Source organism: Peromyscus leucopus, chromosome X (genome assembly GCF_004664715.2).
Source record: "Peromyscus leucopus breed LL Stock chromosome X, UCI_PerLeu_2.1, whole genome shotgun sequence".
NCBI lineage: Eukaryota > Metazoa > Chordata > Mammalia > Rodentia > Cricetidae > Peromyscus > Peromyscus leucopus.
In genome coordinates, this window is record NC_051083.1 from 101,076,939 (window position 1) to 101,149,027 (window position 72,089).

At 39.1% G+C, this 72,089-nt stretch overlaps 2 protein-coding genes, 1 long non-coding RNA gene and 1 other non-coding gene across 4 annotated transcripts; 1 reads left to right on the top strand and 3 right to left on the bottom strand.

Annotated features, from left to right (window-relative positions):
• The first annotated feature begins 6,447 nt into the window (after positions 1–6,447).
• On the top strand, positions 6,448–38,481 carry Slc6a14 (solute carrier family 6 member 14). The gene is made up of 14 exons (XM_028855996.2): positions 6,448–6,739; positions 7,852–8,017; positions 10,474–10,605; positions 13,474–13,635; positions 14,382–14,517; positions 16,621–16,753; positions 18,816–18,956; positions 23,430–23,658; positions 26,662–26,787; positions 28,774–28,892; positions 29,407–29,506; positions 29,778–29,887; positions 34,744–34,911; positions 35,907–38,481. Exons 1-14 carry the CDS (start codon positions 6,692–6,694, stop codon positions 36,051–36,053), a joined length of 1,917 nt encoding a protein of 638 aa, XP_028711829.1. The 5' UTR covers positions 6,448–6,691; the 3' UTR covers positions 36,054–38,481.
• On the bottom strand, positions 17,570–43,931 carry LOC114682193. The gene is made up of 3 exons (XR_003733008.2): positions 43,727–43,931; positions 32,823–33,001; positions 17,570–17,751 (listed from the first exon to the last, which is right to left on the bottom strand). It is a non-coding gene; the product is annotated as an uncharacterized LOC114682193 (long non-coding RNA).
• A 7,232-nt stretch (positions 43,932–51,163) lies between these two features.
• Positions 51,164–53,286, bottom strand: LOC119086611 (proline-rich extensin-like protein EPR1). Its single transcript, XM_037198797.1, is given in 1 exon segment — positions 51,164–53,286. A coding segment is annotated over 1 exon segment (2,115 nt). The 5' UTR covers positions 53,279–53,286.
• Positions 53,287–55,685: 2,399 nt separating this feature from the next.
• Positions 55,686–55,758, bottom strand: Trnak-cuu. Its single transcript has one exon. It is a non-coding gene; the product is annotated as a tRNA-Lys (tRNA).
• Positions 55,759–72,089: the final 16,331 nt, after the last annotated feature.

Genomic DNA, 72,089 nt, shown 5'->3' on the forward strand with positions numbered 1-72,089 from the left:
TGCCCTGACTTTAGCAGGCATTAAGGTGTTAATCTATTCAGTCTAGTGGGGCATGCTAATTGCCATTTGTTTGTGTTTTGGGGGGAGACTGAAAGGGAAGCCTAGCTGGAAGGGGAAAATAGTTTGAAACAAGGACTGGGTGAGGCACAGCTCAGTAGAAGAAGAAGTAAACAACAGGGAGGAATGTTGAGAGGCAGGAAAGAAGCCAGAGAATAATCAGAAAATGCTGAAATGGTAAGGAGGCACATTCACACACCACAATATAATTATTTGGGAACAGATCAGGGTTTGTTACCTGATCTGAATGCCAGCCCAATATTTTCTAGCTTTTACTATTTTAGACAGTTACATCACTTCTCTGTGGCTGTTTTTCTCATCTGTAAAAATAGGAATAATGCTAGTACTTTTGGGAAGGCGAGCTGTTCTGGTGATTGAAAATAACACTTATGTAGGGTATGGTATATGGTAGGTGTTCAAAAAAGTTTCATAGTATGGTGGTGGTTATAGTTAGTTATTATTGTTAGTTATTATTGTCACATTGTTACTGTCAGGTGTGATTTGTTGCCTGACTGTGATAAAGCACAAACAAATCAACTGTCATAATGTTAATTAAGACAGAAAGTGCGTTAATGAAGAATGCCTCAGATAGCCTTCTGGGGGTCAATTGTAGCAAAAGAAGCTTGGATGTTTGGAGGCATGGCAAACAAGATATAAGACCACATTCACATCCTACTGCATGTCACTTTCACATTAAAGAGCTTCAGTGAAGCATGAAAAATTAAAGCTATAGTTTTTTCACATGATTGGTTTGTAGCACTTCCTTTTACAATGCTTTAAAATATGTAGTGGTACAGTTTAACTCTAATCAGATAGAAAGATATTGAAAATGATTGTACATGAATGCAATATTAGCAACTCATATCCGTTGGTTTATTCTCATCTCTTCATATTAAGCTAGTAGTAGAAAGATTACAAGTAAGTTCCATGGTGAAATTCTCATGTTTATTTTTCAAATAGGTCACAAGAGCAATCTTTCTATGCAACTTATGAAGGGAATGATTTCCTTAGGTGGGAAATCAAGAGATTCAACCTCCTACTTTCTTAAGGACCTAGATTTAAAGCCACAGCACATATTTCTGGCAGAGTTAAGTACTGTGGATGCAAACCAGAGACAAGCATCTCTTACAGCAATGCATTTAAAAGGAGAAATACCTGTTTCTGGGGGTGCATTTAATGCCCCATTACAATAGCATCAAGTTACCAGGTCAAGGCAAAGTATTTACTAGTACTAACAACTAAAAGAGTGAATCTATTCAGTTTCAGTGTGAATGAAAGAATGAGTATTGCTGCACTGAAAAAGGACTTTCCTATCACAGAAGAGAAACTTTCTAGTTTATTTACTAAAGAATACCCCCAAAGCTGTATCATCTCCATTGTCAAATTAATAAAATAGGTCACATTAAAGATTTAGTTTGGTGAAAGAGATTTAGGAAAATGGTGTGTTGTGTCTGATGGTTATCTGCACATCTATGTGTTTCTTAGGTATCAAACTCTGTGTACTTTAGGTAAAATGTGTCTGTATTTGGATCTAGGCTATAGCTGCTGAAATCTAGCTGTCCTGGAGCACTCAGCACTCATATGAGGCATTTGACTGTCCTCATATGCCTCAGCTGAATCTTAACTTCTCATAGTTGGCTTTTGTAAATTCTCAATGTGAGACACACATAGGATAGAGACACAGGTGTGGACTAAGCTGTTTCTTCTTCAAAGACTACACACAGAGAAGTATATTACGTCTTACTGAGAAAGAGGCTACATATAATTTCATTCATGTGTAATATTCTATTTGATATGGAAAAATCAAATGATGCTTGATTATTTCATGTTATCATTAACACCAATAAAATAACAAGCTCTATGCCTCAGGGATGTCCAATAAATCTAAGATGTTTTTGTCCTTAGCTTCTTATTTAAGTAGAACAGTTAACATGCTAACTGATCTGAAACGTCAGCTCTAAGGGGATTGGACATCTATCAATACTATAGGTACATGCACACACATGCACATACCTCTCCGTACGTAAACACATAATTAAGAATAAAGACAGCACCCACATGACATCTCACAACTATCTGTAACTCCTGTTCCAGGGCATCCAATGCCCTCAAACAGACATATCAGCAAGCAAAACACCAATGTACATAAAAATAAATTAAGAAATGTTCTAAAAATAAAAATAAAAGATAAATCTTTCAAGAAGTCTATATATTATCATTTTTTCATTTTTTGAAGCTTAAAATTTGTCAAAAGTAATTTATAGTGTTAAAAGTCAAGATAGTGGTTAACCTTGCAAATGTAATGTAGAGTCTTCTAATATGCTGGTATTACTGATTCTTGAACATATTTTCAGTTGGGCAGTAGTTTGTCCACTTCAATACAAAGTGAGTTTGAACTTTAAGAAAGGATTGTGGTATGCTATAGCCAATGGAAAAATAAAAATCATCACCTTTACAGATTTACCTTCTGAATTTAGAAAGAACTGGTAAAGAATTGGACATCACTAGCTAGTGTTTTGTTACAAACTTTCTCTGGCATGCTAGCCTTCATATTCTGTAGGAGGGCATTGTGTGAATTCTCCATCCATTTATTCATTGATATAGCACTTTCTCTGACAGTAAGCTCTAGGTAACAGAGTCTCTCTCTCTCTCTCCCTCTCTCTCTCTCTCTCTCTCTCTCTCTCTCTCTCTCTCTCTCTCTCTCTCTCCTCTCCTCTCCTCTCCTCTCCTCTCCCCTCCTCTCCTCTCTTCTCTCTCTCTCTCCCCAAGTCTGATTCTGAAAATTTAATCTAAGACCTTTTGCATGCTATACAAGATTTCTAGCCCTGTGACCATCCTTTGTGAATAAATTTTGTTTCTTAGAAAATAAACCTTGTTTCCTGAACAAAATTACAGTTAGAAACTGATCTTTACTTGCTGGTAACTTACTTCTAAATAAACCTTCCTATTTCTGACAATAAGTCTTTTAAAAAGCCAATTATACTCAGGTCTGTGGTTTGTACATGTTAAGGAAGAGCTGACCCTTAGCTGAAAGTTCATCCCTGCATAACCCAGTGAATAGGGGCCATTACCTTCATTTAGGGTTTTTTTTCACAGCCAAAGCAGAGCTTTGTCTTGTACCACTCCTAAGGTAATTATCACATTATTATTGCCCATTGGACTACAGCTTAAAATTTCCTTGCACAGTCCATGTCCATCCACTCTTTCCCCAACTTATTTCTTGTTACTCCAACTATAAACATACTACTGTTAAGAGCTCTCACACTTGCTCATTCATAATCCTGCGAATGAGTTTCTATGATTCTCTGTTTCTTTTGTCCACTCATTTTGTATACATAACATATATTATTTATATCTCTGTGTGTGTGTGTGTATACTCATGCACATGTGCATGTGCTCATACATGTGTGTGTGAGACACTATGCACATATGGAAGTTAGAAGACAGGAGTATGTTCTTTCCTTATTGCCAGGTAGGTCCTGGGGATATAATTGAGGACATCAGGCCTGTTGGCAAGCACCTTCACCCTCTAAGACATGTCACCAGCTCCACTTCTGTCTTCCTTCTAATTTCAAACACACAGTTCACAGATGTGTTTTGTTCATCAGTTGATATGATAGACCCAAAAGGAGACAAAATATTCGTCTTCCATTACACAATGTCTTGGAAGTGAATTCTTTTAATAAAATACTTATATTTATGTATGTGTTTGTGTCTTCTTCTTTGAGTGTGCACCTTGCATGTACAGGTGCCCTAGAAGGTGAAAACAAGGCATTGAATCTTCTGGAGTTGGAGTTACAGGGAGTTGTGAGCTGCCTAATATGGGTTCTGAGAAGCGAACCTGTGTCATCTGAGAACAACAAGTCCTCTTAACTGCTGAGCCATCTCTCTTGTCCTGGAGAGTGAATTCTTCACACCAGTTTTGCTTTCCTTTGCTTTGGTAGTAAAGTCATTAAGTGGCCTACCTGAGTTACATTTTTGTTTGTTTTGAAATAGAATGCCCTGTAACCCAGACAGGGCTTGAACTCATTATGTAGCCAAGGATGACGTTAATCTCCCGCTCCTGGTGCCTCACTCTCTCTGTACTACCACACACAGCTCTTAGTCAGATGACATAAATTTGCTGAGCTGCACTGGGCACTAGTGCTTAGAATACAAGGAGGCTTAAGACAGTCTTCTTGCACTCAAAGGACACAATTTCACACGAATATAGGGTAGCGTAGGAATACAGAAGAGAAGCATCTAAATAGAGTCTGTTGTAATACAGAAGGAATCTCTGTGGAAAGGTCCAGAGAAGATGACACCTAATCATGAGTTTAAAGGATGACTGAGTAGGTAGTTCACCAAATATGGAAGAGGATGGGAATTTCCCAGAAGAAAAAAAATTAACGAAAGTGAAGTCACATAGGTGAGAAATACCGTGTACAGAATAGGACACACAAGCTTAAGAGTTTGTGTCAAAGACTGGCAAGAGATGATAACATGCAAATATCTAGTAGGCGTTAACCAGGTCATGAAATGCCATGCTTGGTAATGGGACAAATGTTCTTTCCCAATAGACCACAAAGTGTATATGCACTAAAATACATTTTACCATAAATTTTGTGCCTTAGTTGCTCTAATCTCAATACTGACTGAAAGCTCTCTACTGTGTAGTGTTGCCTGTTCTATATACATTGTGTTCCCGACAATTTTCCCATCACCAGGATTTTTTTCTTCTTCTACTTCCTTAGTTACCAGCTGTTTACACTGGCCTGTGGTGGGTTACTTCCCTTCCTAGGAGATTTTGCTCGTTCAGTGAACTCTGATTTGCTTTTTGTCTCTTTTATAAAGCCCCCACACCACCTTTTCTTCTATGGCTAAGGTAGGCTAATAACTCCTTTATCTTAGCCTGTAGGTCACACCAGTAGTCTAGAATACTATTAAGGGGACATTTGAGTGATCTTTTTCTATTTCTCCACATATACTTAGGTGTATGTGTGATGTAAGCACGTGTGTATTTAAGATCCCAAACCAGCCTGTGTGATAGTCACCACCAAGGTCAAGGCATTGATACATTCTGCTCACAATCTCTCTACAGCCCCCTCTACTTTGCTCTATCCACCTGGACTCCTGAGGGCATATTTCTATCATAAATGGAACATTCTTGTCAGCCAGTGTGGAACAAAGGCACTATACATAGATGAACGTTTGGTTCTCTGCTGATTCCTAGGTTTGCCTGAATTTATACAATTTGGTAGAACTGCCACCATCTCTGGCATGGACAGCTTGAGTGTAGATTCTTTGAATTTCTTTTTTTTCCTTTTATTTTATTTTACAATACCATTCAGTTCTACATAACAGCCACAGATTCCCTTGTTCTCCTCCTTCCTGACCCCCTCCCCTTCCCCCAGCCACCCCCCATTCCACCTCCTCCAGGGCAAAGCCTCCCCCCCAGGACTGAGATCGACCTGATAGACTCAGTCCAGGCAGGTCCAGTCCCCTCCTCCCAGAGTGAGCCAAGCATCCTTGCATAATTTTTGAAACCAAGGTTGGATAAAGCACAGGGACAAATAGCCAAACGAATGGAAACACATGAACTATGAACCAAAGGCTGAGGGGCCCCCAACTGGATCAGGCCCTCTGAATAGGTGAGACAGTTGATTGGCTTGATCTGTTTGGGAGGCATCCAGGCAGTGGTACCAGGTCCTGGGCTCATTGCATGATTCTTTGAATTTCTGATGAAGAGATGCTGCACTGGTGATCAGAATTACAGTAAGGCTTTCCTCTGTGGTAAGCTGGGCTGTTTCCTTGCAGTTTACTTTCTAGGCCTCACCTTTCTCGGCCGAGTGAAGTCCTTTGTTAGGGTTCGAATTTCCCGTAAACCTGCTCAATAATTTGTTTGTGTTTGGCTTCTTTGAAATACTGCACAAAGCAATCCTTGTAAAAGGCAAAACTGTCCCGAAGGCTGAGAAAGGAGCTCGAGACATTGATTCAAAGTCGCTCTTTTCAGGTAGAGGCAGCTGGGTAATCTTATCTTAACTGGCTACATTTCAAGGTGCCCAATTCAGGGGCTTTCCCCTCTGGGAGCAGCATTTGCCCCATGTGATGAAGAGCTTTCTAGTGAGGGGCAAAACATGGGGAAATCAGAGGCCCAGAGCTGTGTGGTCTGTTCACAAAAATCATAGCAAACAAATTGAACCCCATGGGTTGGGTCTCTCCCAGCTCCAGCACCAGGGGAGGTCAGCACTTGGCCCCAGGACAGAAACCTGACTGAGAAGCAAGGTTAGGAGGAAGCCAGGTATCCAGGAAAGGAGGCAAGATTGCTAAGCCACCTGCACAGCTCAGAGCCAAAAGTTGTCGGTCTTCTTTGGCGCAGCTCACTCACTCACCAGCCCAGCCCTTTAGGGAAATTGTTACATGCAGGATTACCTGGGGGAAAAACCAGAGGCTCACTTTGGTCCCTTCCGGTAATTGAAAGGACTGGGCGACAGGGAAGGGGAGGAGAGATCTTCCCTCCATAAATGGTCCCACCCCTGGGCAAGGTGGCTCACTTTGGCAGGTAGCAACCGGGGAGTGTGCACCTGCCACCAGCAGAGCTCAGCCAGACTGTGAGAAGAGGCAAGGCGGAGCACGTCAAGGGAGTGAGTGAACCATGGACAGATTGAAGTGCCCGAGCTTCTTCAAGTGCAGAGAGAAGGAGGTATGGGTCTGTAAGCTTCTGGAAGTGTAGAGGGACAGAGTGGGAAAACGGGGCTGGGGAGAGTCTCAATTTTTTGCTTTCTGTAGCTGTTCCTTATTTTGCATATTCTTTCTCCTCAACTCTTTTCAAGTATGCCTGCTATGTTCCCACCAAGTCGACGTGAAAAACAACTTTTGTGCTGGTAGTTAGGATACTTAGGAGCACCTCACCCTGTACCTTGGGAACCATACAGAATGCTGTTCTTTTTCTTTCTCTACACTGTGCTCATATGATGCAGGGAAATGCAAAAGTGGACTGTCCTTATCTGACCCTAGGAGCATTCCATACTCAAGCAGCTAACAGGTTGGAAGAGAATCCCTCCCCAAGTAGAGGGAGGGAGGGAGGGAGGGAGAGAGGAAGAGAGAGAGAGAGAGGGAGAGAGAGAGAGAGAGGAGAGAGAGAGGAGAGAGAGAGAGAGAGAGAGAGAGAGAGAGAGAGAGAGAGAGAGAGAGAGAGAGAGAGAGAGAGAGAGTTGCTCCACCTGGTGGGACAGGAAAATTTGTCTCTTCAAACTATTCCGTGATTTTAAGAAAACACTGATTATGTATGTGCTCTACTACACGGAGAGAAGCTATCAGCACATAAAAAGTGTATGGAGTGATTTTATCTAATTACAAGCTAGGTTTCATACACCTCAGTGACTTGCTATAATCTCAGGAATGTTGACTCTTCCTAATTTATACTCAAAACTTTTGTATTTGACACTTGACTTGTCAAATACATTTGCCCTTCATGTTGGAGTGACATTAAACTTTGCATGATGTTAGCTGAAAGGGCAGTAAAATATATACTTACAGATTTCTTTCTTTAATTTTAAGAAGCAAATGCTAAGTAAAAGTAGAAATCTTCTTAGTTTTGTCTATGGCTATACCACTCTGAATGTTCCCAATCTGACCTTAGAGGCTAAGCAGGGTTGGGCCTGGTTAGTACTTGGATGGGAGAAATCTCCTTGATTTTGAGAAGAATTCCCCATGCGTTTTTCACCCTCCCTATAAGTCTGTGGACTTGGGGAATTATTCTTCCATGGAATTTGTAACAGAAAGGGACGATACTAATAATTTTTCCTCCTTTAGAAAGTGACAGCTTCATCGGAGAACTTCCATGTTGGTGAAAATGACGAAAATACGGAACGTGGTAACTGGTCCAAAAAATCAGATTATCTCCTGTCTATGGTTGGATATGCAGTGGGATTGGGAAATGTGTGGAGATTCCCATACCTGACCTACACCAATGGTGGAGGTAGGCTTTTCCTTCCCTTCTGTTTCCTCCAGTGGGATGTTGTATAACTTCTTTATATACATACATATATGTGTATGTATGTATAGAAAATATTTATGTAATACAACACACACATATATACATATATAATTGCGGTATATGATACTTTGAGTTAGTAAAGAGGATGAGAAAGAAGCAAAACATTTATTGATGGACTATGAGCTACTAGTTCAAGTTTGGAAAATGCTTCAGAAATCTCTGACATAAACTTGATAAAAGTGTTATATGCAGTACTTCTGAGTTGATTTGAGATACCATATAGTCTTCAACTAGGACTTTCGAAAATATATTCAGAATCAAGTTGAGCTTTGCTCGAGTTAGAAGTATGAAAAAGGAGGAAAATCTAGATTTTTAAAAACTCAAGGAACCTGTTTGTTTAGTTAGAATAAGACATTTTATAACTTAAGTGTGAACAAATATGGTTATTGATTAATATTTTAAGTTGCACTATTCAGTTACATATATTTCAAATGCCATTGGCCATGTAGAATATAAATAAAACACAACAGAATTTAGTTCAAGGCTATGTGGTTTTATTGTTGCAAAATGATACTCTTTATACCTTGTAGATCATTAAGGTAGGCTCAGTCAGAACACAAAATAAATAAGGCGACACACAAAGGGAAAGAAAATGAATTGCACAATATTCTAGTAATGTGGAAACAACTTTTCACTTACACCATTTTAACTTACTTGTGCTTACAGGTTCTGTTAGAAGGATAGAGGTGACATGTGCCTGTATTTCATAACTGGACACCATTGAAATTTTGCCAGTATAATTATTTTTCTCTTGGCACAATGGGATTGTGTGTGGTGATGTTTCAACCACATTTCTCATTAATTGAGTGTATTAAAACATTCACACTGGCCCTCAAAGACTCAAGAAAGGAGCTCTGTTTATTAAACACCTTAAGTGTGGGTAGGTTAAATTCCCTCATCTAAGACTTAAGTCATCCGGTAGTGGTTTTGATCTAAGTATTAGCAGGAAAATGAGTCAATAATCATGATATTTTTGGTGTCTATGTCCTAAGGCTCCTTTGAGCTCCTTACAATTGTGTTTACAATAAGTAACTTGACATCATACATTCATTCAATAATCACCACAACTTTCTAGGAAATGAATTAAACTAATTTTAATAGAGAATTTTTAAGTACAATGAAAATGAAATATTTTATTTTTTTCCTATGCTATTGCCTCTTTCTCTCCTGTTTCCTCCTAAAGTTAGTATGACACATTGGTTCTCAAATTTTAATGATCATGCCATTTAAGCAATAGATAATGTACATCCTCTAAATGCTTTTTAAATTCATGAGTAGCAAGGGAAATAATTGAGGATAGTTGTGACAGAATAAATAAAGCGTACATAATCGGAAAGCCCATCTTCATTCATTGAGCTCCATCTTGCTTTTACTAACGGTTGCCAAGACTTCTAGATTGTTTGGCTGGGACATTTAACATTATGTCTCTGTTTCAGCTTGTAGTCTGGTAAATATATTAACGAGCAGTATCACAAACCAAATATGGGCAAAAAAGTAAAAGAAAAGAATTAAAAGAAGGGGAGGAGCTGGATATTCTTATGTGGGAGATTAGTTCCTGTGATAATGGAAGTTAACTGAGTAAGTCTCAAAAGGTCAGTCTTCTAACAAACACATTTCTTATTAACATTGACTAAAGAGCCTTGTGACTATTAAAAGAATTGTGAACTTAATTGCAATAATTTACATTCTGAACACTACTTACCATTTATATCTTAAGTTTTAAAAGTAATCCATGTATTGTTGAGGAGGGAGGAGGAAGGGAGGGAGGGAAGAAGTAAGGAAAGAAGGAAGGAAGGAAGAAGGAAGGAAGAAAGGAAGGAATGAAGGAAAAAAGGAAGGAAGGAAGGGACAGAGGAAGAGGAACTAACACTAAAAAACGTGTCATCTGCTTGTAGTGTTGGCACTGATTGATCAGTAAATTAGTCGATTTGATTAGCAATTGCTAGAGGTCCAGTATTTGAACTCATAACAGAAAGTGATAAGCTGGTATTGTGTCCTACTTTTCTAAGAAGGAAAAGTTCACAGGTTAGTAAATTGCCCAAGATAAAATAACTAATAGATGATAGAGCCAGCATTTTAAGGCAGATCTATTTGGTTTTATATTCTCTGATCGCTCAGCTTCACTGGCAGACTTTTTATAAGCTACTGTCTTTAGTAATTGTAGAAACTTCACTAGGTAACATTTCCCATTCCTGTTTGATTAATGGGAAACCCACAGTTAATGCAATTAAGTACTTTCTCACAAAAAGTAATAAATCTTGGACCTCAAGTCAAATCCCTTCAATTCCACTGTATTAAGGCACTTTAAACTATGCTCCTTGTCAAAGTGCCCCCAAGACTTTCAAATGTAATAGTATATTTATCTCTTTGCTTTTTAGGTGCTTTCTTGATACCCTATGCAATTATGCTAGCATTGGCTGGCTTACCTTTGTTCTTCCTGGAGTGTTCACTGGGACAGTTTGCTAGCTTAGGTCCAGTTTCAGTTTGGAGGATTCTGCCATTGTTTCAAGGTTGGTATTTAAGATTTCTCATCATTATGACTGTTTTTCACTTTGTGGAAGAAAAGAAAACTTAAAGTCCTGGCACATTTGACCTCATAGAAGTAGAGCAGAAGATGTTCACAGAGGCAGAAGTGAACAGGAAGTGAACAGGAAAGAAGAAGCCATATTGGTCAAAAAAGATATGGTTATAGTTAAGAGAAATAAATGTGCTGGGTATGGTGGTGTAGCCCTTTAAACCCAGCACTCAGGAGGCAGAGGCAGGCAGATCTTGGAGTTCAAGGCCAGCTTTGTCTACAGAGTGAGTTCCAAGATAGCCAGGGCTACACAGGGAAACCCTGTCTCAGAAAAAAAAGAAACAAATTTAAGAAAGCTACAATCTATAGATCTATAAATTGGAAAATTGAACAAATAAGAATTACAACATGGTTTCTATAGTTGATGACAGACAATATACTATATTCATATATTTTAACCTCATAAAAACAGACAGTGGTCATTAAGTATTCTTACCAACAAAATGATAGTCACCTGGGGTAATATGCGTGCTAATGAGAACATTAATTCATTCCACAATAGGTATACAATTCAAGCATCACACAGTACATGAAAAATACAGTTTTCTCTTTCAACTAAAATATAAAAAATGACATGCTAGGGCAAAGATGGCATTGCTTCTTTTGTATATATTTTGTGCATACACATATACATATTCGTGTGCATGCAAATGTGTGTGCATGCATGTAGCACATGAAAGTCAAGGCCATGTATCTTCCTTAATTACTTTGAAATGGTCTCTCATTGACCCTGGAGCCCATTGTTTAGCTAGACCGAACGGACAGCAAGCACTGGAGAGACCCTGTCTCTACTTCTTCAGTGCTGGGATTTTATAGCAGGCTTTTCTTTTTAAACACAAGTGCTAATTTCAGGTACTTATTCCTCCATAGATATGACAATTACTTTACCCACAGAGACATCTTCTCAGCCTTCAAATGTTAACTTTTTTTCTTACCTGGATGCACATATAGGAAAGGTTAGGAAAGGACACTAAAAAGATGATTGACAATTTTCACTTTTTTATTTATTTTGTCACTAATCCTGTTGTGCATTAGCTTCAAGGCAACTGCTTTTAAAATGTACTATTTCCAACTTAATTTATGTGTATGTGCACATGAGTGTATGCCACATGTATGTGAATGCCTGTAGAGGCCAGAAAAGGGCATTGGATTCCCTGGAAGTTGGACTTACAGGAAGTTGTGAGCCACCCAATATGGGGGCTGAACTCTTGTCCTCTGGTCCTTTGGATGAGCAGCACATATTCTTAACCACAAAGTCAGTCCCAAAGCTCTGTCTTTTAAGATATTTCCTGTGCAGATTTGTTTTGCTATCTTTGCATATCTTTTATAAAGCCTCACTGAGGAAAGCTGGAGGGTGGGCTACTATTTCCTCTTGGATACTTCTGATAGGATAATAGTCTAGATGAAAAATGCCTTGATTATTGTTAAACATTGAACTTCCTTTATCTCTGAAGACTAAATATCATTTTAGTATTCACTAGTCACTGCAAACTATTTATAAAAGTCTCAACACAGTACTGGGAATATATAATAATGAGGTGAATAAAATGCTTTGCTGGAAGATTGGAGAGCTACTTCGAATGTTAGTCTTAAGAATAATCAGTATGCTAAGCTCCATTGTGAACCTACTGAGTTACAGAATTTTTGGAAGTTTAAATGCAGATTGTTTCTGAATTTGTGCGTTTTCTCCATACTTTCTTGTAGAAATAGTGAATTGTAGCTAAAGTTTTTCTGGTTCTGTTTAGCTCCTGTAGCCCTGTGGCCAGCCTCTTGGACCCAAGTAAAGACACAGAGACTTATATTTCTTATGAACTGTCAGGCCATGGCAGGCTTCTTGCTATCTGTTCTTGTATTTTAAATCAACCCATTTCTATTAACCTATAAGTTGCCACGTGGCTTGTGGCTTACTGGTACTTTTACATCTCGCTTCTTCTGTGTCTGGCTGGTGACTCCTGACTCAGCCTTTCTGTTCCCAGAATTCTCTTCTCTGCTAGTCCCATCTATACTTCCTGCCTGACTACTGGCCAATCAGCATTTTATTTATTAGTCAGTCAGAGCAACACATTCACAGCATACAGAACATATCCACAACAGTGGATTGTGTCCTTTAAGGATGTTACATTAGAATCTTCCTTTACTATTTGACCATTGTTTTACAGATAAAAATGTGAACTTTGGTGGATGAGTCCATAGGGTATTAGCATTGGAACTCTTAATACCTGCATTTCCTGCTATGACAGGGATTTGAAGACTTAATAAGGAAGAATAATTGACACAAGACTGTTGTGAATTTTATGGCTAAATCTAAGTCTTCCTCCCTTAACTGTAGTAACCTTTTCTCACCAAATGAAAAAATTTTCCAAAAGCCAGTCATCAGAATTGTTTCACGTTTGAAAAGAGGGAGCTGGAGAGATTACTCAGCAGTTAATAGTACTCACTGCTCTTCCAGAGACTCCAAGCTTGGTTTCCAGCATCAACATTGGGCATTTCAGAATCTCCCGTAACTCCAGCTCCAGGGCATCTAATGCCTCCAGCCTCTGCAGGCACCTGCACTTGTGTGCTCATACTCAGAGGTGTGAACATGCATAAATACAGTTAAAATAATAACAATAGATTCTTTTAAATTTTGGAAGAAATGTATTGAGAGGGAAACAGCCCTCCATCTCAGACATACTTTTTCTGAATTAAAGCATAGAGTTATGTGAAAGAGTCTTTTCATTTATTATGGCTCTTGTGGAAACAACTCAGCTCTTTTCATAGATCAGCAAAACAAATTTCACTTTCTAACGGTTTTGTTTTCCAGGTGTGGGAATCACGATGGTCCTGATATCCATTTTTGTGACAATCTATTATAATGTCATAATTGCGTACAGTCTGTACTACTTGTTTGCTTCTTTTCAAAGTGTACTACCATGGGCCAATTGTTCTTCCTGGGCAGACAATAACTGCAGCAGATCACCAATAGGTAAATTCCATTGGCTTAACTTTTAAAATATTACTAACTATGTAATTCTGTTATATTCTCTAACTAAGTTCAAATGATTAAATAATTTTCTAACCAATTTAAGTATACTTTTATGAATGGCAAAACCACAACCAGAAATAATTCTTGGAAGCCTGTGTTCTAAGCAGGAGATAGTAAGAAATAAGAGAGTGTTTTTTTTAAGTGCTATCATTTACAGCATTAAATAGTGACTATAAAGACTGAGTGCTGCTAATATCAATAAGAGATACTTAGCACTAATAATGGAGGATTTATAATTGGGATTATCCATACCCATCAGATAGAGCTTTAATGCTTTGGAAATATTTAAAGGGGCTAGCATATCTATACAGGATAGCTAAGTCTCCCTACTGAAAGTTCTGTTAAGTTTTAAATCTCAACTGCAATACCTCTTATTCTATAGCAGTTATTACTGTAAATGTGACCGCAGTTTAAATGGATAGTTAGTATTATGTGCTTTACCAATTGGTGGTAGAGAAGATTTGATGCATTGAATGTAACATGCACTATTCTATTTTGTAATTTATTTATTCTACATTTACTAAATAACAACTTAAATGGAAAGTTAAATATTTTCCATTAAAATCCCCTTTTTTCTCCACAGAATTATCTACTATCTATCTATCTATCTATCTATCTATCTATCTATCTATCTATCTATCTATCTATCTGTGTATCTATTTATCTATATGTCTATCACTTTTTAGTAACGGGCTGTAATGTGAGTACAGGAGCAGGAGAGATGTTTATGAACATAAGCTGGGTAAATATCAACAACTTGACCTGCTTGAATGGTAGCGAAGTTTTTCGGCCAGGACAACTTCCCAGTGAACAGTATTGGGAGTAAGTATTGACTGACTTTTTAAACAGGTGTTACTGAAAGGCTTTATGAACCACAATGAAATATTTGTCAGCTTTTTTAATATCTATTTTATTTTGTAATTTTAATATGAGTATATGTTGTAAGTTGAGCATATTTCTCTTTATCTATATACCTTTCCTCTTTTTAACTCCCATAAGTAGAAGAAAGGAGAACCATGACAGATAAATACTTCACTTGGTTCAAATGTTTACCTATCATAGGTGAATTGAAGTACCTGAAAAGTTAGCTTATTGTTGACAACATATCTTTTACAAGTTAGTTGTTCAGTGCATATAGCTCTTAAGTAGTGATTTATTTATAATTACTAGTTAAAAGTTAAAGTTAGAGAATTATAGAGCTTGCGAGACTGCTCAGCACATGAAAATGCCTGTTGCCAAGCCTGATGATCTGAGTTTGATTCTTGGAGCCCACATGGCTGAAGAAAAAAACTGACTCCTGAAAATGTCCTCTGACTACCACCCACGTGCAGTGGAATGTGCATACACACAAAAAATTGATATAATAAGAAAATTCTAATAATAAGCAATTAGGGTCTGGAGAGATGACACAGAGGTTAAGAGCATTCACTATTCTTACAGAGGACCAGATTTTGGTTCTCAGTACCTACATGGTGGCTCATAACTGTCTGTAACGTCAATTCCAGGGCATCCAATGCTCTCTTTTAGCCTCCATGGGCACCAAGCACGCATATGCTCATATACATGTATACAGGCAAAACATACATACACATAACATAAAATGAATGTGTTGTGAAAATATCAACCACCACCCCCATACTCAAGGTTCAGGGAACATTTCAGAAGAGGGGTCAAAGGACTATAAAAAGCAGGATTGGGTAGTTTGCTATGAGATTATGTCTCCTATAAAGTCAGAAACTGCACATATAAAGCCTCAATGACATGATTGCCAAAACATGAGCTGAACAAGGATGACACCAATGGACATGCCCAAGTGGATGGGGGAAAAGCCCACATGACCTCAACCCTATACAAAGAATGGTAGGAAACTGAGTAAATTTAGGAAAACAAATATATATGGAAGAATAGTATTCTAATGAGGTGTATGTGTGTGTATTATATTTTTCTTTATCCATTCATCATTTGATGGACACTTAAGTTGTTTATTATGAATAGTACTGTGATAAACTTGGCAGTGTAGTTGTCTCTTGGACATCCTGATATCATTTCTATTGAATATACACTAAAGAGTGAGACTGCTAGATGATGTGGTGGATATATATATATATATATATATATATATATATATATATATATATATGGGAGATCAATAATTTTTTTCTCTAGCATGGTGCTTTAATATTTTCAGTCTTTAAATTTTTCCAAATGTCATGCTAAAACTTGGGGTTCTGATTTTTTAAGTTTATTTTGTACTCTGTGTGTGTGTGTGTGTGTGTGTGTGTGTGTGTGTGTGTGTGTGCCTGCAAAGGCCAGAGGAATCAGACCTTCCTTAGTGCCAGACTTACAAGTGGTTGTGAGTGCTGGGAACCCAATTCAGGTCCGCTGGAAGAGTAGATAGTATTCTGAACTTTGAATTATTTCTCTAGCTTCAAAACTGGGATTATAGCTTCACACATGTTACTCTGGGAAATCATGGAATTTTACAGAAATTCTTTGAAGATATGAAGCGTCAGGGCATTTCAGTTTGATTTTGTGTACCACTTTTTAGTAAGTAAATACATAATGTAATGTTAAATGTCTTATGAATTTATTTTGAGAAAATCCCATATTGAGTCACATGAAGCTACCAGATAAAAGTTTAATTTCTTTACATAAAGGAGATTAAAATGTTGGGAAAAATTACAAATAATGCTTTATTCAAGGTGCTTGAAATTTGGACTGCCTTTGGGTAACCTTAAAGTTCAAAGCCTGACTTTTGAGGGAATATTTGTCCCTTCACACAACATTATCTATCAATAAGAGTCTTACAAGACTAAGCTACAATACTGATTTCCCTTTGGATGAAACACATTACAAAGCCCATTGATTTTTTTTTTTAACAAAGACAATTGATTGTGTGCTTATAAAAGGTCTTATGTATTTCAGTAAAGTGACACTTCAGCGGTCAAGTGGAATGGATGAAACTGGAGTAATTGTGTGGTATTTAGCACTTTGTCTTCTTCTAGCTTGGCTCATAGTTGGAGCAGCACTGTTTAAAGGAATCAAGTCATCAGGCAAGGTAGGTTGGAAGTCATATTAGTGAGGCAGTTGCTCTCCAACTTCATTGTAGCTTCATCAAATATCAAATTATTAATAGAGTTTTGTATAATAGGAACATTCAAACTCTTTAAAGCCTTTCTACATAAAACATTCTTGTTTTACACATATACATAGGGTAAGTGCTATTGTTAAAAGCAAAGCAAAAATGAATTCAACCCTTGTGCAATTGCTTAAAACTCAGACTCTACTAGCTGATAACAGCATTCAGGGCTTGAGAGTGTGTTTTAAAATGTTCTGTCCCAACCTCCTTGGTCTCAACAATTCTCGCTCATACAAACCCTCCCCTTTCTCGCCAGTCGGACTCCCAGAGTTCCACCTGGGGCCTGGCATCCGGTTCCCTCAGTCATTGGATGAAAAAAGCACAGGGACAAATAGCCAAACGAATGGAAACACATGAACTATGAACCAATAGCTGAGCAGCCCCCAAATGGATCAGGCCCTCTGGATAAGTGAGACAGTTGATTAGCTTGATCAATTTGGGAGGCATCCAGGCAGTGGGACCAGGACCTGTCCTCAATGAATGTGCTGCCTATTTGGAACCTGGAGCTTATACAGGGACACTTAGCTCAGCCTGAGAGGAGGGGACTGGACCTGCCTGGACTGAATCTACCAAGTTGAACTCAATCCTCAGGGGAGTCTTTGCCATGGAGGAGATGGGAATGGGGGGTGAGGTGGGGGAAAGGTGGGGGGGAGGGGGAATCTGTGACTGATATGTAAAATTAAATTAAATTATAAAATAAAATTAAAAAAGAATAATATTTTCTGCCCCACAATAAGCAGTTTGAATGATGTGATGTTCATTGTAGAATGTTTTCTAGGATAATAGCATCAGTTGAAGACACAGAGAAAAATAATATGCAACCATTCCTTTGAATTAATCTTTTGCAATGGAGTAAGACTCTTCTCTGTCATTGAAGGGGCCTCTTCTGCAAAAACATTCTTCTTTTTCCCCTTCATCTTTAAAAAAAAAATTAGAGAGCCTAGTTACAACTTAAAAAAAGAACAGAAATATTTTCCTGTTAAGAACTGCATACTACCCACAAAAGTGTATTTTGACGTTTTTAACTGATCAGAGTGAGGCTACATAAAAGTTCAAGGGCAGGAATAATTGCACACACTTGTTGTCTTCCTGGTACAATATACAGCATGTTGAATTGTGAACGCAATGACACATGTGATTTCTTTGAAAAAATACTGCAAATATTTCAAATCCAGTGGAAACTTTCCTATGTGCTCTATTTACACAATTTTTAAACCCTTGGTTCCTTTATGATGTAGTAAGTTTTCTTGCAAAAAGTCCATTAAAGGCAATTTAATCAGGCAACTGGAATTTATTGGTCTCTTGGGTAACTTATTTAAATCATCTCCTTGGGCATATTATCAAACATAGAATATCTATGGATCAAAGAAATTACACATTATTGTAGCCAGCCTCAAGGGCAATCTATACATCTGAAACCCTGTGTTATCTAAGAGAGGAGTTGTGTGTCTATTTTTATCTTATCAACCTCTCTTAAGGGTAGCTTTAAGTAACAAGTATTCAGTGTGCTCTCTATTCACTTTAGTGAAGCTTTCATGAGCTCTGGACATGTCCTAGAAGATATTTTCCTTGTCCTTGGGAACTGAGTATACTCACATAACCAGTTTTACATTTCTCGTCCCACTGGAAAAGTTGACTGAAAGGAGACATTCAGTCTCCTCTGATATTTGTAAGGATCCATGTAGGACAGCATTTCATCTAGATCCCAAGTGATCACTGCTGCTAATTTTTTGTTCACAGCAAAAACCTTAGAAATAATGCTCCCTACATCAAAGCATTTTTAAACACAGGTCCATTTTTGGAGTGGTGAGAACAGAGAAAGGAAGTTATGCTAACATTTGATATTGATATCATTGGACTTACCTTTTGAAACCTGGAGTAAATTATTTGACGAATTACAACTGGCTACTAATTTTGCTCATAAAAAATTATATACCATGATTTTAAAGTGTCATTAACTTTCAGTTGCTCTATTTGGTAGGTGGTATATTTTACAGCTCTCTTCCCGTATGTGGTCCTCCTCATTCTGTTAATACGAGGTGCAACTTTGGAGGGTGCATCAAAAGGCATTTCATATTACATTGGAGCACAGTCAAATTTTACAAAACTCAAGGAAGCTGAGGTAAGACTTAATTTGAATTTAAAATTGCCTGAGAAGTTAAATCTTAATGCAAAAAATAAGAGGTTTGGTTACACACAGACACACACACACACACACACACACACAACACACACACTACACTATAGTATTTTCTGAAAGCATATGCAGTCAAACAATTATTTCTATTCACTAGCACGTCTTATCAAGGTATGTAACAACACTAATACTCTCATTGGAAGTAAGATAAATTTTAGCAATATTTTCACAACTCACTGTACTATTGTAATTTATTCTATTTGACCACAGGTTTTTGGAGTTTACTATTTAAATAAAAGAATATTTCATACCTTTAGACCTACAAATTAAAAGCTAGGATTATGGGACTTATTGGACAATCTTTTAGTAGCTTTAAAGAATAACAGAGAAAGTCTGATGGTCTAATACACATTTGGTTACCCTGTAAAGTTAATATGTCAAAGGTAAGATCAAATTTTGCTCAGTGGATTTTAGAATTTGAATACAAGCTTGACATGGATTAAGTATTCCAGAAATAAAACTATCACTTCTACCACAAATAGAAACACATGTATTGAATATAAATTATTTATTCTGTGTGTTGGAGGGATGAACATGACATGGTACACACATGACATGCTGTACACATTGAAGTGAGAGGGCAGTTTTGAGGAGTCAGGTCTCTCCTTCCATTATCTCAGTTTCAGGGAACTTGGATCATCAGGCTTAGCAGCAAGTGTTGTTATTCAGAGTCATCTCTCTGGCCTTGAATAGTTCTCTTCTAAATGTACTCTATTTCCAGATAATTGCTGGGCACATAAAATGTTTTACAATTTTAACTGTGCAGAGCATTAACAATAAGCTTATACAGCTACCACACATCTGTTAATATAGCCCAAGGAGGCTTACATGTTTTTAGTAGTTACATCAAATTCTTGACATATATTAAGCTTACTTACTTAAATTAAATTAATAATTAAAAGTGATGAGAAAAAAATCATGCTAATATTACCTGGCACATAAGTAGTGTTATCCAAAATGGATAGTTTCAGGTTTCTATTTTCTTTTAAATAAAAAGCATACTGACTCCCAGCCATTGACATTTTCTTTTTAAATGCTTAAAAATCAAATATTTATTTAATTATAGAGTTTTTCTGGTAATCAATGTCAAATTGATCAGTTTCAGTCATGGAAATCTATGATTTAACTTTCGTAAAATTGAAAGTAAATTTCTGATCTTTGGTTTCTTTTGCTGTGCCCAATAATTTTCACTCAGTGATTATACACACCAGTACTAATTATTTTAGAACCATGATACTTTATTATTATAGTCTTGGAGATTAATGACTGTGATATGTCCACAGGACATCTTAATGCATTTCTTAATTAGTCTTAGTTCGTACTCTTTTCTAACTTTGTTTACTAACCCATTCCCAACTAGGAGACCATTTTCCATTAGGTTATTAAACATGATAAAATAAGTTAATACATCATGGAAATAGATAACTCATGTAAATGTGAGCTGGTGTACAATTATTTTAACTATCGATGATACATCACAGTATAGTTACTTCATTTTCCCTAAGAAGTACACACCCTCCATTTTCTCCTCCATTTTCCTGAAACCTCATAACTTTGGTCACAGATGAAAAGCCCCTTTGATACCTTTAAGTGGCTTTTTATAAGTCTCAGACACTTATGCTTTATACTCCTTTGAAGCTATCTTGACGTTTTCATGTGCATTTTATATCTGTCTCTGTTTCTGTGTCTGTATTATTAAAAAAGAATCAGACCTGCATTTAAAGCTCCTTGTGAAACCTGCAATTTAGTTCTCTTACTCCTCCACTCCCCATAGCAAATGACCACATTCCATGTGTTTTGGGTTTGCTGGTGATGACAATAGTTTTCCTCAGATTAGCATTCTTTCTCACCACTGATCTGACTCATCCACCTCAGGTCCTATTAAACCATAACATATCAAGTACAGTGGTTCAGAAACCAACATAAACACGAGATTCATCTCCTAAGATGGATATTCTATTTCTAACCTGATTTTGTAATATCTAAATGAAATTATCTTGGTCTATGTGTGACTCTCTGTATGTATCTATCTGTGTGTTTACCCACCTATCTCCCTTCATACAGACTTGCTATAATCTAACATAAAATGTGTATTCTAAATACCGGGTATATTTTACTCATTAGAAAACTTACTTCCATTGAAATATATTCAAGTGAAAAATATTGTTTTTGACATGTATGCAATAAACTAAAATCGCTTTCTGATTATTTCTCATAATAACAATTATAACTACCATGAATCATCTTTTTTCATCTGATAAAAAGCCATTTATTTTAGTATCATTAAGGTTACAGTCAAATATCTGTGACAAAAATTCATAACGAGTATTTGTCCTTTACCCTCATGATGCTGTTACTTCAGAATCCAAAGGAAACTTAGAAATTCATTTAACATTTCCTTTGACAGAAGAACCTTGTTATTTATTGAACGATACATGGTCCTATAATAAAAGTATTTCACCAACTGTGCAAATTCACTTACAGCCAATTCTTTTTAAATTATTATTGTTATTGCTTGTACCTACTGATAAGTTAAAGAGGGTAGATTGAAGTGTCAGGGGATGAATGATTTGGATGTAATTTTATTTTTTTAATTCTAGAACCAGAATTATTATTTACATACAGTCATGCTAGTTAATCTGCCTTCCACTGACTAGTGTGATGTTACAAGGACTGAAAAGACACTTTTGACCAAATATAAATCAACCCTGTTATTTGAAATAAACATGAGTCGATTTTTCTCTTTTGGGTGATATTATATCCAAAGAATTCCAATCTTAAAAAAGATGAACCTGAACAAATATCTGACTTAACTGTTGCACTTTAACAAAGAGGAAGGAGGGGCAAATTGTAATGTCAGTAATGATAAAGGAGTGTAATTAGACAAATAGCACAAAGCCAGGCTGAGCTGTCTGGTAACATCCTTGCTAAGAATTAATGTGGTTTTAATGTCACATTGGTATATAGAATCAATAGAACAATTCCCAACACAGATAAGTGTGGAGAAATTCTCATTTTAGACACAAGACAGTATTACAAAAAGCACTACAATACTGTAGTAATTAAAATCATGAGGTTTTAGCATAGGAACAGATATACAGATAGGTGGTACAGAATACTAATCTCAAAAATATATTTATAAATAAATAAGCTTGGTATGTAGCAGAGGTAACAAATCATTTCAATCTGGAAAGGATGGATGATTCAAAAGATGTCATTGATGTAATTTGTAATGTCAATTATCCTTAAATAATTAAAAATAATGTGAAGTGGAAATAAGTATAGGATAAAGTATGTGTAGCATATGTGTAATTAATACATGTAACACAAATTGCAGGGGAATTGATATTCTGATATTCTAAGCAAAGCTATTTCAGTTAGAGGATACAGAATGGCATCCTTATTACCTTAAGCTAAGCTTTGTTTTCAGATAACACAGATGAAGAAACACACAGCTAAGCAAAGATAAACAATTTCAACTACATTAAAAAGCAATAACAAAAATACTTTAGCTCATCAAAGGACACAAATTAAACAGGACAAAAAATATGCCACAGATTGGGAGGGGAAAAAGCCCTCAAGATATACAACACAGAAAAGATTAAAAATGAATTCCTGGGTGTGGTGTGGTATGCATAATTTAAATTCCACCACATACTTTTAGAGGCAGAAGCAGACAGATCTCTGTGAGCTCTATGTATGGTATTCCAGGTCAGCCTTGTCTACACAAACCCCATTTTATTAAACAAAGAGAGATAGAGGGAGAAAGACAGAGAGAGAGAGACAGAGACATCAAGAGAGATAGAGACAGAGAGAGACAAAGAGAGGCAGAGAGAGACAGAAGAGAGAAGAGAGAGAAACAAGAAATCAAGTAAAGTAAACCAAAAATGGTGAAGTATGTGAATAGAAATTTTACCAAAAGAAAGTCCTGTAGAAAATCTTAATTTTTTTTGTAAGTAATGAGTGTAATCAAAACTCTTAATTCAAAACCCTTAGATTAGGTCAAATGAAAAATTCTGATGAAGTATTGCCAATGTTAGAGAGCAGTGGTTCTCAATCTTCCTAATGCTGCCACCCTTTAATACAGTTCCTCATGTTGTGGTGACCATAAAATTATTTTCATTTCCACTTCATAACTGTAATCTTGCTACCGTTATGAATTGTAATGTAAATATCTGATATGCAGGGGTTGCAACCCATAGTTACTACTGGAATATGAAAAAAAAAAACACGGAAACATTAAAAAACCCATACCATTGTTTTCTTTCTCTTGATGGTTGACATGTAGGCATTCATTTCATTATTTTATAATATACACTCATATTTACTTGTGAACTCTTTTATATGAGTTAAATTTAAGAGTCTATGTTTAAAACTTAAAAAAAATTTCTCTTACAGGTTTGGAAAGATGCTGCCACCCAGATATTTTATTCCCTTTCTGTGGCTTGGGGTGGCCTAGTTGCGCTATCATCTTACAACAAGTTCAACAACAACTGTTACTCTGATGCCATTGTAGTTTGCTTGACAAACTGCCTCACTAGTGTGTTTGCCGGCTTTGCTATTTTTTCTATATTGGGACACATGGCACATATATCTGAAAAGGAAGTCTCTCAAGTTGTGAAATCAGGTATATAATTCTAGATGCTCCCGAGGTTTAATTGAATATGCTCACTTGTGAAACTCTGGTATAATTTACAGTCATCTGTACTTATGTTTAGAGTTATTGTATTTTCTTGGTTCATCTGAAATAATGTATTTTAATATAATAGTTCCTAAAAGATCTGGATACACAAGAGTATTTTAGGGAACAGTTATTCAAGAAGACAATGTTGGGAACACTGATAGGAACTCCAACCACACCTCCATGGTGGGGCATGCCCTGTGGCACACTTAGATGATGCCCTGCGGGACACTTAGAGATGACTCTGCCTAGTCATTTCTGGGTCATACATCCTGTGTGACCCATGACCCATGGTTACACGGTCACATAGTCACGGACGTGACCTCATGATCTATGCGCATGTGTGGAATAGCCATGTGCAGGTGCTTCTGTCCTGGCCTTTTATAAGGCGGGCCCCGTGTTCCCCCATCTCTCTGTCTCTGTCTCTGTCTCTCTCTTTCTCTGTCTCTCTCTCTCTCTCTGTCTCTCTCTCTCTGTCTCTCTGTCTCTCTCTCCTCTCTCTCTGTCTCTCCTCTCTCTCTCTCTCTCTCTCTCTCTCTCTCTCTCTCTCTCTCTCTCTCTCTCTCTCTCTCTCTCTCGTCCTCCCACAGGCCTGATCATGGCTATCCCTTTCTCTTTGTCTTGATAAAACTCTTGTTAGTGGATTCTGTCGTGTGTTGTGACTTTTCCTTGGGGGCAAGAGCACCGCAAAAAAAAAAAAAAAAAAAAAAAAAAAACCATCAAACACAGTTCAGTTGGTAGAGTGCTTGTCAAGCATGCACAGTTTTAGGAGGATTAGAAGTTCAAGTCTAGCCTCATCTACTGAGAGAAATTGAGGCCAGCTGAGGCTGCATGAGACTGTCTTAAAAGAATATTTTTTATTTTTACTTAAAAGAATTTTTTATTTTTATTTAATCCTTAATATGAACCACTCAACACAATTACAAGGTTCAGGTATTATACTAAACATGTTTTATGCTTTATGAGAGAAACAATTATGACCAAATTTTCCCACATGCAATTACAGTATTGGATTTGAATTTTTAAACTTATCAATGTAAATAGAATGATTAAAGTGACTCAGTGTTTAATTGTGCACAGTTTTCAAAGAATTTGATTAATGAACTTTCTAACTTTATAGACAGTAGTTAAGGGATGTTTATTATCCAGCTAAAGTACAGTGGAAAAACAATCCTAGAATTCTTAAGCAGGAACCCTTGGAAACTTTTATTATATTTAGTATAATAGAAACACTGATGGATGATAGCAGCATCCCTGTATTAGAAGGAATTTGGGAGAACATTTTGTGTCAGTTTCCTCACAGAGCACTGTACACATAAATGCTATGTCGTGTATTAGTGCAAATGTTTAGAAAGTGATGGAACCTACTTTAAAATCTCATGCTATGAATTCTATTTCTGTCCTATGGGAAGGTAGAGAAACAGAAAACACTTAAAACTGAGGGTCACATAGAGAAATTGGAAGAAACTAAACTACAAGGTGCTTTTAAAGTAATATCAACTAGAAAATGAGATTCCATCTAGAACTTTATTATATACAACTTTGCAGGTATCTGTAAACTGAAATGGTATTACTCATAATAATTCTGGGTAAACAAATGACAAGATGGTGGAAGACTAAATTCATTCCAGCTAGACATGGCATTGTATGCCTTTAATCTTGGCACTAGGAAGGTAGAGGACTACAGATTTCTGTGAGTTTGAGGCCAATCTGGTCTACCTGAAAATTTCCAGAACAGCCAGGGCTACATAGAAAGACCATCTCAGAAAGCAACAACAACCACAAAATTTCATTCTATACCTGTATTTTTCTAGATAGTTCAATTTCATTTCAGTTTTTTTTTTTTTTTACAAATTTTAGAATAGGGTGAACTTAAGCTTTTGTCATTTAAGAAATTCTTCTCCTTCACCAATATTTTTGCTACAGTTGTTGTTTGAGACAGGGTGTCATGGATCCCAGGCTGGTGCCAAACTCTGTATGAGGTGGAGGATGACCTTGAACTCCTGATTCTCCCTTCCCCCCACATCCCAAGTCCTGGGATAATAGGAGTGTACCATCACACCTTCCATCAAACATTTGATTAGGGACTGGATAAAAGCAGTTGCTATCTAAACATGAAGATCTGAGTTCAAATCTCCCAATCCATGTATGTGTAATGTATCTAAGTATAGTGTGAAAATTTGTAATACTAGAACTCCAATGGAGAGATGAGAGGCAAAGATAAGATAACCCTTGCTCATAGGCCAGCTATCTGGGAATATACAGCAGAAAAAACAACAAAGAGCCCACATTTCAACTAGACAGAAAGCAAAGACCAACATCCAAGGCCATTCTTTGCACATACACACAATGGCATTTGAATTCCTAAATGAATGTATGAATGAACACACACACACACACAGACACACACATGCTGATAAATTAAAACATTAAAATATTAAAAGATTTAAAAAATTTAAAACAACTTTCATGAAAAAATTATTAGCTTAATTCTTGTCACACATTCACATTAGTGTAACAATTCAAATATGTTGTATATTTATTTATTATTACTGTGTATTAGAGAGAAGGAGGGATGGGTAAAGGGAGGGAGAGAGAGGGAGTGGAGGAGAGGGAGAGAAAGAGAGGAAGGGAGTGAGCAAGGGCATGTGCATGTCACAGTGTTTGTGTGGAGATCAGAGTACAATTTTCAGAAATCTGTTCTCTCCTTCCACTGTGGGTTCTGGAGATCGATCTTAGGTCATCAAGCTTGAGTGACAAGTGCATTTACCCAGTAAGCCATCTCTCTGGCCTCCAAGTAAAACATTTCAAGAAGTTAATTGGTAAAGAGTGTATGTCATGGGTTGCAATGTCAAATCATGATGGAATTATAAAAGTATATTACTCTGAAAATGTTCAAATATGAAATTTTCTTGGCAATTAATTTAAAATATCACACATTTTTCTTAGGTTTCGATTTGGCATTCATTGCCTATCCAGAAGCTCTAGCCCAACTCCCAGGTGGTCCATTTTGGTCCATATTATTCTTCTTCATGCTTTTAACATTGGGTCTGGATTCTCAGTTTGCATCTATTGGTAAGTAATACTTCTGGTGTTAAATGACTCTGATATTTTGTTCCTTTTTCATTTATTTGAAAACATCCTGTTCTATTATCATAGTATCTCCTTTTAGGTGCTATTAACAGAATGAATCTTACGAGTTAAACTTAAAAATTAAATACATAAAAATGCAATATACTTAACGACTTGGCACTTAAAAAACCCAAATGTTAATACTTTATTATATTTGCTCCAGATAGATATTTTAGAGGGAATCATTTTTGGTCCCTTTATTTAGAATTTTGTATTTGTTTCTTAATTCAATGTACATTATACAAAACAATGAAAATATTGCTACCACTTTTTCTTTCCTACCCTCTATACCTGGGGACGGTTCCCTGGACAACCTCATTTCTCCCTGAAAACTTGGTTCTTGCTTAGAGAGTTTTAACAAAACTCTTACTAACAATTTCTCATTTTTTGAGAGGCAATAATTTGGTCCATGTGAATGCACACACATGAGCATGTGTATGTGTGTATGTATACACATATATGAATATATAAATGTGTGAATATATATATATATATGACCATTGGTAACAAATTCATATGAGTATGAAGGTTATATATGCTACTTTAACTATATATATGGATCTATTTAATTAATAACATATTACCCTATTGGTGGGTATTTTGTTTCCTCTTTTTAAAATTCTACACATTGCAGCTGGGGAGTTGTCCTAGTTGGAAAATTGGTTGCTGTCCAGTCATCATGACCTTAGTGTGATTTCCAGTATCCTTATAAAATCTGGGCAATGTGGCATACTCCTCTATTCCCAATGCTGGAGAGATGGAGACAGGATCATCCCTGGAGGGCTGGGGTCACGGGTTAGCCAGTAGAAGTAGAGTCCATTTGTGAGCTAAAGGTTCAGTGAGAAACTGTCTCAAAAATGCAAGGTGGAAAGCACTTGTGAAACAACAAATGAGATTGATCTCTGCCCACTTACATGGAACACACATGTGCTTGTATATACTCTCACACACAAACACAAATTTCACACAATGAATGCATTCTTCTTATGTATGGTTCTGTGTATACAAAAGAAATTTCCTGAAGGTATACAATGAGAAAATTTGAAGCAGGTTTGAAAATTATTTGAGAATTTCATATAATATATTTAAGTCAAATTCATCCCTGACTCCTCCCAGATCCATCCTCACTTCTATACCCTTCCAAATTTCATTTCTTAATAAACCACTGAGTCCAATTTGTCCTGCCCATATACATAGTGGGTGTGGGGCCATCCACAGGAGCATGGATGATCCACTAACTGCCACACCTTTACAGAAAACTGAATCTTACTCTCATCTAGAAGTAATCAAGGTTCCTCTGCTTGATTTCCAAAGCTTTCAAAAATGTCAAACATATTTATTATAAATCTTTTGGCTTACATATTTTTCTACCTTTAGATAAGTCCTTGTTTAGAAGACACTATTTCTTCCTTCTTTCCTCCTTCTCCCCCTCCTTTTTCTTCCCATCTCTTCTTCTCTGCCCTTCTATCTTCTGTCCTGTCTTCCTACTCCCATCCTCCACTTCCTCCTCCTCTCTTCCCTGCCTCCTCCTCTTCCTTGTTCTGCAATCAGTCTACTCTCTCCCTTCCCCTGTCTGCTGGGAACTAAACCCAGGGGCTAAGAGAAAAACCCTTGCCTGGCAGTGGTGATGCACGCCTTAAATCCCAGCACTTGCGAGGCAGAGGCAGGCAAATCTCTGTGAGTTCAAGGCCAGTCTGGTCTATAGAGTGAGTTCCAAGACAGCCAGGACTGTTTCACAGAAAAACCCTGTCTTGAAAAACAAACAAACAAACAAAAAACAGTGTGAGAGAGAACCTTCTTGACTGATAGAAAAGAGTAATGCTCAGAGTATATTCCCAGTTTATGTGTGTAAATTTGATTAATAGATACTGAATTCTGTGATTAGTTTTACCCACTTGAAATGTAACAATTCATTTTCCCCTCCATTAGAAACAATTACAACAACAATTCAAGATTTGTTTCCCAAAGCAATGAAACGCATGAGGGTTCCCATCACTTTGGGTTGCTGCTTGGTTCTGTTTCTTCTTGGTCTCGTCTGTGTGACTCAGGTACAGTACAGTGTTTAACTTCTGTAGACAAATGTTAGTTGGAATATACCTTTAAATCTAAAAAAAAAAATATGCTAAGGGTCAAGGGGGGTGTTTTGTGACAGGTCCTATTTCTATTTAGGATGCTTTCCACATTTCAGCCATCTTCTCCTTTGTAACTTTGCTAGTACATATTTTTCAGAGGACGAGGCCCAGTAATGACAATTTTCCAAGTAGCAAAATTATTATAAACTGTATTTTTCTTGGTGGGTAGTACAGAGCTCATAGATACTACATTCCATTTGCATAATCAACTGTTCTAAATGCTTATATTTTGTCCATGTCCTAGTACATTATTTTAAAAAAATTTGGTAATTAAACCCATATTTGGGTTTATACATGAAACATGCTTTTCATATATTGTTTAAAAATGTATTCTACATGAATACTTTACAAAAATGAAAAATAGTTAAAATATAGTTGTAAATAACTGGTGTGAGCTTGTTTTTCTGTTTTTGATTTTGTTTTACTGTAGGCTGGAATTTACTGGGTTCATTTGATTGATCACTTCTGTGCTGGATGGGGGATTTTGATTGCAGCTATCTTGGAAATTGCAGGAATCATCTGGATTTATGGTAAGTGGTGATCGAAGATTGGTTTAAAAGTCTCATACAGAAACATTTGATTCCTTTTCATCAAGATTATGTCATCATCCAATTTTAATTACACACATAATAGTAAAATGTGATCTGTTGAGCAAAACGCATTAAGAGTGAAATGGAATCCCAGGTGTGTGCTTCACTGTTGGCTTTTAGCAACACGTTTAAATGAAGAAGGATAATATGTATGACAATCTCCATGGAACCCTGTAGGAAAGTGCTCATAGTCTGCAACTGTTTTCTCCAGGAGGGAATAGATTCATTGAAGACATAGAAATGATGATTGGAGCAAAGAGATGGATATTCTGGCTCTGGTGGAGAGCTTGCTGGTTTGTCATCACACCCATCCTCTTGTCTGTAAGTACCAATATACAATGAGTTGGGTATCGACACTCTAACTCATACCTTTAGATGCTAGTAAAGAACTTGGAGCACAATTCCCATTGGGGAAAATAAGTAAATAATTTGGGGTATGAATAGTTTTCAAGTTTGTAGTTTTCACTGCTGGTGCCTTCACACTGTCTGAATTAAAATGCCCTTTGTAGTGTTATTTTTGACACCATGAGTTTGAACATTGTCCATTTGAGACAATAAAGAGCTCTCTATAGAATTAAATGTATCAACAACTTAAAATGACTGAGAGAATAAAAGTATCAGTAGGATAAACAAAAGCAAATCATAAATTTACTCATTCTCTGAAAGATATGGTGAGCCATTTATTAACTTCTCTGCCAGAAAATACAAAGCCCAGGCAAGAACAAGATGATGTTTTTATTTTTCTTATTTTTATTTTGTTTTTTGAGACATGTCTGTGTAGTTTTGGCTGTCCTGGAACTTTCCTGGAACTGACTCTGTAGACCAGGCTGGCCTCGACTCACAGAGGTCTGCCTGACTCTGCCTCCTGAGTGCTGGGATTAAAGACATGCACCACTACTGCCCAACCATATGTTGTATTTAAGTAACTATTATTTAAAAAACAACATTCAGATATTAATGTGTACTTTTTTAGTTTATGTCCCTACTGGTGACTGCAACTAAGCCTTTATGTTATCTGAGGAAGCAGTCTACCACTGAGTGGTATTCCCTTCTACATGATGAAAAATTATGATGTTTTGTCGTTCTGAGTCCAGTTTATTTTGCTTAGCACAATTAACTCCAATTCTACTTATTTTCTGCAAATACTGGAATTTCATTCTCTTTTTATGGCTTAATAAATCTCCATTGTTTATATTTACCACAAAAGATTACAAAGTATTAGAATACCCTTTCTTTCTGGTTTTCTTTTATCTGTAGTATGCTATTTGGAGGTGTGGATTCAATGCAGTCTCTTGTCTTTCTTTCCTTGTATGCTTATTCTGAGCCAGTTCAGGGAGAAACATCCAGTAGTACTTTTTTTCTTTTCAGAACCTTCCCTTCTTTGTGTACCAGGAGCCTTTGCTAACTACACTTAGCTTTGCAGCCCATGGGCAGATTCAACCACGGAGCAGAATCTCTAGTTTTATACTCAGTGTTTTGAAATCCTGCTAAACTTCAAACACCTTGGGTGGTGGGTAGAAAGGGGTAGATGATGAAAACCCAGCTTGGCCTGAGACTCAGGAAGCTTTCAATCCTGCCTGCAGTTACCCATATGGCACACAGACATCATTTTTGTCCACTGAACTTGGTTTGGGGCTGTAAGTGTCAGCAATTATCAAGTGAATGGGGTCAATTTTATGACACTGCAGAGGGGTGATTAAGTCTAGATGGTTCCTAGTCATGGCCCTGCAAGACTTGGGGAATAACAAATAGATTTTCCTCTCCAATGCTGACACAGGATGAGTCACTGTTTCACCAGATGCTATAAACAGATCCAAGACTTGTGAGAATGGTTGGCTTGTGATATGATTAGGATTGCCAGACTTTTTCATCAGAGTTATGTGCTTTGCCACTTAGATTGGGCTTCTGTTTCTCTTCCCCACACTGGGTAGCTATGTATGGCCCACTCCATTTCACCATGTTATCTTCTGAATCTATACATATTCTATCTGTTCTATCACTTAGTCTTTAATCTACAGGGAGAGAGGAGGAGGGAAGGAGTGCTCCTGGTCAGAGGACAACTTGTAGGAGTCAGTTCTCTCTTGTCACCATTTAGGTTCTAGGGATTGAACACAAGTCCTTAATCTTGGTGGCAAGCTCCCTTACCCACTAAGCAACCTTGAGAGGAGTCATTTTTTCTTTCTCAATTTTCTGATAACATTCTAATCTCTCTCTCTTTGGAATAGAGTACATTTATTACTAATCTACTCTTCTCATTTACTTACTATTCTAATTCAACCACCTTATACAACACTGGAAAAGCTTGAAACAGAGATTTATCTCAGTTTCCCAAGTGATCCCCGAAAGCTGCAGATATACTCATAATAAAAACATACCTCAAACTCATGGAAGTTAGACTCCAATCTTTTGGGGAGTACTCACAGTGGATGTATCTCTGAAAGTTCAAGAACTGAGTCTCTACAGCATTGAGCACTTCTGGCAGACTGTGTCTCCTTGGGTGAGAACCCAAATAGACTAAAGCAAAGAGAGTACTACTCCTAGTACTCCTTGAGTACTGGTTGGTAACAGGTTTTGTTTGTTTTTTGAGACAGGGTCTTACTATGTAGCCCTGACTAGTCTGGCGTTCATTATGTAGATCAGGCTGGCCTCAAACTCTCAAGAATCTGCTTGCCCCTGCCTCCTGAATGCTAGGATTAAAAGATTTTCACCATAGAAGGCCTGACTGGTAGCTTTTGAAAAATTTTAAGTTAGCAAATACATGAGTCTTTGTGTGTATGCATGTATGATTTTACTTTGTTCTCAGTAATTCCCTTGCCAACTCCAGCTGGTTCTCTTCTTTTCACATATTTAAATGTGTGTTCCACCTGCATGTGTGTGGATGTGTATCCACTGAACAGTAAAATATACCTTTATTTTTGGAAAAGAATAGTGTAAGTCAGAGATTAGCTATCAGAACTTCTCCTAAATGCCTTATTTATTTTTAGTGAATTTTGAAAAATATCTAAAAATCATTTAAAATAGTGCTTTTCAAATTTTCCAATGCTTTGACCCTTTAATACAGTTCCTCATGTTGTGGTAAACCCCAACCATAAAATTATTTTTGTTGCTACTTCATAACTATAATTTCGCTACTATTATGAATCATAATGCAAATAATTGTGATTTCTGATGTTCTTAGGTTACCCCTATGAAAGGGTTGGTCGACTGCAAAGCATCACCACCCACAGATTGAGAAGTGCTTATTGAATTATATCACCTTTTTGGAGGGAGCGTCTTCTGTATTTCAGAATGGCCTTGGAATCAGTATGTAGCTGAGCATCACCTTGAACTCCTGATCCTCCTGCCTCCATCCTTTGAATGCTGAGATTTCAGACAAATCTCACAGTTTTGCCACACTACTTGAACTTACATCAAACGTTTTTGGTCAAGAAGAGCCTAGGAGGGAATAGTGCTTTGGTAAACATGTGCCAGTACTACGTATTTATATTTGAGTTATAGGGGGATAGTGTCTTTTGCAATGAATAAACAGTTGCTAAAGAAGGATAGAAATGTATCTCTAAAGTGTACTTGTACATTCTCAATGGACTTTTTAACATATATGCTGGCAAACTTATGGCCTAGAATGAAGCCATGCTAACAGTTCAATCTCCTTGTATACATACCCACAAAAGGGGTTTTGGATAAGATAATTCTATCTCCTTATATATGTATTAACAAGAGGGGTGTAGGATAATGTAGCTGTTTATTTAGTTTTGAGAAAACTCTGTAATGCTTTCTATAGTGATTGTGATCTAAATTTACATCCCAAGAAATGGTATGCAAGGGTTTTTTTCCACACCCATGTAAACAATTCCACTATTGGATATATTCAAAGATGTGAAGTCAATATGTTGCAGCACTATTCACCTAAGCTAAGGAATGAAAAGAGCTGAAATGTCTGCCAAATGATAACTAGATGAAGCAAATGAGGTACTTAGTACAGATACCAGGCACGGTGGCACACAATGCAATGCATGCATTCAGGAAGTTAAAGTGTAATGGTTTCTTTGGTTTCAGAACCAAACAAGGCTGCAGTAAATTCAAGGCCAGCCTGGGCTACAGAGTGAGACTATATATCAAAACAAGAAAGTGTGGTACATGTACACACTGAACTCTGTTCAGCCATATAATAAATAATTAAATCATTACGATTTGAATGTGAATGGGAGGGAAGAACGTTAGCATAGTAAAGGAAATATTGCAGAAACTCATTCAGATGAGGAAGCTAAATAAGTTATCTAGTTGAAATGAGAATAGAATGGCTATAGTCAGAGGTCTTGAACAGTGGAGATGGGAGCTGATGAGTAGATACTAAGTTACAGTTCAATTAGAGCAAAACATTCTTCTATATAATTGCATAGGAAGGAAACAATGGACAATAATGTACTATATAATTTAAAAATTTATAATAGAAGGAATTAAGAAAATAATTGCCATAAAGGGTAAAGTTTGAGGCAATATTTAGCCTGGTATACACATTATACTGTATGTTCATGTATGAAAACTTAATATGGTACTCAACTTATGTCAATTTTTATACTTTTGATTATCTGTTAAAAAGGAAATGGCTGGGCACAGTGGTAGACATCTTTAATTCCAGCACTCAAGTGTCAGAAGCAGGAATATATTTCTGAGTTCAAAACCAGCCTAATCTACATCAAGGTCAGCCAGAGATATAGAAGGGGAACCTATTTCCAAAAAAACACTGGCTGCTCTTGCGAAAGAACCAGGTTTCATTCCCAGCACCACATAGCAGCTCACAACTGAAACTTGAGTTCCAAGGCATCTGCTGTCCTCTTCTGGGCACCGCACCTACACATGGTGCACAGACATAAATGCAGGCAAAACAGCCACACACATGAAATAATACAAAAGAAAAACATCAAAGGCTTAACAGTAAAACATACCTCAGGTTTATACATTGAATATTAGATGGTGTATGAATAAATCAAGGCTTTAAATTAAAGTAAAAATAGAAATTTGGTTCACTTCATATTGTTGTCTTCTGGCTTGTTACCATTTATTTTAGATCCTTAATTGTGGCTTCATTTTATTGTTTGATAAATTTCAAATTATGACTCATTTATTACACCAAGTCTAATTTTTAACTTGGTCTTTTTAATGATTTACTTTCTTAGGCCATTCTCATCTGGTCGCTGGTGAAATTTCACAGACCTGATTATGGGGACATTCCATATCCTGACTGGGGAGTTGCTCTAGGCTGGTGTATGATTATTTTCTGCATTATTTGGATACCAATTATGGCGATTATAAAAATAGTTCAGGCTGAAGGAAACATCTTTCAGGTAAGCATATTCAATTCTTATTTTATATAAGCACTTGTGATAAAATTCAGATCAATTATACAGAAGAGATAAGAAAGTACATGGGTTGAAAATAATCACTTTTTCTTCCCTCTAACTACTTCTATACCCAATAATATCATGTTTGACATTATATTATATATTATAAATGGTAATAAAATACATATATATATATATATATGAATTTGTGTATCTATTTGTATTTTACTTTAAGTTTATTATAGAAGTCCATTACTGTATCCTCAGGCCCTATTACATTCCATGTAGCAATGGTGAGCTCTGTGTTTGTACAGTCACCCTTGTGTATGTCAAAAAGCACATGACTGATTTACTTCTATATGTAACCTTTCTTGAATCATCATCTGGCTATAATGCAAGTCCTAATGGTATATTTAAATGGAACAAGCTTAAATTGTCTTGCATCCTTTGTAGCCCTTGAGTCATCTTTTTTCTATGGAGGTCTAGGATGGTAGAGCTAAGTATTCATACTAGAACAATGACAAGATAGGCTTAGGGAGTTAATTTCAAAAAATTCCTATGCAGATCAAAGAACAGATCCAAATAAATGGCTCAGTACCTGGAAGTCCCTTATCTCGGTTTTTGAGACATATTCCAGTGCACAATAGCTTAGCTCTCCATCTGACCCTCTGTGACAAGGACGCAAATAAATTCAGGAAAGCTGCTTAGAGTGACATCATAACTCTAATGAGCTCATATGCCTTTCTTCTGAAATCATTCATTATGTTTGGTTTAGTCGTATACTTCTATTAACAATTAATAACAATTTACTTGACTACAATTTCTTATCCGATGGCGTTTTAAGAATTTAGGCTATCACTTCTTTACTTTCCTGTGTTTGTTATGTCATTGTTGCTAGCAAAGGCACTTACAATAGAAGTGTAGCTTAATATTTGCTTTTTTAAATGGATGACACTTAAGTTCTAATACAAGATTTTGTTGTTGTTGTTGCATTTCAGCGTATCATAAGCTGCTGTAGACCAGCTTCTAACTGGGGCCCATACCTGGAAAAACATCGTGGAGAGAGATATAAAGACATGGCTGAACCTGCAAAGGAAACTGACCATGAAATACCTACTATCAGTGGTAGTAGAAAACCAGAATAAAATGTCTCTTTTGAAAATATCTGATTGTTATATAATGTGATTTTGTAGAGTAGGGGAACTTTTTTAATTTATTTGTGCGTTAATCAAGTAGGGAAATGTACATGCCATGCTCAGTACAGGGTTGTAAGTATTTTTTTCACCTAATCAAAAATGAAATATAAAAATGTGAATTTATGAATGTTTAATAATGTACTTGTGTACCTTTAGGATTAGCTATTTGTTAATACATACACCCAGTACTGTTTTAAAATGACATTTTGTAAATATGATTGTAATATTTCTTTTTTTAGTATACTGAAGGTTTCCTGTGACATGATTACTTAGGAAATAGTCATGCTTTGTATTTGGTGATTTTAAAGATATTATTTGTTTCTGTAGTGTTAATATGCACTTTTCTTATACAATAAGTCTATGTAGTTAAAGCCAAGTGTTACACAATTAAAGACCTCATGTATCAAAGTCACAAATGGGACCGGGAGAGATCAATCAGTGGTTAAGAGCAATGGCTCTTGTAGAGGGTGTAGGGTCAATTCTTAACATCCACATGGTGACTAATATTGTCTGTAACCCCAGTTCCAAGAAATCCAGTGTCTTCTTCTGATCTCCATGACACTGTATGCGTATGGTGTGTGTACAATGCAGGCAAAAACCCATACATGGGAAATAAAATGAATCAATCTCTTTTAAAAGAAATGTCACAAATATGTAGGGAGAAGACTGTATATGATATGAAGACTTTTGAATACCTATGATCCAAATATGTCTAAACATGTCATCCATTTATTATAGTTCAATTTTTTCTATGTAAACTTTAAAGTTATACTCTTTTTAGAGTGAAATGAGACAAAAAATGAGGAACAGGTGGCCAGAAAGGGATAAGTCTAGAAAAATGAAATATTGAAATTTTGAATACATTTTACCCTTTATAATATCTTTCTTCTTTAGGTTATATTTGGAATAAAACCATGGCTCATTTAATTTCTAGAGTTTCAAAACATAAGTAGTTCATTATATTCTCTGAATTCTGGATTTAATTGTAGATTTGGATGAAATTATTACTGATCTGGCATTTTTTGATAATGATATATGTCTAACAGATCAAGGGCAATAATCTTGTCTTTTGTGGATTCATTTTTCCTAAGAGTAATAAAGTATTCATATATTAATTGATGTTAATTGTTAATTAATTGTCATTAATAAAATTTTTATACTCTGGTTTCCTCACAAATGATGATACCTTGTACTTTCTTATGTATTTTTGACATATGATTTAAAAATCACAGCTTAAGATAACAAAATCTATTCTAAATAGATAGGGAACATTTCAAGAGTCATGCTGAGCATTAGCAGATGACAAGACTAAAATTGTAAGTATCATTTTCTGTGGATGTACATTTGCATTTTGGGGGAGAGTGAATCCATTGTTTTCATGAAATGTAAAAGGAACCTGTGACTCAAAAAACAAAAGCCTTTTAAGAACCATATACCGCTAGCTAATTTGTACTTGGCAACTGAGTACCAAAAGGGAACGATTTTCTCATACATCAAATCTCCTCCTTCCTTCTTCTTTTGATTAAAGATCAAAGGAGCAAACTGATTAAAGTGTCTCTTTAATTAGTACAAGTAAGTGATTCTGAAAGGAGGTGGTATGAAGGCATAACAATGGGCCTATAAGTAATTCATCTCAATAATTCACATATAAGATGAACTTGTGTTGATATTTTGAAGGCTCTTTGTGGGTAGATCCAATGGTATGAGCAAAAAAAAAAGAGCTTAAGTTTTAGTTACACTTTATTTTATAGAATATTATGTGAGATAGATGAGAGACTAAAGCTTAGAAATTTTTTTCTTCATCGTAATTCAAATTGTATTAAAACATCCTCCCATTGTCTTTTGGTGCTATTTGAGGGTTGGAGTTTTCACTAATTACATATGTGCATGCAAATTTTACAGGTGACATTTGGAATCTGTAGAGAAAATTTGGGCAGAGAGAGGATATAATGGAAATAAATGCTTTTCAAAATCTGGCCAAAAGGAGTAGTTAAAGACTTGTATCACTACCTTTAAGTGTGAAAAAATAGATCTTAATCACCATCTTAACTTATGGCAAACATATATTGCAGGGTGGCAAATGACAACTCTTCTTTTCATTTTAAACATTTTATAATACTACTAAGTGGTCATTTGCATAATAGACAACAGCTCCATGTAATTCTCCTCACTTTGGTTAAACTCTTAGACATATGTAGTATTAGGCTGCAATCAAGTAGATGAAGATTTTTAAACTTGAAGTTATCATTGCTATTTTGTCATCTATAAACTTTTGAACTGTCTTTCATTTTCTGTAATTTATGCTTCTACACACTTTCCCTACAATATACTAGCCAATGTATGTAATTGATTATTGAAATAAAATGTAAGCAAAGTAGTAAGGATCTGGAATCTGTATCGGACAGCCCACACTCCTTTAAAGAATATCTCTTTTGCAAGAAACATAATCAGTTCAATCCCATCACAGCTTTAATCATTACTGTCACTATCATCGTTCACAACTCTTGCAGTGGGATTCTTAATTATTTTCACACAGCTATATAGGCCCTTGATCAACATGAAGTGATCCAGTCTGTCAAGCTGGCATTCTAATATTTTCATATTGAACAATATCTTCTGTTTATCAACGAGTGTCTGCGTGGAACCAGTTAAAATTTTGTGATTGAAGGCATTGACTGGAATGTATACTTTGTTGTTTCCGGTGGAGGATGAAGCAGTGCTTCTACTTGGTGCTGGAGATGATGGCTTGGATGGCCCTTTATACGTGATTATCTGGATTAGAAATTATACCATTGTGGTTTATCAGAGCATGGCAATTTCTGGATCTCACCTCATGCCAATTTAATTATAAAAACCAACTGATTGACCCTAAGAGCTAGAGATTAGAAATGTGTTGAAGGGTGACCCTGACTCACAAGTATGCTTTGCTTATGTGTAGTCTGAGGGGAAAAAATGCCATAGAAGTTGCTTTGTAATATCAAAGTGCTATATTTTTACAGAAATTTTCTGGGAAGTCTAGTAGTAGCCTCCACCCATTCCACCCATGTCTTTGACTTTTTTCTTTTTCTTTTTTTTTTTTTTTTTTTGGTTTTGGTTTGTCGAGACAGGGTTTCTCTGTGTAGCTTTGCGTCTTTCCTGGAACTCACTTGGTAGTCCAGGCTGGCCTCGAACTCAGAGATCCCTCTGGCTCTTCCTCCAGAGTGCTGGGATTAAAGGCATGTGCCACCAGTGCACGGCAACCTTTGACTTTTTTGTAAAAGCACTTCACTTGAAATTTTCAACACCAAACAACGCTCATGTAGACCTGAAATAACTGAATATACATAAAGTTCCCACTTAGCAAGGTGATAAAAAAATAAAATAAAAATAAAATAAATGGGATCATGGTGGCCATTCATGCATTAGCCTGATTACACTTATGTAGTTCAGTGGAGCTATGGCAGAAGAAAAACAAAACAGGGCAAATAGGAACTTGGCTATGGGATGGGGTGGCTTGGAGTGTAATAGGGAAAATGAGAGAAGAGGGATTGATTCCTAAAATGAAATTGTAGTTTTAAATTAAGATATTCATTCCACTTTGGATTGATTTTTTGTACAAGTTGAAAGGTAGGAAATACACTTCAAGATGTAGGGATAGACAGAAACCTTTCTGAAACGAGACTGCAATAACACAGGAAAGAGCCCCAAGAATTAACAGATATAACTACATGAAATGAAAATGGTTTTTGCACAGAAAGTAAGTTATCAGAGGAGTAAATATCTTGCAGAATGGAGAAAATCTTTGCCAGCTAAAATAGGGAACCAATATCCAGATTTTGCAAAAGACTACAAATTTAAACTGCTGAAGTCTCCCGTGAATCAACAAATAGGCTAGTAAAATGAAACATCTTCAAGAGAAGAAGCACAAATGGCCAACAGGCATTTTAAAAAGTAGTTCATTTTTCTAACTACAAGGCAAGTGCAAGTAAAACAACTTTGAGATTCCATCTCATGCCAGTTAGAATGGCCACCATCAAGAAAATAAACAAGAACAGAATTCCAAAGACATAGGGAAAGATTAACCCACGTTCACTGCTGGTGGGCATGCACACTTGTAAATTACAGAAATCAATATTGAGATTTCTCTAAAAATTAAAATACCATGTGACCTAGAGGTGCCATTCTTTAGCATACTTCCAGAAGGACTCCTTATCTCATCAAGATTATTGCACATTCATGCTTTTTGCTATCTCTATTCACAATAGCTAAGAAATGGAACCAGCATAGATGTCTGTAACACGAATTCCTAAATGGTCTTTTAATAAAAATTCAGGATACTGAGGTGAAAGCTGAAAGATCAAAGAAGCAGAGCAAGCCACATGCACCACCTCTTACCTCACCAACTCTTCGGCCTGAAAAAGCTCCAGCTGAAAGGGCTTCAACTGAAAGGGATGCTTCATTCAGTTCCTGTCTTCCTCACGTTTTATATACCTTTCTCCATCCGGGCATCACTTCCTTCCTAGTGCTGGAATTAATGGCGTGTGTGCTTCCCAAATACTGAGATTAAAGGCATGAGACCTCAAGTGCTAGGATTAAATGTGTGTGCTGCCTGGCCTCTATGTTTAATCTAGTGGCTTGTTCTGTTCTCTGATCTTCAGGCAAAATTTATTAGGGTACACAATACATCACCACAGATGTCCACTAAGAAATAAATGAGTAGTGTCACTCAAATGTAAGGAAAAATGAAATTTGCATAGAAATGAATGTATCTAGAAGGTTAAATACTAACTAATGTGACCCAAATTCTGAAAGACAAAAATAGCATGTTATCTCTCATAAGCAGAACTTAGTATGTAACCTGTACATGCATACATATAAATGGGTGTAAACATAGGTAAAGTCAAAACATCTATGTGGTTGTATTGTGTTCCCCAAAATATTCTGTACTCTAATAAATTTATCTGGGGTCAGAGAACAGACAGCCACTAGATACAAAGGCTAGAAAATGGTGGCACTCACACCTTTAATCCTAGCATTCCAGAGATAGAAATCCCTCTGGATCTCTGTGAGTTCAAGGCCACATTGGAAATAGCCAAGCATGGTGACACACGCCTTTAATCCCAGAAAGCCAGCCTTTAATCCCAGGAAGTGGTGGTAGAAAGCAAAAAGATATATAAGGCGTGAGGACCAGAAACTAGAAGCATTTGGCTGGTTAAGCATTTGGCTGGTTAAGCATTTGGCTGGTTAAGCATTCAGGCTTCTAGCAGCAGTTCAGCTGAGAGCCATTGGGGTGTGAGGAAACAGGACCAGCTGAGGAACTGGCAAGGTGAGATAGCTGTGGCTTGTTCTGTCTCTCTGATCTACCAGCATGGACCCCAATAACTGACCTCGGGTTTGATTTTATTAATAAGAACTTTTAAGATTCCTGTTACACATCTAGAAAGAAAACTAGATAGGAGGGAAAAGAGATTCCCCAGGAAAGTAGAGGGGAGTAAAGAGAATACATGTGACAGAAAAGCTGAAAGTAGGGGGGGGCAAGGAAGAGAGGGAGATGGGGTTGAGGAAGAGAGAGGAGAACTAAGGTGAACCAACTAACTGCAACATGATTTGTTTGAAAATGCCACAATGATACCCAATACTTTGCACGCTGATGCAAAAAAAAAATGAAATAAAATAAATGGGCTTGTGGTAGCTTCATATATGGTTATCTGTAAAGAAAATTATAGACAAGTCATTTATTTATTACACCTAAGTAGCTTACTGCAGCCAGGCAAGTTCCAAATCCTACCTCATGACAATCTAGTTAGACAAATTCACTGGTTCATACTAATACCTATACGTTAGGATGACCCAAGCTAAGACTCCTAGCAATAGTGGATAGGTAGCCTGAACTGGCCTTCTCCTGTGATCAGATTGGTGACTAACCCAATTGTCATCAGAGAGCCTTCATCCAGTAACTGATGGAAGCAGATGTAGAGACCCACAGCCAAACAAACATTAGGCCCAGCTCAGGGAATCCTGCTGCAGACATGGAGGAAGGCTTGTAGAAGCCAGAGTGGTCAAGGATATCACAAGAAAAACCACAGAATCAACTAACCTGGCTCATAAGAATTCACAGAGTCTGAACCACCAACCAGGGAGTCTGCATGGGAATGAATGTGTGGGTCTCCTCATTCCTGTTTTGGGCCTAGAGGGCTGCTTGTCTGTCTGACAGTGATTGACAAGTGCCCATGACTTTAAGCTCCACTAGGGGCAGTGGCTGCAGAGGATGAATGCCATGGGGACTCTACCCTAGACCTAAACCCTCTGCATATGTTACAATTGTATAGCTTGGTCTATTTGTGGGACTCCTGGCAATAGGAGCAGGGGCTATCCCTGGTGCTTTGGCTGGCTCTTGGAAACCTACACCTCATACTTGATTGCCTTGCCCAGCCTGAATACAGGGGGGAGGTGCTTAGTCTTACTGCAACTTTATATGCCATGCTTTGCTGATACCTATGGGAGGCCTGCCCCTTTCTGAACAGAAACAAAGGAAGAGTGAATTGATGGGTGGGGACAGAAGGAAGGTGGGGGGAGACAGTGGGAGGGGAGGAAGGGAGGAAAATGTGATCTGGATGTAAAATAAATTAATTAAAAATGAATGGAAACACATGAACTATGAACCAATGGCTGAGGGCCCCCAACTGGAATCAGGCCCTCTGAATGGGTGAGACAGTCGATTGGCTTGATCTGTTTGGGAGGCATCCAGGCAGTGGGACCGGGTCCTGTGCTCATTGCATGAGTTGGCTGTTTGAAACCTGGGGCTTATGCAGGGACGTTTGGCTCGGCCTGGGAGGAGGGGACTGGACCTGCCTGGACTGAGTCTAACAGGTTGATCTCAGTCCTTGGGGGAGTCTTTGCCCTGGAGGAGGTGGGAATGGAGGGTGGGCTTGGGGGAAGGGGAGGGGGGGCAGGAGGGGGGAGAACAAGGGAATCTGTGACTGATTTGTAGAACTGAATGGTATTGTAAAATAAAATAAAAGGAAAAAAGAAAAAAGAAAAAAAGAAATACATTGAAAGGAAACTGATTCACAAGTGTGTTTTGTGCAGGTACGGATTCAAGGAAAAATATGGAGGTCACCTTGCAAAGCCCAAGAGTCTTGTTTTTGCCTTGGGAAGTATAGTAGTAGCCACCATCCCTGTCAGTAATCCTATGTGAAAACACTTCACTTAAGACTTTAAATACCAGGACACTTCAGTTTAGAGAAGAAATAACTGAGTACCCATAAAGTTCCCAGTGGGATGGTGTAGGGAGAAACTATAGAAGAGAAGGGGCCAATTTTTAACATGAGACGGTGATGGTAGGGACTGGCACTTACAGCTTTCCTGTTCTTTCATGGTTAGTGAGAGGGTCCCTGGAAAGTTGAACACATCAGTAGTGACCCATGTCTATCTTCTAACTGACCACACTATAAAGTACAGCGCTGAAAGCTTGAGAAGCTCATGCGGGAGAGACAACAAACGCCGGGACTCTTTGGAGGCCGCAAGCGGCAATTGAAGCTTCTTCCCTGGGTTCCTTTTCTCTTTGCGTGTCTTACAATCACATGCCCATCCACATATTCAGCCAGTTTAATCTTAGCGCAGTCTAATCTTAGGCGGCTTACCTGGTGCAGTATCTTTAATAATGAAAGAACAAGAGTGATGGCAACACTGCTCACAAGGATGAAGACGATGTTCATGGTTGCTTCCGGGTGCCAGCAGGCACCAGGCGGAGGGAGCCCCAGCAGCTGGATCTAGCAGGCAAGGTGCTAGAGTCTAGGATCAAGGATCTGCAACTCCTTCACCTCCTGGCGTTAACTGGCATGAGCTGCCTGCCGCCCTGCCTTATATACTGCAGATGAGGTCAGCACTCTTCATTGAGACCTCATAATCCACCCCTGCTCCCCGCCGGCAGAACCTTCCTGGCTAGTTGGAAGGGGGATGCATCCCAGCCCTGCCTGACTGGGTGTAGGATCAGGTCCTTAGGTTGGAGAGAAAGAGAGAATGAGGGTGGGACTTCATTACAATGATGCTGAGAAAAGCACAGATTATAAACACATCAATCAATTGTGTGAAGTAAAAAGCATTCATCCCTCCTTTTTTCTTTAAAGATGCTTGCTTTTGCTGCAACATCCATCATTCATTTGAAGAACTTTTTTTTTTTTTTTTATAACAGAAACACTCCACGTTCAATGAATTGTGTGGGTGTTGTCCTTGGCAGTGGGGCTTGCTGTCGATTTGCAGAGAGCAAACCAGTGACTTAGCAATACCTTGGGTTTTGTGGGGGATTTTCATGGAACCCCCTTGGCCAACAACTTAATTGAATGCAACTCAGACCTGCTACTGGAAACCTTGCCTGGCTACAAGAGATAGTCAGCTAATACTCTGTATTCCCCATTACCACGAGTCCTCTTTAGGATCACTTTCATGGATTCAAGGAAGTTTACATTGCACAGTTTCCACACACCCTGAAATGCTTCCCCAATTCCAGTCGTCTCTCTCACCCCACCCCCATCTTGTCCCAGTCTGCTAGTAAATTCCATTCTATTTCCTCCTCCTAGGGAGATCAATGAGTCCCAATGGTGACTCAGAGCTTGTGGAAGTGGCCAACCAATGATTGGTCTAACTTGAGGCCCATGCCATGAGAAGGAGCCCATGCCCAACTCAGCCTGGATGACCAGGAACTAGAAGCTGGATAGCCCAGACACCTAGGGTAGAAGCAAACACAACTAGAAAAAATAAATCAGTGAAATGATTCTTAATAACGTTCTATACTCATAGCTCGGGGCCTAGTCCAGTCATCATCAGAGAGGCTTCCTCTAGCAGCAAGTGGAAACAGATGCAGAAACCAACACCCAAACTTTAGGTGGAGCTCAGGGAACACCACAGAGGAAGGGGAGGAAGGATTGGAGGAGCCAGAGGGGTCAAAGACACCAGGAGAACGGTGCCTACAGAATCAACTAAGCAGGACTCATAGGGGCTCAAAGAGACTGAAGCAGCAATCACAGAGCCTGCATGGGTCTGTGCATACATGGGTTCTCTGGGTACATGCTGTGGTTGTTTAGCTTGGAGTTTTTGTGGGACTCCTAGCAGTGGGAGTGGGGTGTCTTTTTCCTGCTCTTAGTACCCTTTTCCTTCTGCTGGGTTGCCTTGCCCAGCCTTGATATGAGGGTTTGTGCCATGTCTTATTGTATCTTGCTATATTCTGTTCGGTTGATATCTATAGGAGGCCTGCTCTTTTCTGAAGGGAAATGGAGAAGCAGTGGATCTCGGGAAAGGGATGTTGAGGGAGAGTTGGGAGGAATGGAGAAAGGGGAGGGGCAGTCAGGATATATTGTATGAAAGAAGAATAAATAAAAAGAAAAAACATGAGCCGTGCGGTGGTTGCGCACGCCTTTAATCCCAGCACTCGGGAGGCACAGGCAGGCGGATCTCTGTGAGTTCGAGGCCAGAGGCCAGCCTGGGCTACCAAGTGAGTTCCAGGAAAGGCACAAAGCTACACAGAGAAACCCTGTCTCGAAAAAACCAAAAAAAAAAAAAAAAGAAAAGAAAAAAGAAAAGAAAAAGAAAAAAGAAAAAAAGAAAAAACATGAATGCATGTTTTTTTTTTCTGTTTGCTTTGTTAATTTTGTTAAATATCAGTAATTAGTTCCCTTTCTGGACCTAAAACCTGCCCAGGCTTGGATTATTACTAGGGTTCACAGTACCAGACATGTGCTGCCTGCCTTACTTCCCCTTGGAGCAGGCCTCAAAGCCAATCAGAGGACAGCTAGTTACACCCACCACAGTGAAGCCTCTTACGCAGGTGGGCATATCTTCCCCAGCCTTTTGGAATTCTGGTTCTAAGAGTTCATAGCTCAGTAAGACCAATGGTGTCTTACCCGCCCCCCCACAGCTACCCACTCAGTACCCTCAGGTGGCTTGAGTGCTAGCCAACATGGAGGAAGTTTAGAGCCCAGTACCAGCCTGTTATTTCTGTATCTTACAACCAAGATATGTGGTCTCTTCCATAATATGATCTTATCCTTTAGTTCTAGTAGGCAGCCAAAAGGGTTGACAAGAGCTTGTATTGTTTTGGGAACTTCTGTGGCTTCCTTGACTCACACCTATGGAGGCATCTGATATCTGTACTGGTAATTATGTTCAATAATCTGTATTATCTAGGAGCATTGCCATCAAGTCATGCTGGATAACTATCTTCAATCCCTCTTTTATATTTTTTATTTGGGTTACAAGACAGTAGGCTTCTGCTTGGCTTCTTTAGACTCCCTTTATCCTTATTAATCCCCTCGTACTTCCCTTTCTGTTTAAGCCTTACTGCCTACACTAGTCTACCTCTTTTCATTCCTTCTATCTATGTTCTACTATACCCCTTCTCTGCCAGCAATCTCCTCATTGCTCTTTCCTATTTTTTTAAACAAGTACTTGGTGTTAAACAACCAGAATCAAAGGGTCAACGGTAGGATTGGCATATGAGATAGAACATACAGCATTTGCTCAGCATATTGTTTTTTTTTCTCTTAGTTTTTCCATTTCATGATTTTATTTTTCATTACAGCTGAATAAAAGCTCACTTATGTATATTTGGAATGTTTTATTATCCATTCATGACTAGATGAAAATCTGGAATGCTTCCATTGCTTTTTAAATTTTTTAAAACATTATAATTTTTATATTTATTTTATAAAAATTATACACACACACACAAATATATGACTGATTGTCCACATATATGTATGTGTAGTATGTGTCTCCAAGAATAAAGAAGGGCCAGATCCCCTGGAACTCTGGTTACAGTCTGTTGTTAGTTGCCATGTGGGTGCTGAGAACTGATTCTGAGCCCTTTACAAGTAAAACCAATGTTCCTAACTCACAAGCCATCTGTCTCTCCAACTCCAAAATCTCTCTCTCCCTCCCTCCCTCCCTCCCTCTCTCTCTCTCTCTCTCTCTCTCTCTCTCTCTCTCTGTGTGTGTGCCCACAGAGCCCAGGGGAGGACACTGGATCCCCTGGAATTCCAGGTGGTAGTGAAATGCCAAATGTGGTTGTTGGGAACCAAACTCTGTTCTCCTAGATGAGTAGCAAGCAACCACTGAGCAATATCTCCAACCCCATTACATCTTAGTACATAAATAAACTGATTAATTTAGGGATCCTTTAACTTAACTTTATGTTGTTAATGTTATAAATACATACACACACACACACACACACACACACACACACACACACACACACACATATATATATATATATATATATATATATATATATATATATTTATATATTTATATAGTGGGATGTCCTGTATGCTTATATGTTGCTATGATTGATTGGTAAATAAAATGCTGATTGGCCATTAGCCAGGCAGGAAGTATAGGCGGGACAAAGAGAGAGAATTCTGGGAAGTGGAAGGCTGAGGCAGAGAGATGCTGCCAGCCGCCACGATGAGAAGCAGATGTTAAGATACCTGTAAGCCGATCTGTTTGGGAGGCATTTAGGCAGTGGTACCAAGTCCTGGGCTCGTTGCATGAGTTATTAGCTGTTTGAAACCTGGGACTTATGCAGGGATGCTTGGCTCAATCTGGGAGGAGGGGACTGGACCTGCCTGGACTGAGTCTATCAGGTTGATCCCAGTCCTCGGGGGAGACCTTGATCTGGAGGAGGTGGGAATGGGAGGTGTGCTGGGGGAAAGGAGAGGGGACAGAAAGGGAGAGAACAAGGGAATCTGTGGCTACTATGTAGAACTGAATAGTATTGTAAAATAAATAATAATAAAATAAATAAAAAAAGATACCTGTAAGCCACGAGCCATGTGGCAACTTATAGATTAATAGGTATGGGTTAATTTAAGATATAAGAACAGATAGCAAGAAGCTGCCACAGCCATACAGTTTATAAGTAATATAAGTCTCTGTGTGCTTAATTGGGCCTGAGTGGCTACAGGAGCCAGGTGGACACAGGAATACTCCAGTTACATATATAATATTTTATATTTTGTCTTAGGGTTTCTATTGCTGTGAAAAGACACCATGACCATGGCATCTCTTATAAAGAAAACATTTAATTGGGGTGGCTTGCTTACAATTTCAGAGGTTCAGTCCATTATCATCATGACAGGGAGCATGGCAACATCCAGGCAGATGTGGTGCTGGAGTAGTAGCTGAGAGTCCTACATCTTGTAGGCAATAGGAAGTTGACTGAGACACTGGATGGTGTCCTGAGCATAGGAAACCTCAAAGCCTGTTTCCACAGTGACACACTTCCTCCAACAAGGCCATGGCCACTCCAACAAAGCCACACCTCCTAATAGTGCCACTCCCTATGGATATTTACTTGGATCTGAGCAGCTGTGGACTGGGCAGGACACAGGAAAACTAAGTTACAGCCACTGATAGTTTTCTCATACTCTAGTGCAGTGGTTCTCAACCTGTAGGTCATGACACTTTGGTGGTCAAATGATCCTTTCACAGGGGTCGCACAACAGATATCCTACATATCAGATATTTACATTGCAATTCATAATAGTAGCAAAAAATATAGTTACAAAGTAGCAATGAAAATAATTTTATGGCTGGGGACATCACAACATGAGAAATTGTATTAAAGGGTCACAGCATAAGAAAGGTTGAGAACCACTGCTCTAGTGGTTGGCTATACACCAGTGCATACACATATGAGCAGTACTAATTGTACTTAATGGATTATAAAGAGAGGGCATAAAAATGGGGGGCTGTTTGGAGGAACTTGGGGTGTTGGAGGGGAAAATTGGGGTGAGCTCATATTTCATTGTATGCATGCATGAAATTCCCAAGCATTGGAGAGATGGCTCAGTGGTGAAGAGTACTGGTTACTGCTGTGGGATATCACTCTATATAAATAAAACACTGATGGCCAGTGACCAGGCAGGAAATATAGGCGGGACAAGGAGAGAGGAGGATTGGGGAAACAGGAAGAAGGAGGGAGAGACACTGCAGCCACCAAGACAAGCAGCATGTAAAGACACTGGTAAGCTACCAGCCACGTGGCAAGGTATAGATTTATAAAAATGGGTTAATTTAAGATAAAAGAACAGTTAGCAAGAAGCCTGCCATGGCCATACAGTTTATAAGTAATATAAGCGTCTGAGTGATTATTTTATACGTGGATTGTGGGACTGCTGGGCTTGGTGGAACCTGGAGAGAAGCCCTCCAACAACAGGTTACTCTGCATAGGACCCAGATTCAGTTCCTAACACTCACATGGTGACTACAGCTATCTTTAACTCCAATTAGAGAGGATGTCACATTTCCTTCTGGCCTCCATGGGCACCAGGTACCCACTTTGTGTACATACATACATGCAGGCAAATATTCATACACGTAAAATACGTATCTGTATCTCTCTCTCTCTCTCTCTCTCTCTCTCTCACACACACACACACACACACACACACACACACTCACACAGATGGAAAGATATTCTGTGTTCATGGAAGCCTTTTATTGTTAAAATATCCATACTTCACAAAGTAATCCTGTTACAAGTATTCTCACTGGTCTGCTAGCCAAATGAGAGGAACGTTTTGGTTCAAGAGGCAGAGCTTTCATTGGGAATGGCCATGATGGGAAGAAAAGGCAGGGCCTAGGGTCACGTGGGCCCTGTTGAAGGAGGCTACAGCTGAGTACAAGTGTCATTTCAGATTCCCCATGTATCTTGTGATATTTGTGCACGCATTTTGCTTGATAATAAATGGTAATCTTTTATCATCCTTTATCTCAATCCATAGTAAATATAGAATTCCAAGAACATTTTTCATAGAAAAGTGTAAAACAACCTAAAGTTCAAATGAAGTCATAAAAGAGCCCAGATCTCGAGAAGGGAGGATAACTGTAAAAATCATACTTACTCATTTCAAGCTATAATATAAAGGTACCATCATTAAAACAGAATGGCAGAATGGCATAGCAATATACCTTGGGACCAATGTATTTTTCTCATATTTTACTGATGACAGAAATCTCTTGATATATCTTTGTGTTTTCATTTTTAACTTCTTTGTAAAAAGCACTGAATATATTGCTTGTTGTTGACACTAAATATCTCCTATGCTTAAGACCATCTCTGAGCCGGGCGGTGGTGGCTCACGCCTTTAATCCCAGCACTTGGGAGGCAGAGGCAGGCGGATCTCTGTGAGTTCGAGGCCAGCCTGGGCTACCAAGTGAGTTCCAGGAAAGGTGCAAAGCTACACAGAGAAACCCTGTCTCGAAAAACCAAAAAAAAAAAAAAAAAAAGACCATCTCTGTCTTCTTTTTAAAATTGTCATTTTATGTAGTTATTAGTTATTTTATGTATGTGAGTGTATTGCCTGCATACATAAATGCACCACATGTGTACCTGGTACCTGTGGAGGCCAGAAGAGCGATTCTGACCCCCTGTGACTGAAGCTACTGGTAGGTAGTTGTGAGTCTTCATATGGATGCTTGGGATCAAACTTGGTTCTTCTGGAAGAGCAGCCAGTGTCCTCCATCACTGAGCATTGTAGTTTTAGTTAGTTACTTTGTTTTTGTTGTTTTTACTCTTTGGGAGCCTGCCACCCAGTTCCCAAATAAACACACAGAGACTTATTCTTACTTATGAATGCCCAACCTTAGCTTGGCTTGTTTCTTGCCAGCTTTTCTTAACTTAAATTATTCCATATATCTTTTGCCTCTGGACTTTTACCTTTCTCTATTTCTGCATATCTTTTCTTTCCTTCTTATTCTGTGGCTGGCTGTGTGGCTGTGTGGCTGGCCCCTGGTGTCCTCCTCTCCTCCTGCTCATTGCTGGCTTAGCAGGTGAACGTGCTTGCCAGCCAGTCTCAGGAGACAATTTTGACCCCAGGACCCACATCCTGGAAGGAGAGAACCAAGTCCTTCCAGCTGTCCTCTGACCTCCCAATGTGAGACACAGCTCCTCTTGTCCCTCCCCCACACTCATTCCAAGACAAAATAAAACTTCAAAATGTAATCTGAACTTTTTAATAAATGAAGACAAAAAGGACAGCTGCCAGGGAGCCAGAGGACTCTCTGTACCATCTTGTTCCCTATGAAAGGACTTGAAGCCACACAAGGTGCTTACCCTTCTTCAGCATTTAGTCATTTCTCTGGAAAAACCGTTCTGGCTCCTGCAGGTGCATCCTCGTAAACCTGTCACGGAGAAGGCGGCGGGACAGCAGCGCTGGCAGAGGCTGTACATTGGGCCCCGTAACTGGCATAGTCTGTACTTGTGGCATCCTAGCCGACACAGGCCGCCTACGGCGCATCGTTGCTGGCACAGGCCGCACACGAGGCATCGTTGCTGGCACAGGCCGCACATGGGGCACTGTTGCTGGCACAGGTGGCACACAGGGCACAGGTGGCACACAGGGCACAGGCGGCACAGGTGAAACATGGGTCATTGTAGCTGGCATAGGCTGGACACAAGGTACCATAAATGGCACATGTTGCACATTGGGCACCATCCCTGGCATAGACTGCACACTGGGTACTATAATTGGTGTGGGCTGTACACAGTCCACCCTGACTGGCATAGGCTGTGCAATAGGAACTGGCATATTTGGTGTGCTAGTTACCTTAACTGGTACAGGCTGTACATTGGGCACAGTAACTGGCACAGACTGTACATGGGGCACATTAACAGGCATAGGCTGGGCATGGGGCACATTAACAGGCATAGGCTGGGCATGGGGCACATTAACAGGCATATGCTGGACATGGGGCACAGTGATTGGCACAGGCTGTACATGGGGCACAGTGATTGGCATAGGCTGGTCATGGGGCACATTAACAGGCATAGACTGTACATGGAGCACAGTGATTGTCATAGGCTGGACATGGGGCACAGTGATTGGCACAGGCTGTACATGGGACACATTAACAGGCATAGGCTGTACATTGGGCATAGTGATTGGCACAGGCTGTACATGGGGCACATTAACAGGCATAGGCTGTACATTGGGCATAGTGATTGGCATAGGCTGTACGTGGGGCACATTAACAGGCACAGACCGTCTCCTGGGCACAGTGATTGGCATAGGCTGGACATGGGGCACATTAATAGGCATAGGCCCTCTCCTGGGCACATTGACTGGTGTATGCTGGACACAGGGCACATTAACAGGCATAGGCTCTCTCCTGGGCATAGTGATTGGCATAGGCTGGACACGGGGCACATTAACAGGCATAGACCGTCTCCTGGGCATAGTGATTGGCATAGGCTGGACACGGGGCACATTAACAGGCACAGGCTGTCTCCTGGGCACAGTGATTGGCACAGGCTGTACATGGGGCACATTAACAGGCATAGGCTGTACATGGGGCACATTAACAGGCACAGGCCCTCTTCTGGGCACAGTGATTGGCATAGGCTGTACATGGGGCACATTAACAGGCACAGGCCCTCTCCTGGGCATAGTGATTGGCATAGGCTGTACATGGGGCACATTAACAGGCACAGGCCCTCTCCTGGGCATAGTGATTGGCATATGCTGGACACAGGGCACATTAATAGGCACAGACTGTCTCCTGGGCACAGTGATTGGCATAGGCTGTACATGGGGCACATTAACAGGCACAGGCCGTCTCCTGGGCCCAGTGATTGGCATAGGCTGGAAACGGGGCACATTAACAGGCACAGACCGTCTCCTGGGCACAGTGATTGGCACAGGCTGCATATTGGGCACCATAACTGGCATAGGCTGTGCACAGGGAAAGGTGCCTGACACAGGCTGCACATGGGGCACCCTAACTGACACAGGCTGTACACTATGCACATTAATTAGCACAGGCTGTACACAGGGCAACATAGGTGGCATAGGCTGTACCTGGGGAGCTGTAACTGATACAGGCTGTACACGACATACTGTACGTGGCACAGGCTGTACATGGGTCACCAGTGCTGGCACAGACTGCACACCCTCGGTGCCCCCCATGCCATCGTGAACCAGATCCTGGGGTCGCTGCTCATTCTCCCGGGCGCCGCCATAGGCGCCATGATCCTCTTGGTTCCCGCCATCCTCGAGGCCTGCAGCATCAGCAGCCGAGGGGCCTTCTCCACTTAATTCTCCTGCTCCTTCCCCTTCCGCTGTTGCGGCTTCCCGCCCAGGCTGGCCTTGTCCACTCGCTTCCTCATTTCTCCCCTCTCCAGCCGGCAAGACCATGGGTGCCCTCGCACCTGAAAGTGGGAAACAGAAAGATTGGGTGACCGGGCCCAGGGTGGTGCGAAGTCGCTATGGCGCCAGGGAAGGCGAAGCCGGCAGTGCGCAGCGCCCGTCCTTCCGGCCACCTCTGAGGGACACCAGTCTCCTCGTGGATCTGAGTAGCACTACTCCCGATCGTGAACATCGCCAACCCACCACTCCCAAAGGCACTGACCGTTCTGTTTTTCCTCCTCAGGTTCCTCGTGAGGCAACGAGTCGGTGTTTTGAAGCTCCATGACACGAAAGCGATCGAAACCGCTCGCGGCTTCCCTCGAGTTTCTTCAGGCTCTGAGGCGGAGCCCCCTACAGTTCCGGGAGCAGGGCATCTCAACCAACCAGGGCTGTCTTCCGGTCCGGCACCCTGGTACAGCGTGTTAATATGTATCCAGTCATGGGCGTGCTATCCTTGCTTCCGGTTGACTCCAGGTGCTGAGCCCCTGAGAAGCGAACTGGTGACACTTTGGAGCTGCGATGAGCAGGCCGGTTGCTGGGAAGACATGGCTCCTGGACAAGCAGGCTGTAGAAGGGGCCTTCCAAGTTGCGTCTGAGTCCCCTGGCCTTGGTGAATTTTCTTCCTAGGGAACAGGTGGGGGTCAACAACGGGAACCGATTTGCAGCGAGTAAGAAAGAAAATAGTTCTTAATGTTTGGGTGGGAGCTCCACCTCAGCCCCTGGCACCCTGGCATCCCTATACCTAAAGAGTCTGGAATGTTTGGAAGGAGTCTGGTGGAAGATCCATCTCGGCTCCCTTCCCTATCTCTTTCCCTAAACCTGCCCCTTCAAAGCCCGCCAAACACAGCTCCTCCCCAAACCCGCCCCTTCAAAGCCCGCCAAACATAGCTCCTCCCCCAGAGTGGTTCAAGACCACTCCTACAGGGTATAGAAGCTGCATCCTAGAAAACAGACATGTGGTTCATCCAGGCTCTCAGTCCTCTCTCCTCTCTGAGTAGCCAAGGAATCAACTGGGAGTGCTTCACCCATTAAACCTGGGCTTTTCCTGATTCGTTCTGATTTGGATTTGCTGCATCAGCAGAGAGGCCTTCAGTGTGCAAAAAACTTATCACTTGAATGGAAATGTGTAGATCATATCCACATTAGGTCCCTGGTACTTGGCAGAGAAGGGTTATTAAGCTAATGTGTTTATCTGGGAAGTTCTTCTTCAGGATTTCACACAAAGTGAAGTTAGAGCCTGTCATGCTTCCATGCTCTGCCTTTCCAGGAGCTTGGGCAGGGTTGCAGGGCCTGCTGGTCCTTCAGCAGGCAGATCAGAGGGCTCATATTCACCAGGGCTACTGGGGAGGAGTTTAGTAGTACTGTTCAGCCTTCATGAGTGCTGGAAAAAAGCTGTGAGAATTGTCACACCTGAGCTCAGGTTCCTCACCTTTCTCTTGTCCCTAACCCCCGACTTCTAGTTTCTTCTCTGAACGGTCAAAGTGTCAAGAGCAGGCCTTTACACCCTGGTCTCCATCCCAGAACTGTCAGTCAAGCAGCCCCTTTGCTGGCATGTGGTCAGACTGGTTCCAAGGCAGCCAACTATTCCCAACATGTTCTGGTCACTCTTAGAATAGAAGGGGCCCTGAGTACTCGAATGTGTCCAGGAAGTTCCTGTTTGGGGGTGGGAATATTCTGGAGTCCTGGTGCTGGATTTCTTCTCCCAGAAAAGACTTACTTCACAGTTCTAATAACCACCTCACCACTGTCTGTGCATGCATGTTTCCTGTTCTTTATCTTTGCTGTATATAATCTGAATCTGCTGTTGGTGAAGTGTCCAGGGTCCTTAGAATTATTTTCTCTGTTTCTGGCTGCGATTATAAAGACACTCATTTCTGGGATAGGGATGTAGCTCATTGTGTCAAGTCCTTGTGCAGCATACATAAAAACCTGGATTAGAGGCCCCCAAATTCCATAAAGTGGCAGGGTGTCCCGGTCTGAAATACTTGTTGTGGTGGTAATCTAATTGTACTGAAATGTGATTTTGAATTTATGTTAATAATAAAGTTGCCCGGGGGTCAGAGCTATTAGAGCCATAGCAAGAGTGTGGCGATGGTGGCACACGCCTTTAATCCCATAGATCTCTGTGTGTTCAGGGATACAGTCAGCATTGGAGACATATGCCTTTAAGACCTAGGGGGCTGTACATTCAGACAGTGACGAGGCAGTCACGTGTTTGGGTTTACAACCAATGAGAAGGCAGAACAAAATACTATAAATAGACGGACAGACAGGAAATAGGTCTCCTTTCGGGAAGCTGGGACACCGCAGGCGGAAGGGTGAGATTTTAGCTCTGAGCTCTGATCTTTCGGCTTTCTCTTTTGCATTGTTTCTGTGTTTCTTATTTAATAAGACGGTTGGTTACATCTATATCTGGCGCCCAACGTGGGGCTCGAACCCACGACCCTGAGATTAAGAGTCTCATGCTCTACCGACTGAGCTAGCCGGGCAACTTTATTTATTAACATAAATTCAAAATCACATTTCAGTACAATTAGATTACCACCACAGGAAGATCATAACTTCAAAGTCATTCTTGGTTTCAGAGTGAGATTTAGCTCTGCCTAGGGCATTCTCTCTCTCTCTCTCTCTCTATATATATATATATATATATATATATATATAAAAAAGGAAAGATATATATATATATATATCCATTTCATATTTAATCTTATCAATTTCATCTCTCACTCCTCATTTTCCTGTTGAGCAGTGAGAAATGGGCCCGAACTTGGTTTTTAAAATTTGCTTATGTTTGTTTAAAAAAAAAAACTGTGTGAATGTACAGTTTTGTCCTAAAAGCCTCCTTGGGATGAAGGCGTTTGCATCCCGTCTCTAGTGGCCTTGTCTTTTAGGTCCTTAGGGGAGAACTCCACTCCAGCTCCCCCTCTGCTCCCCTGAGCGGCTGGTGCCCCTCTTGCAGGTCTCCTGTTCCATGTGAGGGGTCAGAGCATAGCAGTAGTTCAGAGGGCTTGGGGAGCCTTTCCAATCAGTAACCTCCTGAGGAATTCCAGCCCTATGGAGGAGAACATGGACACTTCTATATCTATAGAAAGCACTGGGGGCTAAGGCCTATGGAAGTATGGAAATCCAGCTTCTATTCAGTGTCCCTCTGTACCATGTGTAATCCTGGAAGATCCCAGGCAGTCTCATGAATGCCACAAAGAGCTAAAAGGGTAGATACAATACTGGAAAACACCGAGTGTTTCTTGAATTTTTAATGTCATCTCTAGTTTTTTATTACTATTGTGTTTTATTTTTTAACTTTTTTCTTGATTCTTTGTGAATTTCACATCATGCATCCTAATCTCACTCATCTCCCTGTGTCCTTGATTCTGCCCTGTGCCCTTGCAACCTGCCCCCCAAAACAAAATTTAAAAGTAAAACTAAAAAACCCAAACCAAAAACACACACACAAAAAATCAAACAACAACCCCAGATCCCCAAATCTCCATGTGGAAGCTATAGTGTATCACAGTATACCCTTTAGTCCATCCATCTTTACTTGCAAGTGTTCATTGCAAGTAGTCATTGGTCTGGTTGAGTCCCTTGGCTTCTGCTGCACTCTCGATGCTGGGCCCTCACTGGAACTCCTCTTGGATATCCTGATGTTGCCTTGTGTCATGGAGATCCTGCAGCTTTGGGTCTGCAGGACCGGCCCTTCACATGCTCCAGCAGTTCATAGATGAGGTGGATGTGGCGGTTGACTACCTTGTTATCCTGGTTCTGGGTCTGGGTGGTAGCTGGGTTGGTTCAGCCTGCCAGGTTTCCCTCAATTTCACCATCCAGGCAAGCTCTCCATGTCTGGGTCTGTGGCCCTACTGCACCCTGAGTGTGGGCTGATGTCCATGGCCCATGTCGCCACCAAACAGCACACTGATGCCCAGGGTCTGGGCTTCCACCGGTGGCCTTCTTGGTGCCTGAGGTCTGTGCTGCTGCCAGGCCCATACAGACCTGAGTGACATGTGCTGCCACCCAGGGTCAGGGCATCATACAGGCCAAGCTTCAGCAGAGGCCATGTCTGGGTCAGTGGCCTTGCCACAGCCAGGGTCTGCACTAATGTCTGAGACTGTGTGGATGCCCAGGATCTGGGCTTACACCTGGCCCATGTGGGTGTTCAAGGGCCATGCTGCCAATGGCTCCATGCTGATCAGAGGGACCTGCATTGCCAATTAGGGCCATGGTGACATCAGGCATAAGCTTCTGTGAAGGACCGTGTCTGGGTCCATAGTCCAACCACAGCTGGGGTCTGTATTGATATCCGTGGCCCATATTGCCACTAAAAGCCACTCAGATGTCAGGGGTCTGGGCCACCACTTAGGGCCATATTAGTGTCCAAGGGTTGAGCCTCTGTCGGGGCCATGCAGATCTGAGTAGCCTGTGCCTCCACCAAGGGCGAGGGTTTCATCGGGGCCTGGGCTGCTGCCAGGGGCCATGTCTGGGTCTGTGACCCTGCTGCAGATGTAGTCTGTGATGATGTCCCTGGTTCCTGTTACCCCTGAAAACAGTGAGGATAGGCCTGCACAGAGTTGGTCCTGCCCCTCACTGGCTGCAGCACTAGGGACAACTGGCCCTGCCCCCCATCAACTGCAGCACTCAGAAGAGAGGGCCCTGCACTTTGTCTGGGCAGCACAGTAGAGTTTTCCCTGCTGGTGGAGGTGGGATGAGCCGGCCCTGAAGAGTGAAAGTGGGAGAGCTAGCCCCATGGTCTGTCACATGGTAGCATGAGCAAGGGAGAGATGCCCCCTTTCCCCTCAACCCTCGTCCCTTGCCCACAGCCCTCCCTTACCTACTGCAGGCAAGAAAAGCGGGTCCCAGCTTCACAAGAGTGGAAGACCTGATCCTGCCCCTCACAGACTGCAGCACTCAGGAGTGTGGGCCCTCCCAGGCAGCACAGTAGAGCTGACCCCCATGATGGGGTGCAAGTGATCAGGCCATGTGAATGCAGGAGGGAGATTAGGCCCCACCCCTCATCTGCCATGTGGTGGAGTGGACGAGACAGACATGACCTCCTCCTTCTCTCACCCCTTGCCACCTGTGGTGGATGAGTGAGCTAGCCCTGAGGCCAAGGCAGTTGGAGAACAGGCACTGCCCCCAACTGGCAGTAGCACTCTGGAGAGCAGGCCTGTAGTTTGGTTGTGTTTTACTCTTACTCTCTTGCCCTTTGTTCTTTGGGGGGCATCCACCCACCAAATAATCACATGGAGTCTTATTCTTACTTATGAATGTCAACCTTAGCTTGGCTTATTTCTAGCCAGCTTTTCTTTACTTAAATTATCCTGTCTAAATTTTGTCTCTTGATTTTTACCTTTTTCTATTTCTATATATCTTTCTTTACTTCTTACTCTATAGCTGGTTTTGTGACTGGGTGGCTGGTCCTTCGTATTCTCCTCAATGTCTTGCTCCTAGTTCTTTCTCTTCCTAGATTTCTCCTCCTATTTATTCTCTCTGCCTGCCAGCCCCTTTCTCTTGCATAGCTATTGGCCATTCAGCTCTTTATTACACCATCAGATGTTTTAGGCAGAAAAAGTAACACAGCTTTACAGAGATAAACAAATGCAACATAAAAGAATGCAAATATTCTTCCATCATTAAACAAATGCTCCACAGCATAAATGAATGTAACACATCTTAAATTAATATTCCACAACAGAGCATCATTCCAGTTCCCATCATTTCAGTCTTTTGAAAGAGGGAAATTTCATCCTGCCCAGAGCTCCCATCCACACTAGAGGTGAGTGTCTGTGGTCATACCCAGGGAGGCTTGCCCCTGGGTCCCATCCCTGCGCCCCAGCCATTCTGGGAAGACCCACCCAACTTGGCTCCAGCTGCTGGCCAGCAGGCAGAGCTCCCAGGGGAAGGTTCCCCTTCTCCAAGACCCCCCAGCGGACCCTACAATCTACATGCCCTGCCCCCATACCCATCTGCCTGAGACCCCCGACACTTCCTGAGAATTGGAGACCATCCCCCAGTTCCCACCCAGCCCAGAGTTCCCATCCAGACCAGAGATGAGTGTCTGGGGCCATACCTAGGGAGGCCTACAACTAGGTCCCATCCCTGGGCCCCAGCTGTTCCCATGGAGAAAAGGGAAACATAACAACTAACACTGAGGAAATCCAGAGAATCATCAGGTCATACTTCAAAAACCTCTACTCCACAAAACTGGAAAATCTAAAAGAAATGAATAATTTCTAGATAGAAACCACATACCTAAGTTATATCAAGACCAGATAAACTATTGAAATAGTCCAATAACCCCCCGAAATAGAATCAGTCATTAAAAGTCTCCCAACCAAAAGAAGCCCAGGACCAGATGGTTTCAGTGCAGAATTCTACCAGATCTTCAAAGAAGAGCTAATACCAATACTCTTTAAATTGTTCCACACAATAGAAACAGAAGCAACATTACCAAACTGCTTCTATGAGGCTACAATTACTCTGATTCCTAAGCCAAACAAAGATGTAACAGAGAAAAAGAAGTACAGAACAATCTCCCTCATAAACACTGATGCAAAAATACTCAATAAAATACTGGCAAACAGACTCCAAGAACACATCAAAACAATTATCCACCATGATCAAGTAGGCTTCATCCCAGGGATGCAAGGGTGGCTCAACATACGAAAGTCAGTCAATGTAATACACCATATAAGCAAACTGAAAGAAAAAAAAAACACGATTCTCTCACTAGATGCAGAAAAGGCATTTGACAAGATCCAACACCCCTTCATGATAAAAGTCTTGGAGAGATCAGGAATACAGGGAACATACCTAAACACAATAAAGGCAATTTACAGCAAGCCAACGGCCAACATCAAATTAAATGAAAAGAAAATCAAAGCCATTCCACTAAAATCAGGAACAAAGCAAGGCTATCCACTCTTCCCATACTTATTCAATATAGTACTTGAAGTTCTAGCCAGAGCAATGAGACAACATAAGGAGATCAAGGGGATACAAATTGGAAAGAAAGAAGTCAAGCTTTCGCTATTAGCAGATTGCATGATAGTATACATGAGTGACCCCAAAAATTCGACCTAGGAACTCATACCTCTTATAAACACCTTCAGCAACATAATAGGACACAAGATTAACTAGAAAAAAATCAGTAGCCCTCCTATATACAATTAACAAACAAGCTGAGAAGGAAATTAGAGATACATCACCCTTTACAATAGCCACAAATGATATAAAATACCTTGGGGTAACTCTAACTAAGCAAGTGAAGTACCTGTATGACAAGAACTGTAAGTCCCTGAAAAATGAAATTAAAGATGTTAGAAAAATGGAAAGATTTCCCATGCTCATGGATAGGCAGGATTAAAATAGTAAAAATGGCAATCTTACAAAAGCAATCTACACATTCAATGCAATCCCCATCAAAATACCAACAAAATTCTTCACAGAGCTGGAAAGAACAATACTCAACTTCATATGGAAAAACAAAAACCCACGATAGCCAAAAAAATTCTGTACAATAAAACAACCTCTGGAGGCATCACAATCCCTGACTTCAAGCTCTACTATAGAGTTACAGTAATAAAAACAGCTTGGTTCTGGCATAAAAACCAACATGTGGACCAATGGAATTGCACTGAAGACCCTGACATTAATCCACACACCTATGAACATATAATTTTTGACAAAAAAGCCAAAACTGTGCAATGGAAAAAAGAAAGCATATTCAACAAATGGTGCTGGCATAACTGGATGTCAACATGTAGAAGGCTGCAAATAGATCCATATCTGTCACCGTGCACAAAACTTAAGTCCAAGTGGATCAAAGGCCTCAACATAAATCTAGTTACTCTGAACCTGATAGAAGAGAAAGTGGGAAGTAGTCTTGAACGCATTGGCACCAGAGATCACTTCCTAAATATAACACCAGTAGCACAGACACTGAGAGAGAAACAATCAATCAATGGGATCTCTTGAAACTGAGAAGCTTTTGTAGAGCAAAGGATATGGTCAACAAGACAAAGCGACAGCCTACAGAATGGGAAAAGATGTTTACCAACCCCACATCTGACAGAGCGCTGATATCTAGAATATATAAAGAACTCAAGAAATTAGACATCAAAATACCCAAAATGGGCTATAGAGTTATCAGAGAATTCTCAACAGGGGAACCTCAAATGGCTGAAAGACATTTAAGGAATTGTTCAACATAGCTAATCATCAGGGAAATGCAAATCAAAATGACTCTGAGATACCACCTTACACCCATCAGAATGGCTAAAATCAAAAACATTGAAGCAAGCTTGTACAGCCACTTTGGAAATCAATATAGCATTTTCTTAGAAAATTGGGAATCAATCTCCCCAAGACCCAGCATACCACTCTTGGGCATATCCCAAGGAATGCTCAATCATACTACAAGTGCATATGCTCTGCTATGTTCATAGCAGCATTGTTTGTAATAGCCAGCACCTGGAAACAACCTAGATGCCCTTCAACTGAAGAATGGATAAATAAAATGTGGTACATATACACAATGGAGTACTACTCAGAAGAGAAAAACAATGACATTATGAGGTTTGAAGGCAAATGGATGGATATAGAAAAAATCATCCTGAGTAAGGTAACCCAGACTCAGAAAGACAAATGTGGTATGTACTCACTCATAGGTGGATACTAGATGTAAAACAAAGGATGACCAAACCGCTACTCATAACTCCAGGGAGGTGACCTAGTAAAGAGGACCCTAAGAAAGACACAGGGATCACCCAATGACAGAGAAATGGATGAGATCTACATGAGCAAACTGGACATGACGGGGGTGGGAAAGAGAGCTTAGGGGAGCAGGAGATCCCAGCTGGATCAAGAACAGAGATGGAAAACAAAGAAAGAGAGACCATGATAAATGAAGACCCCCATGGGAATAGGAAGAAGCAAAGTACTAGAAAGGTTCCCAGAAATCCACAAAGATACCTTCACAGTAGACTACTGGCAATGGTCGAGAAAAAGCCCGAACTGACCTGCTCTGGTGATTGGATGGCCAAACACCCTAACTGTCGTGTTAGAACTCTCATCCAATGACTGAGGGAACTGGATGCAGAGATCCACGGCCAAGCCCCATGTGGAGCTCCAGGAGTCCAATCGGCGAGAAAGAGGAGGGATTGTATGAGTGAGAGATGTTGAGACCATGATTGGAAAAAGCACAGGGACAAATAGCCAAACTAGTGGAAACACATGAACTATAAACCAATAGCTGAGGAGCCCCCAACTAGATCAGGCCCTCTGGATAATTGAGACAGTTGATTAACTTGAACTGTTTGGGAGGCCCCCAGGCAGTGGGACTGGGACCTGTTCTTAGTGCATGAGCTGGCTGTTTGGAGTCTGGGGTCTATGCAGGGACACTTTGCTCATCCTGGGTGAAGGGAAGAGGGGACCAGGCCTGCCTAGACTGAATCTATGAGGCTGAGCTGAATCCCCAGGGGAGTCCTTGCCACGGAGGAAATGGGAATGGGGGGTAAATTGGAGGGAGGGCGGTTTGGATATATTATCATTTATTTATTATTTATTTGAATGTGTACATGCCCGTATATATGTCCACAGATGTGCTCTGCTCACTACTTGGTTCCAGGAATTGATCTCAGGTTGTCATGCTTGGTAGCAGACACATTTACATACTGGCTGTGTTTAAGTATTTTTAAAAGTCTGAACTAGGGGATGCAGAGATGGCTCAGCTATTAGGAGCACTGGCTGCCCTTGCAGAGGGCCAGATTTAAATTTTTAGAACCCACGGAGTGGCTCCCAATTGTCTGTAACTCCATTCCCAGGGTATCAGAAGCTCTTTTCTGACCTCATGACCTTTGCCAGCACCAGGTATGCATGAAGTGCACAGGCATACATCCAAACAAAAGACTCATGCACATAAAACAATTAATGGATGTCTTCAAGTTGGTTATAGTTTCTCTTGGTCTTGTCTCACAGTCTTTCTGGTCTCATGAATAGCTTCTGGCAATATTTTTGGCACCACAGTGCAAAGTAAGTATCTTATCTTAGTGTTTTGTAGGCAGTTTTACCATCGACATCTATTTTGTTAAAGTACTTACAGTCTTTCTATAATTTCCTAAATGGAGCCAATCATTGTTTCCTGAAGCCAATGGCTCTATTAATTTATATAAGTCAGCAAACCATTGCTCATAAGCCAGAACGATGCTCCTATTTAGTTTTGAAAACCCGAGGGTCCTGTACAGATAGGAAAACCTCACAAACAACATTTCTAGCTAATCTTTTGTTTAGAGAACATAGCTAGTACACGGATTTCCTGTCTCTTTAGGTTTTATCTTAAATAAGGTCATAACAATCTTTCCTTTTTATGCAAAACTTTATCTTTGATGAACACTAGAGAGGAAAGTTGGAGGGGATTGTAATGGAGGAGGAAGCTTAAATTGTTTTTGTGGAGAAGGCAAGCACAGAGGATAGATGGGAGCAAGAATTTGAGAAAAATTAGGATTTCTCTTTAGTTTTTAGTGCAACCTCTAAATTTTTAAAATTGATTTTCTCATTCTAATGTCTTTATAAAACTTGGTAATCTCCAAAACTCTAAGTTTTTGTAAGTTAACATGTCTATTCATTTTCTTAGATGCTCTAAAATTTCAATTAAAGTATACTTTCTATTAATCATTTTCTGTTTTATTGCCCAGGAATTCTAGCTTAGTGTTCAAGAGAAACAATTTAGGAATATCAAATATTGGGCTCTAAAATTTTCAGTGCAAAACATAGCTTTTGCTCCAGAGATAATAAGAGATAGTTTATTCTGAGCCAAACATGAGTGAGCATGGCCCAGCAGCCGAATCATGTTTCACAGTGGAAAACTCTTTTGTCATAGAACAAGAGAAAAGTCATAAAGCAATGTATTTATTAAATACACTGTGAGAATTCAGGTAGGTCAGCTGCAGTGGAGAGGAGAAATATCTTTTATAGGTTTCATATGTGTGTTAGTTACCTTCCTGTTGTTCGGGACAACTTATGGTTTATTTTGGCTCAATGTTCAAGGTACAGTTCCTTGTGGTAGAGAAGTTAAGGCATCTGGAACACAGAGGGTGATGAACGCTGGTATTAGGCATTAACCAATGGAATATACTCTGTCATAGTACATACTGGAAGAGTTTACATGAACTCTCAATGTCACAAAACAAAACAGAAATGTAATTGTAAATCAAAAATTTCATACACATATTGGTGATGCACCAGGTAGATGGCCTGCTGTAGAGCAGGGAAATATTTTCAATACATTTCAGATGTTATCTTAAAAGATTTTTTAGCTTTAAGGTTAGTAGAGACTAGTGATATATTGTCTAACAACACATTTAAAAAAACTTATTAGTTATTAGTCACAAGGGTGATAATTAGACATGATATAGAGTTTGGCTACTAAAAAAATCTGTATATAACTTATTTTTTTCGTAAATCTTTAACATTCCATCTCCCACAATCAAGAAGTTTTAGTCAATCATTCAAAGAGTCTTTAACACACATGAGGCTACCTCAGAAGATATCAATCTACAGTGGTATCATTGCTTTCTTTTTGTGTACTTCTGAATTTTACAGGTATTGAAATAGATAAGAAAATAAAAATTCTTGGTTACATGCTTTACTTGACCTTTATATGCTGAATATTAAAAGGAACATAATCACGTTTTCTTTGAAAATTGTTATTTCTCCTTTATTTAGGTTTAGATTAAGCTGTAGAGAGACCGCTCTCAAATACTCTATCAGTCTATCATCTCTCTCTCTCATATCTATCTATCTATCTATCTATCTATCTATCTATCTATCTATCTATCTATCTATCTATCTATCTTCTTGAGACAAGGGCTCAAGTACCCAAGGTTGGTCTCAAACTAATTACAAGGCTGTGGATGACCTTTAACTTTTTATCCTCCTGTCTTCATCTCCTGAGTGCTCAGATTACAGATGCTCCCCATCATGCCTGGTTATGTAGTACTGGGAATTAAAGCCGTGCTCTCATCCATGCTAGGCAAACAGTCTACTAACTAAGCTATACCCCATACCCTAAAATACAATAAATACATTTAATAAATAATACCAGTTAATTAGTAGCCATGAAATCTGGCACAAGGAGGACAGATTTAAAAATCCATCTGAGATCCTGGCTCTTTGCTATTGTCCTCATACATCTACTTCACAGTCTAAGAAGGTTTCTGAATTGCTCTCATTTGAAAGCTGAAAAATGACATGCTTGCTATGTTATATGAATATTTTTCCAAAGTTTTCTGTGGTGCTGCTTTTATTTCATAAGAATGTATGTTTATAGCTGAAGCTTGCTGCAAATGAAGCTAAGAAATGAGTGACCAGTACAATAATATAAAATTTATGATTATGTTACTAAAGATGGAATAAATAAGAATTATCCCTAGGCTATTTATCAAACTGTAATATATTCTATAGGAGGAGATACAGATTTTATCTCAGATACCAGCTAATCTTGTGCTAAATATTCACAAACGAGGTCATCCATTGCTGAAGCTTTCTATCGACATTTGAACATTAGGGAAAATGAGCACCGTTCTCTTAATTTTTTCAGAATATCACCAATTTATCCCTTCAACTGTGGTTTAATTAAAATGGTTAAAAACTAGTTCTTCTTTCCATATTTTTTTTCTCTTAGAACCAAGCTAGATCATGATTGCTCATGGCCATGCACTAGAATGTACTGCATTGACAGTTTATAATTTGACATGTTTCTATTAACTGACATAACTTTATGCTGACTGAGAGAAAAGCAAGGCTTTCCAAGTGTGTCCAGCAAAACTAAATTCTGAAAACTACATAAAATATGATTTCTTTCTTTTTCTTTTAGAAAATGATCTCAATTAAAATAAAAATAAACTAAGAAACTTCCACATTGAAGTTTTTTTTTTCTGATCACACATTCTCTTATCACACATTTCATTAACAGAGGGCATTGCAGATGTATTTCATTTATATATTCTCTTGTTTTGCTCTATTTTTTTAAGCTATGGAATTTTTTTATAGTTTTGAGTTACACCATATTATTCACTCAAGTAAACAAGTAGAGTAGTAGTAAAATATACTACAGATCACTGGTTCACAATGCCATAATCATAAATCCATGTATATAAATTACCATAGCATTGTGTGTTGGAGATACTTAAAATTAGTCATATGAAGCAGGAAAAATTGCTCAGTGGATAAATGTACTTGCTACTCTTGTAGTGGATCTACGTTCAGTTCCCAACTCCCATAATCATGTAGTTTAAAACCACCTTTAACTCCAGTTCCAAGGTATTGAGTGTCTTTTTCTGAACTCTGTAGCACATGCACACTTATGGTGCAAATGAACTCACACAGTCATGAATTTGGAAATGAAAATTAGTCGTATATGAGTAAAAATTATCAGATAATGTTCTTTTTTAAAAAGAAAAGTGGACAAAGAATATGTATGCATGTTCTGAAAAAGTCAAACACAACGTAAATTTTTTGAGTCTCTACCTGCACTCTTGATGTTGCAATATAGGTTATAATATGATTAAAGTGAAAATTTATATAAGTAGGATGCCTATTACAACTAATATTTCATTTTAAGTTACATTGTTTTACTTTGAGTGATATTTAAATTTCACTGTTAGTGACCTTTTGATCACTAAGAGAATAAGCAGCATGCTCTATCCCAATTTTTAAAATTTAAAAATTGTTTCATTTTTACTTGTCTGTGTGTTGCTCTAAAAGATTCCCTGTAGAGAAAAATGTGACATAAATTGAAAAGCATTTCCAAACACACCCCAAAATATTCTGAGTGATCTCTCATTATTCCACATTTACTCAATGATCATTTGCTAAGTTTATACACTGTTCAAGTACCATGTGAGATGATATGCATACAACACTAAATAAAACACCCCCAAAACTCATTAGTAGTGTTCTAAAAAAATACAAAGTCCAAATTCATATTATTTATTCTGTTTTTATGTTCATGAGGGATATATAAGTATCTTGTAATTTCAAAAACTATCACTACATTTAATAACAACCTTTTCCTAATATTTTTTAACATTAAAAATCTCTGCTGTAAAATCGTGCTTAATATAACACAAGGGAGATAAACATGAGTGAGTTTAAAGTGAGAATGGCATTCCAAAGTGAAATATCAAGGCAAATCACATAACAGACAATAGTAATGGAAGATCTGACCAAATGAAGTTTGTATTATTAGACTATACCAATTTTCACAAGAGGAATTTGTTGAATTTCAACAGACATTTTTGATTAACAACATGAAGCATATGCTTTTTTTAAAAAAATAAACAAATTTAGTATTTATTTATTTATCTTATTTTATGTATATCAATGTTTTGTTTCCATGAATGTATGTATATAACATATGTTCTTGGTGCCTATGGAGGTCAGAAGAAGACATCAGATCCATTGGATGCTTAAGGGTTGGTTGTGAGCTACCATTTGGGTACTAGGAACCAAACCAGGGAGGGTCCTTTGCCAGAAAAACAGATGTTCTTAACTCCTGCACCATCTTTCCAGCCCCAGAACATGCCATTAAAATCCTAGGTATGAAACCTTATATCTTTAAAATTATGACATTCAGATCAAAATAATAACCAATATCATTTTTTAATGATGAAATACTAAAGATACTATAATCAGAAATCAAAATGCATGTGGTGCCCAACAGGTTGGCTTGATTTTCTATCTGAAACTTGAGAATACTTAATAAGCAATTCTAAAGGGAGCCCCAAACAGGTTCCTGCTTCATGTGGGACATTACAGCATTTGGGCTTGAGCACAACATGTCAGATTCCCACTAAGATACACAGTGGTGTTTCCAAGCCGCACTGTGCACTGTATGACAGACATACCTTTTGCTAGTATGAAAAAAAGAGGTTTTTGGGCTACATGCTGCTTTAATGGAGACATAGACCCACTGCTTCTGAGAGTTGATGGTATACATGGCCCAGAGATGGAGGTGGATTACCTCCACCATGTTGAAAAGCTGAAATGGAAGGAGTCAGCAGCCAAGGTTGCCTGCTTCTGTCCTTTAAAATCTCTCCTGGTCAGAGAATGGTTATAGATTCACAATAAGGCAGATTCAGATGGAATAAGGCTTTAAACAGTTTACAATGAATGTAAAAATGTACATTGGCTTGAAAGAAAGAGAAAAGGGAGGATATATAGTTATATTAAAGAAACAAAAAGTTAAAAAAAAGTCTTTAAAGAGACAGTAAAAGTAATATAAAAAATAAGCCACGTAAAGATAGAAATCACACAGAGAGTCTGGATTATATTGTCTTTGGATTTTTAACTGCAGAAAGACATCTGATGGTAAAAACTGCTGAGTTGAATCAATATGTATATTTTAAAGGTATTATCTCAATTTCAAAATTAATGTCTAAGGATACATTGCTTTGGAAAAGAGGTTCTGCTTTTGTTTCCACAGAAGATGAGAACCTGTGGATTGCTTCCAGGCTAATATGGCTTGAGCAGCCAAGACCCTCTGAGAGGTCCCTAGATAATCCAACATTCAGAACAGCTTCAAGGCAACTGGCTCAGAGAATACAGCTTCACAGAATACTCCAGTTAGGACTTGACCACAATCCTAAAATTTTCTTTATGTCCGCATAAGACTACCAGCGCCCTTTATCAGCAGGAACTATCCTAGAAAATTCTGTTCACATTCCCCAAAAATGGATTATGGATGTTTGTCTTTGTTTAGATTGTTGGTTACAAATTGTTATTGGTCATAGTCAATATCTTTCTAAAAGAAGAAAGGGGTTATGATATGAAAATATAGGATATAGACATGATAGGATAAAAGGGTGGATTGCTGAACCTACCACTAAAGAGCAACTTGTTTAAAATGTTTTACATTGGTATAGTTTTTAGTTTATTAATACAAAATTAAAGTTAATTTTGTTAAACTATATGTATATTTCTACTCTTGTTTAAGGTATTATATTTGTGCAGCTCATTTGAAATTGTAGTGGATAATTAAGAAATACAGTTACGTGCCGGGCGGTGGTGGTGCACACCTTTAATCCCAGCACTTGGGAGGCAGAGCCACGTGGATCTCTGTGAGCTCAAGGCCAGCCTGGGCTACCAAGTGAGTTCCAGGAAAGGCTCAAAGCTACACAGAGAAACCCTGTCTCGAAAAACCAAAAAAACAAACAAACAAACAAAAAGAAATACAGATTAATAAATAGTCTTCTATGATAGTCAAATTTATAGTCATGCTAAGTTTTCTAGATATACATAGATATAATTCACTTAGGTAGGTAATCTTCAAACACTTCAAAGACCTACAGAATATGGCATATGAAATGTTTAAAAAAACGTGCACTTTCTGGACAGTGAGACATGTCTGCTCCTGGCAGTACCCATTTACTTCAAAGAGAAAGATGGGCATCAAAGATGCTCTATATGGAGTTTATATTCTTCTTGGCAAAAAATAGCCATTTGGGCAAGAAATTGTTCTTGCCTGGACTGCTTGACAAAATGTTGTATCAACTGGACATGCAGGACCCATAAGAAGGTAACCACTGAACTTTGCAAGGCAAAATGGTCCTTCAGGTTCCTGCTTTGCAGAATAAACTGTCAGACATTCTACAGGACACAGAGAGAAGTGACTGAGAGACTCTAGGTTTATGGGGTGAAAATCGACTCCCTGGCATTGCAGAAGAACTTTAGATGACTGTTCAAGCAGCCAGCTATCTCTGTCATTCTAGATTTTTGGAAGTTGCTTACAATGTACTTCCTGTTTATTTAGGTAATATTATATCCTTCTGGGGTCTTTGATAGAGTTGAAGACTAGATATAATTTTCCTGGGCTATGATAAAAGATAAATTAGATATGAAACTTTAAACTCACAAATATAGGATAGATAGAATATTTTCTTTAATTTTACAAAATACAAATAGATTAGCTATTGTATCTATTCTTGCTTGATCTATGTAATTTTGCTATGTTGAAGTTAAAAACCTTCCTTTTAAATAGAAAGAATAGGGGAAATGATGGGTGATGTCGCTCTGTATGCTGTGAATATGTGTTGCTCTGATTGGTTGATGAATAAAATGCTGACTTGCCAGTAGCCAGGAAGGAAGCATAGGCAGGATAAGCAGACAAGGAGAATTCTGGGAAGAGGAAGACTGAGTCAGAAATCTCCAGCCAAACAAGAGGAAGCAAGATGTGAAGGCAGAACTGAGAAAAGGTACCAAACCATGTGGCTAAACATAAATAAGAATTAATCGTTAATTTAAGTGTAAAAGCTAGTCAGTAATAAGCTTGAGCTAATGGCCACACAATTCGTAAATAATATAAGCAGGTGAGATTTATCCTGACCTCTGGCCAGGCAGGTCACAGGAAAACTTCAGCCACATGTATGATGTTTCAGTACATTAAACTATATGTAAATATTACCATGAATGGAGTGAAAATATTCACATAGGAACCATAAAAGATCAAATAAAACAGTCTTAGAGTTAATGAGAAAGATTTTAGTAAATTGGCAAGTGCAAAAATAAGAATCTTACATATTGGTAATCATTAATTGGCAAATAAGGGAGGAAACAAAAGGCCTACTTTCAATACAACATAATGTATAAAATACTCAGAATCGAACAATAAAAAATGAGTTGCACAAAGTTACAAACTGTGCTGGGACAGAGATAAGATTTACGTCAATTTATGTAGAAGAATAACATGTTCCTGGATGAGAAGACTAAACATAATAAACATGCCAAATTTTCCCAAACTCAGATGTAAGTTTACTGTTATTCAGATTGAAATCCCTACAGGATTTTTGAAAGTTGAGAAAAGAATTTTAACATTCATCTGGAAGTTTTTAAAAATGAGAATGCCAAGAACTATTTTGTACAAGAAAAAAAGATGATCCTTGCTAACAGAAAAATGTATCAAAAAAACATGCTTTAAAATACTGTGCTGTTGCTATAGGAATATGCAGGTGTGGAAAAAGACTGAAACTCAGACTAAACATGAATATCCTAGTAGCAAACTATTAAACACATGAAAAAATATAGTTGAGAAAACATTACAGCAATGTACCTAATCAGTAATGAAAGATAAATTTGCAGTCTATATATAAACCTGTATTTCCCATTTAGATTCCTAAAATAATAATTCTCTATGGTGGTCTGGATATTAGTTCATCAGCAGAAATTCAATCACCACATACTTTTTCTTTTGTGTATTTTATTTTATTATTATTTAACATGTATTTTTTACTAATATATCAGTTTTGCATGTTAATACACTTTATTGTGATATTTGCATACAGTTCTGTCTCTCTGAACACCTTCCTCCTTTTTCCTCCTGTGCCTGACACAGCTGGAAAGAGGGAACCTCAGTTTTGCCTCGACGGATTGTCCTGTGGGTGTGCCTGTGGAACATTTTCTCAATTGCTTATTTGATGTAGGAGGGTCCAGTTCACTGTTGAGTGGGGCCATCTCTGGACATGTGACCCTGATTTGTATAAGGAATATAGCTGAGAAGGCCATAGAGAGCAAGCCAGTAAGTTTGTTCTCCTCTAGCCTTTGCTTCAGTTCCTACCTTGAGTCCCTTTATGTTAGACTATAAACTGGAAGCTGAAATAAACCCTTCCTTCAACAGGTTGATTTTGGACGAGATGTTTATCACAGAGACAGAAAGCAAAGCAGAACACCCCCAGTCCTTGACATCTTTCCAGTCCACAATAATTTCTACCCTCCTTGCATGTTCCTGGATGGGAAGACTAAACATTTCTAAAGACTAAATTTTTCTTAA

Coding starts and splice junctions, on each gene's coding strand:
- Slc6a14 (XM_028855996.2), top strand. CDS start 6,692: ATGGACAGATTGAAGTGCCCGAGCTTCTTCAAGTGCAGAGAGAAGGAG. Junction 10,606..13,473: donor GATTCTGCCATTGTTTCAAG/GTTGGTATTTAA, acceptor TTTGTTTTCCAG/GTGTGGGAATCACGATGGTC. Junction 23,659..26,661: donor CTCTCAAGTTGTGAAATCAG/GTATATAATTCT, acceptor CATTTTTCTTAG/GTTTCGATTTGGCATTCATT.